Below are 69,179 nucleotides of genomic sequence, written 5' to 3'. Positions count from 1 at the left end.
CAGACTCCTGAAGCGAGATGCTCTAGGATACCAATCATGCAAAGAAACATATAATATGCTTAATTAAAATTTAAATGTTAAATTTAAATGTTAAAAATAAATGATGATTATGTTTTGCTAGTTTCTGCCAGATAATTCTCTTCAAGTTCTTTAAGTGTTTATAACATAGGAATTAATATTAACTATAAATTCTAAACAGGCTTCTTTGATTATGATTTAAAATCCAATAAAACCCTTTAAAAGTTTTTAAAATATCTTAGCTATTCGCATATATCCCGCCTTGTTCCAAAGCTCAAAGTTATTTAAGCGAAAGGGTGTTATTACAATTGCCAGCGACTCATTGGCCAACTTCAGGCCAAAAGAGCTGCTGTTACCCCCCTTTGTCCTTCAGCGCTGCCCCATCGCGTTTATTCAAAAGGATATTGCTGGGACTGCCAATTGGCCGCCTCAGTCGACGGCGCTGCCCTTAAACACAATTCGCAACTGGAGTTGGTGTTGCACTTGCTGCTGCTGTCATTTACAAGTGCAGCGGCGGCAGCAACAACAACCGCAGGCATCATGAAAGAGCATTGTAACCGCAAAACGGAGATCAGCATTGCATATGCAAAAATGTAACTGAAATTCGTAAAATGCCATTCGAGGCGGCGGGCCAGCACCGAAGTCAGCGGCAGCAGGATACGGAGTTCCAGTCCAGTCCATGGAGTCCTGCACTCTGATGCGGGCATCCTGGTATCCTGGCCATGCCATTGGCCAATCGAATAAAAAGTGCATGAAATATGTTTACGGTTATGTGTTGGCGTTTATGTTACGCAAATGTTTTTTTGAGAAAGTGCACTGAGGAAAATGTATAACAGTCAGTAATTCTTTTGTGTTTAAAAGGTTCGTATGAAAAGCTGTGAGCTAAACAATGTGTATAACAAATTCGAAATGTCAATCTATCTTTAATTTACATATGATATAAGTAAGAATTTGCTCTGTGCAGATATGGCTTCAACATCAGAGCCATAGCATTTCCTGTTCTCCATCCAGAAGGTCAATAAAAGGTCATTGAGAAGGTTATAACAGCAAGTACATATGTGTGGGAGAATTTCGAGTGTGTGTGTGCGTGTGTGGGTGTGAGAGAATTCGCTCATGCGTGAGCATGTGTGAGTGGGCAGTGGGTTGCTGCTGTGTGGGTGTGTAGGCACAACCTGGCCAAGAGTCAATAGGTAATCCAAATTTGTAGATTTTTTTTGGCAAGAGCTTTTTGGGTCGAAAAAAACTGCTGGCTTTGCCTTGCCAAATACCAAAAGTTAACAGATTAGAATGAAGTGTGAAATGAAGGATAAAAATGAAGCAAACGAACTTCGTTTTAATTCGTTTTTTTAAATTTCCAACTTTTGCCGAGTGCCTGCGCAACTTTGCTGGCAACTTATCATTTCTCATTTTACACCTTTTAATTGCCCCAACGGCCAGCTGACGGGTAGTTCATTAGCACAATTATCTATGGGTCTACAGCTGAGTTCTTGACTCTCCTCCTATCAAATGGCAAACACTCAAAGTTGTGGTGCAAAAATAATGGTACAAAAATTGCCAAAAAAGAAATCCTCTTGTCGGAGCATGGAAATAGAATTTCCGCATTTCCAGCAGCGAATCGTATAAATCAGCTTAGAAAACTTTCATCGTATATCAACACACTAATTATGGTAATTTTATAATTTTCTAAAAATCCACCCTCGCCATTGAAATAAAAAACGAGAGGCAGCAGAAGGCGAAACCACAAGCTAAAGTCAGGGCCCAAAACTCGGATCCCTGGAGGCGTTTACTGTTGATGTTTAATAAGCCAAGGCTCTCTCCTTCCCACACACACACACATACAAACACCCACACACACACACAAACACACCCACACACACAAGCTCTAAAGTATTTTTTGGCCCTATGAGCCTGAGACTGGCTGCAGGAAAACAAGTTCTTTTCATGAAATTTGAACATAAATTCCAATGAACGAAACAAAACCAAAGTGCAAAGCTGCCCACACACACCCCCTGATTTTCCCTTTAGTTTTCCGTGTGGCAGTTTTCCCCTCGCATGCAGTTTAGTGTTACTAGGCCCCCAGGGGGAAACGGCATCGGGAAAGCCGGGCAGAGAAAACTGCCCAGTCCCAGTCGCAGTCGCCTTTGCTCAGTGGCAGTAAGAAAACGCCATTTCCCCAGCCGAAAGCGGCGAACTATAAAATAAATTAGTCGAGCTGTTGATAGAAGCAGTAATACCTTGTACACATATATGAGTCTTTAGGTTTGGCATTATAATTGGAAATGAACTACTCAAAGGCACGCCTGAAAGTATGCAATGAAAACGTAGTTCGCAAGGAGAGCTATGGATTCTTGGCTTTAAAAACTTTAGGCTTAAGTGTTTCTTTAATTTTAAGTAAGTAGCCAAGGAATATATCTGTGTCAAAGTAAGGAGCTACGTAGATTGGCCCACTAATCCAGCTAATACACCTTGGAACCTAATAAAGCCGCGGTACAAGCAGCAAACGAATGCCAGGACCTTAGCCCGAGCAGGGCGTGGGGACCATAAAGTTTTCCACCGGGCAGAAGGGGTACAGTGGGAAAATGGGAAAGTGGGCACAGGACATGGGGAGGACGACCACTGGCAAATCAACTTTGCAACTTGAGACTGTTGCAGTCTATTAAAATTACGCCGACGGGCAAGTGGGCAAGGGCTATATAAGAATGGGTGTGTGGCCGTGTTTGTGTGTGGGCGTGGCGCCTCTGTGTGTGTGTGTGTGGGCGGCAAAAGGGGGCGTGTCAAGCGCAAGCACAGCAATGGGCGCTAAATTAAAGGCAACTGCAACTGCGGCGGCATGGCGGTAGTTCCTGCTGCTCCTGCTTCTTTATCATCTCGTTACCACCCCCTCCGTTCCCCCCCCCGTTACCCCCTCCGTTACCCCCTCCGTTGCACCCCCCGTTTCCCTATCGCTTTTCCACTGATACCGCGTTTTCTTGTTCTTCTTCTTGTGCTTCATCTGGTTGTAGTTCTTCTTCTACTTGGAGCGCCTCATGCAGAGCTATGTTTCCGGCCGCCGCTGGCAGTTAGCAAACGTTCCAAGTCGCCGGCAACTTTTGCAATTAGAGATGGCAACGGGAAATGGCTTTCACAGCAGCGAATGGCAATGTAAAAGAAATGAGATAACAAATATCTCAAACAAAAATTGGCAACAAAGGATAACACCTTACTGTTGACCAAGCAATATACCCTAGTGATCCTTGCTAAAATTATTGCTATATGTAATACTTATTTATATTTAGCGTAAGCCGTAATAGGTGCAACCTATAGTTAAGGATACAAGCTACTTATATTGACCAATTTAAAGTTAAAGGCTTTACTTACAAAGTTCCTTTGTTAACTTGATTACTTCTAGGCAAGCGTCATAAAAACTCTTTCGAGTGCCCAGATCGTATATCTTTGCTGGTAACGCCGATCTCGTCACGCGACCAACGCTGTTGGCATATCCTGGCCCCCATACCATGCATCCTGCCAGGACTCTCGGTTACGCTTGGGCTGGCCCTTACTTCTGCTACGGCTTCTGTTTCGCTTACATTCGGGAAGTGGCGAAAAGGAAACGCTGGGGGGGGAATGGGAGATGGGAGATGATGGGGCCGGCCGCCCTGCATCGTAAATTTAAGACTATGCAGCTACTTGAAAAGTTTTTGCAAGGCGTTGCCGTGTAGTTTATGGCTGGACCTAACTGGTTGCTGTTGATGTTGCTGCTGATGTTGTAGGTGGGCCGTCATTTTCATATCTTATGGCGGTAGTTACAATACCAAAGCGCCCAAAATGAGTGGGTCGCCGTGGTGGGGCTGGTGGTGCGGGCACTTTTGCATATTTTCATTGCCGGCGAACGGGCACTGATTGAGCAATTTCTGTACCGCTGATGATAATGCTGTTGCCCCTTCCCCCCGCTTTTTACTATAGTACACGAGTATGCATATCGAGGGATATCCGTGTGGCGCCGTCATCAACTTTATTACGTTTATTGACGGCATCGAGCAGTGGTTTCTTTTTTGGGCAACATCATCGGCATCATCAGTGCACCATATCTCATCGCTGGGGCTATCACTTTGTAGCGCATTGTTCAAACTTAAAATTGATAGTTTTATGGCTCTTACCCTCATTCTGGCTTAATGAGCGGCACTTGCCGTGTTTGTAGTGCCCGTAAAGTATGGCAGAGATTGTTGCCCCAAACGTGGCAGAGAAAGCCCGGACATGAAAATCTATGGAAATATTTGCATTGATTGCAAGTGGCACGTTGCAAGTTGCATGGCTTCATTATGCGCTGATTGATACATATAAGAGATAGAAAACTGGAGAGCTGATGATCCATTGAAATGGCTAAAAAATACAAAATAATTATACTACTTTAGAAAGAACAATTAAGTGTGCTCACTTCCATTCCTAATTTTCTGTGCGGACAAAGGGAAAGTGGCAAATTATTGTCACACCCTAATTAAGCAGATCATCCCCCTTCGAGGAACATTTCCCCGCTAAACATTTAGTACGCTGATGGAGTGACACATGCCGCCAGCTTATTTCATTCGTTGTCGCACTCAAAGTTTGACAAACAAAATTAATAAGTTTCATTTATACCTTTTGCGACGCGCAGAGCGGGGAAATGAGTTAATACCTGGGCTCATTAATTTGAGGCCTGAGTGACTGAGTGATATATATGCTAATTTGCCGACTTGATGGCTGGCTGCTTAATTAATATGCATGCGAAAAGTTGGCCATAATGTCGTAATTCAGAGAAATAGATCTTTAATGCAATTGCCAGGGCCAAAAGTTTCTGATCATCGTTCTGTGTGTGTAAAGCTCAGCGCAAGTTTTGTTTGATTTTTAATGAATACTTGAGGCAAAACTCAACGTGACTCGTTACCCAGCATCTCGTATCTCGTCGTATCTCATGCCGCAAAAGTTAAATGTACTTAAACTTATTTGTTGTCGACTTTCCTGTGGTCTCCGTGGAGCCAAATGATTTGTATGACCAACTTTTTGGTTGCCTGCTTGATTTCTCGGTCGGGGAGCTTAATAAGTTTGACACTGAGTTCAGTGCGAGTGAGTGAGTGAGTAGAACTGCTGTATTTAGTTTGCATATCTGTTTGTCTTGGCCAAGTATAAATCTAGTTTTAATTGACTTGATCGAATGGAAGCACAACTTTCAAGTCATAGCGCTGGGTAAATACAATGTTTAGCCCGCTGCTAAGCAACTTCATACGCTTAGGCACAAACAAGACTATCAGATACCCTGCGGCCACTGTATTTTACTTAGGGGGGTTAAGCAACATCGCGTTCCATTTCTGTTTGGCCAGAGCTAATTAATTTCTTACTTCCATTCAGTGTTGGCATTTGCGCCCCCGCACACGAACTTCTCATTCGCAGTACAATAGCAGCACTTGGGGGAGAAAGTGGGGAAAAAGAATCTCGGCTGCGAACTCAAAGCTTGTAAAACAACAACGGCAAATAGTTGGTCTTCCCTACTCTCTTTTTTTTAACACTTTGTAGTGCATTTTTTCGGAACATTAACTGCTGTCTGTTGCCATTATCCCTAACTAGCAACCGATAGACTCACACACTTCTGCTTGTCTCTGTCTTTTTTACCCTGAGCAAATGGCAACTAAAGTGGCAGCCGTTTTTGAGGCGGGAAGCAAAGGAGCACAGCGATGCACTGAGAAAAATGCCAAGCTACTTCAATAACGAATTTGTAGTTCTTAAAACTTTGAAGCTCACAAAAGAATATGAAAAGGATAATATATCAAAGAAAGTAGCCGCAGTTTAATTAATCTCTGAAAAAGCTTGGTTTTAACATTTCGTTGGCACTCAAATTTAATGAGAAAACTCCTTTTTTTTCTCTGTGCATCCAGCCAAAGCACTCAAGTATTCACACGAAAAGGGCAAGCTGAAGAAGAAATTGCTTTCCCCTTGTTTGCCCCTCGTGCTTAGCATTTCTCGGTAGTCTTTCAAATGTTAAATGATGCAGTTACAACAAATTACGCAGGAATGTTGAAAGGCGGGCTGAGGCTCGGGGATATGGCGGATTTAAGTGGAGGGTGGGGGGCTATGCCAAATGTGCAGCAAGGGGAGGCATGCAACCAAGGTATGCACTTGGAGATTGCAGCTGGAGATGGCGGCGTGACAGGAGACAGATATGGCCATCCCTTCTACCTCTAATTGCAGTTTGAGTGGGTTGTGCCTGAGATTTTGGTGCGGTGTTCCTTTGGGTGGGTGACCAAATATTAAGCGGTCTTTTGAATAGTTGGCAAACTCTCTACCTGTGTGTGTGTGTGTGAGTGTAAGTGTGTGGGCCAAAATGAAGTTGTTTGTCGTTTCAATTTTGCTGGCGAGAGCAGGAGGCGCGAAGAGCTCTTTCAATATCCGTTGTCGTTGGATGTTGACGCGCAATTAGGAAATGTCAGCAAGTAGGAGTGGCAACTGCAGAGGGAGGGGCAGCGTTGGCGGCTAAAGGGGCGTGGCAGGTGCACAGACATGTCGCGAGGCTTACTGCAAACATAAACCGGAGAAATGACTGCACATAAAGTTGCTTTAATTGAGTTTTATGCTTTCAATTTCGGCGCTATTATGGCGCCCAACGTGTAAAACGACGGCCACACACACACACATGCAGACAACGAGACTCGCACACAGAGACAATGCACACACACACATACAAACATACTCATAAAGAGAGCGACATCTCCACATGACAAGCACAAAAACCCATAAAACTCATCTGTCAAACACTGAAACGCCGCCTATCAACATTCATGTTCACTAATCCCTCGCATATATGCGCAAACGGATATATCCTTGATAGTGTGCGAGTGTATGTGTGTGTGTGTTCGAGTGTGTATGTGTGTGTGTTGTCCTTCTGTGTATAAGTGCGCGTCCGTGTGAGCTGCCATTATCAAGGTTTTTTGTTTGACTGACTGGAAGAGCAGAGGAAACGAAACGAGGAGTGTGCAAAAAGGATTAAGAGCAACGAAATGCGTCGCTCGACAGAAGGTAAAAGCTCCAAAAGGACGAAGAGCAGCAATGGCGGCAGTCAAAAATCATATATGCTTCACTCCTGGAAAGATGATCTATCAAATGGCATTAGTCTGGGAATAACTTGAGTTAATGGAAAAGCTGGACAATGTACTGCGAAAAAGTGGTAAAACTTCTACTAAGAAAATAACATGAAAATAATATAACTTTAAAAATATAATTCTGTTAAAATATATTTTGAGGCACAGCTTAGTAAAGTAAGCTAGGCAATGAATATTTCCAAAATGTATATAACAATTTCGAGTGTGGTGGTTATTTTCCACCAGCTTAGCCCCATAAACCAAAGCCGTATTGTATCCCCACGCAAATAACTCTCCAGATATTTCACCAATAGCCATATATCTGCTTCCAATAAGACAAATGACCTACGACTACGTCGATGGCCATATTTCCACACCTCCATTAAGACTTTCACTCCCAGGCAACTTTTTGGTTATGCGCAAAGTCATCTATTTATGGATTTGACCAAAACTTTAACAAATCCACGCCGCAATAACAATACCACCCATTCTCGGGAAAAAGTTCGCCCTTAGTTGAAGCTTCATTAAGTTGCTTTCACCGCAGAGCACACAAAGCTTGGGGGTTTGGGGAGGGGGGAGGGTAGGAAAATGTCATGACATATTTAATTAGACGCTTGTCGGCTGTATTAATTGATGGATTATGCATACAGCCAGCCATTCAGTACAAACGTATAGTGAGCATATATGTATATGTAAGAGTCGGCAATCTAATTTGGTTGTTTGTCCTGGCGGACAATTCCTTTATGGTGGCCATTGATGCAGGTTTTTCGCCTGTTTTCAGCTGCTTGGCTAACCAGCGACAGCAACAGCAACAACAACAACAGCAACTGCGTTTTGGTCATAATCTTGTTGTTGACATTTTGTGCCCACACACAGACACATGGAGCTGTCAGTCCCGTCGCCTGTTCCCTCCGCCCCAAAAAACCAGAAAAGCCCCGCAGTTCCACTGCTCTGTGACACCAACAATATGCAGCCAGGACCAAAAGGCTCAGCTCGGCACACAGACGTAAAAATTAGGAGAGGTATAGCGAAATGGGGACACGGCAACGCTTTTGGGTCTCATGTGTGCCTTACTAGCGGTGGAAATGAACTGTGTCACGAAGGGAAAATATACACAAATATTAAACAGTGAAATAAGCCAAGGCTATGACTATTTCTTAAGGGACTTTAGATTTCTCTGGGAACTCATTTTTATATATTTCAAAGAGTTAAAAACATGATTAAGACTATATTTCTCAACTCTACAATATTTTTCAACTCTACAATATATAAGTACTATATTTCTCAACCCTACAGTTTCAAGACCTTTCCAAAATAGTAAGTAGTGCTTCAAAAACTATAGTTAAGAAAGTTAAAACTAAGTTTAAAATGTTATCAAAAATAAGCAGGCTGAATGAATTTTGTCTTCTTTTCCATTGAAATCTTTGTCAGTGAATCAAGGTCTTAATTAAATTTGTCGCATAACTAAACTAGTAATCTTTACCTCTTAAACTGTCATCTCCAACTACATACATCGTCATTAAGTTTCCTTCTGCACAATTTTCATGCAAGCAAAGAAATTTGACAAACAGAAACACCACAAAACCAATGTTCCCGCCCCTCGCTTCAAACATTTTTCAGCCACATGACCACACACCATATACCATACACCATACACCATATCGTTCTAGCTCAGACATTTTTGGCCACACTTTGCCGGTGTAGACGAAAATTTTAATGCATTTGCCATGATTTGGCGCATAATAAATTATAAGCATGTGCATGTGCACATGTGTGCATGTGTGTGGTTGCCATAGAGTTGCTACCTACAAACCAAAGGGGCTCTACTATTTATATGGGGAAAAACACCTGACGGATTTAAGTTTTATCACGAGCTCAACTGCCGTTGACTGACTGTCTGTCTGTCTGTCTGTCTATATGTCTGTTTGTCTGCCTGGCCACAATCCCACCCATTTTGCAGTCATCTTTTGAGTTCGTCTTGGCTGAAATAGTTTTGTTTGCCAGTTCGGCATGGGTATGCGTGTATGTTAATGTTTTAAGTCTTTAAGCTCTTAATGCCTTACATTCTTTGAAGTGGCTGTCACACCTGAGACACATGCATACTCGTACGTACGTACATTTGCCGGGATTTATATTACATTTTTTGGGCACAATTGCATTATGTCGTTTTAAGCCATACAGACAGCCAGAGAGTTTTCCAGATTGAATAAACTTTGTAAAGTGCTGATGAAAGGTGGGTCTCTGCAGTGCGGGGGTTTAAATTTCCATAAAGCTCTCGCTTGGCAAAAGTGTAGAAATTACCGACACTGGTATGCACTTTGACATGATCATAATTTGCTGAAACAAAAAACTTTGTTAAATGACAGAGATTTCGCTTTTAAATGAAATTACACAATTATGCGGCACAATATTAATATTAATAAATCGTAAATGAAAGTTATGAAAATGTTAATAAATTCCGTAACTTTACATGTCAAATTCCGGACATAATTTATGTTAAAAGGGTCAAACAAAGCGAAAGCAGACAGCACATTAGCCGCACAAAAACACAAAAAAAAAACACAAATAAAGTAAAAAGGACATCGTTTTGACCAGTTGGAGTTATCTGCCCCTTGCATTCGGTCACTGTAATTAATCACAATTTGCGGATACACAAATTGTCGCAGTAAAAGTCACATTTCTTCCACAAGAAAGCGAAAAGAAAACGCAATGAGACAACAAATAAAGCCCAGCCACCGAAAATGGGGCCACCGTAAAGTCAGGCTAAAAGAAATCAAATAAAAAAGGGAAAATAGAGGGGCGGCATGGGAGGGGCGGTTTTGCCTGCAAAGAAAAAAAAAAAGAAAACAAAAATAGAACTGGCTGCACTTCCGCTGCAGAGTTTCCGGTTCTGGCCATGGCTGCTGCTTGAAACTTCTTCGTGGTGGCGCAGTCAAATAAATTGCGCTCTCAAATGGAAATGCAACCCAGACTCAACTATTTGTCTCACTAAAAATGGCGAGACCATTTGCCAGCCGCCCATTGCTCCTGCCCAGCATCCAGCATCCTGCGTCCTCCATCATGGCCTCGTCAAAAGGATGGGCTGTCCGAAGGGCAGTGAGAAATCTCAAAAGGATGTCGTTGGCATTGTTTGCCTTTGACTGCGCACTTTCTGGTGCCATCCTTCGTCTTAACAAAAGTCAATGGCAATTAAGCAGCCGTCGCCGTTTCTCAGCTGACGCAGTGCCATACAAACTGAAAGCCAAATCCGAAGCCAAACCCACATTGATGGCCAAAAGTTTGTCGCTAAGTTGGCGCTGGCAACGGCAAAGATTCCGCAAAGGAACCAGGCCAAATTACAATGAGTGGGCCCACCAGACGTATGAGTTATGTTTGCAAATGTCGGCGAATGCCATTTGCCAATTTGGTGGCCCTACGATGCTTTAAAATATTTCAATCAATGTGTGGGCACACCGGGCGTATGAGTAATTTATTATGAATATTTGAAAAGGGCATGCCAGTTTATGTAAATATAATCAACTTTTGCATGCTTAAAGTCAAATGGTTACTTTAAACGTGTTTAATGTTTAAACAAAAAGGTTTAAATGTAATAAAAATGGAATGTGCGAAAGGAGCTCTTAGTATTCAGCGTGTTCCCTATAGCCATTTAATAGCTCACAGATATACCATTTACCACTGCCAGCAGATATGGCCAGCTAGCCAGCTAAGTTTGGCCAATCCCGTCCAGAGTCCCATGAACAAACCCATTTCAATTTTAAATGACAAAGTTATGGAATGCCCCAGTCCAAGATTCTAATAAGAGAGTTTTGGAGCAACAGACAGCTAAATGTTTCCCTTGAAACCGGATGTGTGCACAAAGTGTGTGCCTGTGTGTGGCAGTGTGTGTGTGCATTGCGGTTGCATTTTAAACAATGAATATTGCACATGTATCTGTGTGGGTGTGCGGTGTGGCTGTGTTGGTGGGCTTGCTTTAACCTTTTTATGACTGACCCAGCCGAAAACCGCTGGGAAAAAAGGGAGGCGAAAGTCCGACCATTGCACGAAAAATTAGAATTGCTAATGTTTGCGGTAAAAATGCTGCTCCCCCTCGTATGTGTCCCTTTGTGAGCGTGTGTGCGTGCCAGTGTGTGTGTGTGTCTGTTTGTGTTTGCATGTGTGTTTGTGTGGGTGTGTGAGTGTGGGTGTGTGTCGCGAGGTTTGTGTTGGTCAGTTTAGTTTTGACTCGGCTTGCAGAAGCATGAAATTAATTTAAATTTTGCGCACTTGGCTAATTTCTTCTGCCCTGAAATAGAACAAAAAACGTAGAGGGAGAAACCCCCGGAAAACCCCGCCAAAAAAGAGGGAGCACAGATCCCATTTGGAACGTATGGCCGGGGAAATGGGTGTAGTGGGTAAAAACGGCGACTCTTTGCGAGATAATAGTTTTAATAGTCCCTTGAGCGGCCTTAAAAATGTATGCGCCGCGTTATGAGCAAAGAAACGCTACGATAACTGAAAACTGGGAGGCCTGCGGGGCTTTCTCCTGCAGAGGGGATTTTATTTTCATTTTTTTTTTTTTTTTTTGCTTTTTCTGGGGGTGGGCGGCATTGGACCCTTGGACCTGGACCATTGGGCCTGGGCCTTTCTGCTTCGTTTGTATGCAAAATCGTTTTACATTTTCGCTTCATTTCATCTCGCCTCACCTCACCTCGCGCTATTTCGTAACGGGCAGTTTCTTTGGGGGATTGCGGTCCTTGGTGAGTGAGAGTGGTTCCATTGAGTGTAATCTATGATTAGCCGGCAAACGTAACGAAAGGTGAGCGCCAGTCTCCGAGGGTCGCAAGTTCGTATTGATATAATATGGTAATTTCAGCGAGTAATGCTGCCAACATTTTTGGGATTGTATAATGGCGATATTATGGAGTTTCCCTTTGTGGAATATTAGAACGATCCCCTAGCGTTCAATGAAAGGCTCCACAACAAAAAAAGGCGAAGTTTAGCAAATAAAGTAATATAGAAGATAAAAAAATAACTATATTTTAGTTTAAGAACCTTTTCTAGTACACATTTTAAATTGCAGGAACATTCAATGGGTACAAGCAATTCTTTAAAATTGAAAATATGAAAAAAAATGTACTATGTTGAATGATGATATGGAAATTCCCGCTATCTTCGGCCATAAAATCAACCACGATTTTCCCATCAAAGGGAAAATATTTGACAGCGGGGGAATCCACCGCGTCCTCTGAACCTATGGGACGCCCCTCCAAAATCGGCCAAGTCAAACAACACTTCCAATTAATCAAAACCCATAACATCGCACAGTGCCTGCAATTCGTATGCAAACATGCATTTCACATGGGGATACATTCCGGTTCCCAACTAACCCGCCTGCTAACTGCTGATGGGAAATGAAGGGGATGGCTTTTTTATCGGGGGAAGAGGGAGGGAAGGTAGAGAGAAGGGCTGCGACGACGATGGCAACGCATTAAGTATGCGTTTTAATTAACTTTTGATGGCTGGACCCGAGTTTTCATCCTGGGGTACACAGCGGGCGGCAGATGGCGACACTGAGCAACAGGACAGGCCCGAAAAACTTTTTGATGCCAACAAGGAACTAAAAACAATAAAAAAAACACATCTTCGCTCTGCGTGTGTTATTAAATATTAATACTGTTTTGAGAGGCCAAAAGCCGGCAAAAGAGTTATTCTCTCTCTCTCCATCTCTCTCTCTGATTTTTTTGCAGATTTAGCGGCTCACCAAGTGGATCCTAAATGCACTACGCATGTCCTTAGAGAGCGGGAGGTCCTTCAGAGTTGGTGCTCTGAATGAGATAGGGAAGGTTTTGGCGGCGACTGCGCTATGGGAAAAGCCGGGGAAAGTCTCCGAGTGAGAATGTCACTACGCCAAAGGCTCAACAACTGAATTTGGTATACACACACACTCGGGGAAGTGTGTGGGTGTAGGGCGTTCGCAAAAGGAAAAAGGGAAAAGTCTGGGTGGAGTTACTATTGTGTGTGGGTGGCGCTGCATTCCCAAACAGCTGTTGCCGCTCGCTAGCACTCTCCCTCTCTCTCACTCTCTCTTAGCATTTGTCTCTTTCTGTGTGACGTCAAGTGCGGCTACCGTAATTAGCCAAGACAAAATCAAGATTATTGTTATCAGGTTCGTTATTATCTCACACTGACCGCTTGCTGGGCGGCAATTATCGTTATTCAAGCAGCCCATTAATAAGCCAGCCACAATATGGGTCTATTCATTGGCCAAAATCGCTGCATCCAAAAGTCGAAATCTCGGCCAGTCAAACTACATATGAATATATATATTTGCCCGTTCACGATCGTACATAAATGTAGGCGGCACGCCATTAGTGGGCTTTCAATTAAATGCGCTTGCCCTCGCATAAATCACGCATACGCCACGTGGCACAGCAGCCTTCGTTTGCGATTGCGATTGGGATTGGGATTGGTTTGGATTGGATTGGAATTGGCGTGGTTGGGTCTTGGGGACTGAAGTGGAGCCAGTGTGTGGGTTGAGTGGAAAGTCGGTGGTGCTCTATTAATTTCACCACTGTCACTTGCCACGGCTGCTCTTGTATTAATGGACCTCAAAAGCAATTCGAGATGAACTATTACAAATGTCTGGGATGGAATCGAGGAGCGACAATGAATTCTTAGCTTATAATAAATGTGCAGATTTCTAATCCGCTTAAATCATTAGAATTATAATGAAATTCAATTCGATTCCTGCTTAAAAACTCCAAGAGCACATTTAATTAACGAGCTTCAACCAAGGGGAAGCACTTAGAAAAACAGCTAGAATGCAGATATCTTCATTCGTTTGACACATTTGAGCAAACAAAATTAAATCAAAATTGCCCCCTAAACACTCATCCGCCCCGTGGCTCATAAAGCGATGCTAAAACCCAAAGCAAAACGACATCAAATATGCCAGCAGCTCCAAATGGGCAGATGAAGCTGCAGTCGAAACTGTGTATATAACTGGTTTCTATAGCAGATTGCATCTGGAGAGCGGGACGAATGGCGACTGGGACAGATAGACGGTTGGATGGATGGATGGTTGGTTGGATGGATGGATGGATGCGAATGATTTATGCACAAACTCTAATTAAACTGTTGACTCAGGCAAATGAAACATGCGGTGATGTGTTATTAACACCAAAAGCACTTAAAATGTTTAAATAGCAATTTTCCCAGAGAGCAGTACGGGCATCCGCCCGACAAATTTATGCCCCCATAATTACAATAACCACATATAATTGAAGAGATGAAGAGCGTACGAATTGGTTGACATCTTCAATAGAAGGCAGACGAGGCGAGGATAGGTCACATGAATTATCTAAGGTCGTAAAGTGGGATTGGCCAGGACGTAAGCTCTGTTTAATTGAACGATTTTAATTTGCCGATAATGGCGTAAGGAAATTTTAAATTTCCCATTCTCGTCGGGCGTTGTAAACTTTGCGTATTACGTATACGTCATGTTGTAATGAAACCCCTGCATGAAAAACCCCGCCCCACTTTCTCGGCTCTTTCTGTTTCACCCTGTCCTTCAGATACGCTTCGCATATATCCACCTCTCATTCCCTTTTACACATCAACATTATCATCATCGTCGTCATCATCAGCCTTCCATTTGTCCATCCATCCTCCTTGGCTGCTCTGATTATATTGAATGGAGCGCAAATTGCGAGCAGGCTGAAGTCGGCAATGGCAAAGCCATTGCAGGCATACAACTTATTCATGAAAAACGGAATGAAATTAATTGCAAATATGAAAACTTTATTAAGCGAATTTATAGCTGCACGGAGCGCGCACAGCAGATTTCCAGCTCGACTTTAACCGAACTGAATCGGTGCGCTGTCCCAAGGTTTTGGTCCATCAAACTCTGAGAAGCGCCCATAAAAAGCCAGTCAAGACATAAAACCGAAAGTAAATTCTGCTTTATGATTAAAACTAATCATTTCGGTCAGCCCCGAAATTCTCGAGTAAAGGGGTTGGAACCCAAAACTGGCGTCGTGAAAATATAAAAATTACGAATTATATTGTTGCTTGCACAGGATTTTCATGACTATGAAGATAACGTTTTAATGGAAACCTGAAAGAAGGTTATGAACTGGGGAAAATAAAGAAGGCAAATTAGATTTGCTTGGTTGAGTTGTAAGTCCATGCTTAAAGGTGATAAAGAACATTTAAAGATTTGATCAATTTTAGGGCCAATATGATCTTATTTAAAGCCAGAAGAGCTGACAAATTTGAGCAATTAACACAGTAATATCCAGTTGAAGTGCAACCATATCTTATCCATCGCAATAGTTTTGCTGCGCAAGAAAAAAATCTGTAAGACGGATAACAGCCAGCAGATATGGAAGTGAGATTCTGTGGGTGGCATTCGTCGTTTGGCCCAATTCCCAAAAGCCACGAAGTGAGATGGCCAAGTTGCTAGTTGACTTCTGTTGACCTTAATTACACCCCAAATGCATGCGACATGCAGCAGCAGCAGCAACAGCAGCAGCAGCAACGAGTGTTGTTTTGTGGAATCGGGGACAGCATGGGACATCGGGGTCAGTCAGTCAGTCGACGCTATGACATGCGAAAAATGCAGTTAATTAGCTATGAAGGACCCAGTCACCCAGTCAAAAATAAAACCCAGCCAAATAGAGCGAAAAAGAATCCAAACAGAAAGGAATGTCAACCCGCAGCAGCAGAAGCAACAACAACAATAGAAAACCGAAAATTTATGTGCTTTCAAATCAATTGCAGTTTTCGTCATCGATTGAGGCATTTCGCTACCTCCCTGCTGGCTCGTTTGAAATATGCCAAAAACACTCGCACACACAATGGGGCCATAAAAATTCACTCAATGGCAATTAAGCCTGACTATCGCCAAACAAAACCGTACCAAATCAACCGGAGTCCGAGCCAAGCCATCGGCCAGGAAAAGCCTCCAAAAACAAAAAAAAAAACCCCGCGAAAAACCCCGAAAAACCCCAAAAACTGAAAGCTGCAAACCGTTGATGACAACGTCGACATCGCGGCATTATGACTTTTGGCCTTAAGCCAGGGATATTGGAGCGGCGGTAACCGAAACCGAGGCTAACCAGCAAAAATCAGCCAAGCAGTCAGTTTAGTTTCTATGTGAGTTTTTTTTTTTTGGGTGGGGAAGGGTGGTGCAGCAAATGTGGCATAATGAAGCAAACCAGTTGCAATAAGAGGGCCAAAAAACATAACCAAAAATGGCCAGGGCATCGAAGCAACGCATTCCGCAAAAGGACAATCGAAACTCAGAGTAATTAACAATCAATACCTTTCAAATTTCTTACCTATGAAGACGAGGTTTATCTCTTAAAGTAGCACATACTTAAGGATACTTAGAAAGAAATCAACTGATACAATATATGTATACCAGGTCAACAATATATAATTACATGACATATTTTTGAAATTTTTTATATAACAGCTAAAACAGCTTAAGTTTTAAGCAACGATTTGAGTTTGGGAACATCCTTCGAGCTGATTTCTATCAAATATTGCAGCCTGCAGTTGCTGTAAGCCAAAAGACATTCAAGGTGAGCTGAGCGCAGGTTGACTAGCTGGCTGGCTTTCAGGATCGCAGGATGGCAGGAAGGCAGGCAGCTGCTTGGCACTGGCCAATTGGCCGTGGTCACGCCAAATGGCCAAATGGCGAAATGGCTAACTGGCAAACTGGAGGAGCTGCAGCTGGAGCTGCCCACCCACACAAATGCAGAGCAGAGCCAGACGAGAACGCTTTTTGAGGTGGCCACATGGTCAGCGTTGGTTTAAAACGATAAAATATCGCAAATCTATGAAGTGGCCTGCCTTCCCAAATGCTTTGCAGTTCCCTCCGCTTCGGGGTACTTTTGGAAATAAAATTGAAAAAAATTGCACTGACGCCATAAATCAAATGGTTATGTGTCAAAGCATCATCATAGTGTGTGGCTGCTTAGTTCGTTTAAGAGCAGTGGGTTACTTGGATGGTGGGAGTGGCTGAAAGTCTGTGAAAGGGGTTCTTAAATTGTTGATTTATCGAAGAGCCAGTCAGTCAAAAAGGGAGAAGGTATTAAAACCTGATTTGGAAAGTCAAACTCCCAAATGGCAGCTTTCTGAATTGAATTAGACACAAGATACTTATCTTTCCATATAGTAGAATCTTTCGATTGCAAATCTAAGCATACCAAACTGTTATCTAAACTACAAAATGTATTATTTTATACAAAGATTCCTTTTAGTTTTCACTTCTGCATTGTAAGAAACCAATTTGAATAGCCCAACAACAGTCGACCATTTCCATTTGAAATCCTGCATACAGAATGGTACAGAATTCCATAGTTGGATTTCTGCAACTGAATTTATCAATTTGCTGCCTTGATTTCAGTATAAATTTTGCATAAATAGTATTTCCACATTTTCATAATTGATAATTGCAAGTGATTTACATTTGCTGCAAGTGAATTAAGCCAAACGAGCTGGACACACATGGCAAGTGTTTAAATATGCAAAGAGTAAAAAGTTTTTCCCCAGAGCAGCCAACTTGTTGCACTTAAACGGAGAAGGAGTGAGTGAAAAATTTGTTATGTGCATATATGAAAATTGTTCCATCAGCAGTAAACTGTTCAAAAAAAAAACAAAAAAAATAGGATGAGGAGTGGGAAAAAAATGCATTCAGTGTTGTCTGAAATAAATGCAAATTAAATGGCCAAATAGTAAAAATGCGATATTATCGCCATGTCACCAAGGAAGAAATTGAACTGAACTTTTCGACTTAATTCTGTCCCGGGAGAACCATTAAAATTGCTGAGCAAAGGAAAAACATTTATTAGCTACATTAAGAGACACAAGGCTACAACTACTTATGGGCACTCAGGACAAGTTTTAACTAAAACTCGAACAATGCGCCCGTTAAGTGACCTCTTTATGCGCCGTAACTGTAAACGTAATCTCAGCCAATTGTGATAACAACAATCAGCTACAGCTACCAGCCAAGTGGACCATAAAAAAGTAACCAGCAGCGCGGCAGAGAGGCTCTTAAAAAGCAGTCGGATGAAAACAGCGAAGCGAACAGGACCAAGATGAAAGGAGCATTTCAAATGAAGCGCATTGCATTTATCCAGTTCGCTCGACGAGATGCTTAAAGGATTACAATTGCAGCGAACGGGACACAGAGCAAGAGCTGAAGATGAGCTGACTTACGCACAAAGGACGAGAGCAAGCAAAACTTTGCCCCGGGTCCTGGAAAAGCTCCGCGCCCAAAATGGCGAGTCTCTACACAAGGAAAAAAATACCTTTAAAATGTAAACTATAAAATGTGTTATGAGAAATTTACTTAAACAATGAGCTATAATAACAAAAATTTAGTGTAAAAGAACTATGTAAGTATACTTGCCATAACAAATTTGTACACATTTTTTGACAGTGCACACTTAAAAGTAAAAGGCCAAGGAACAACGTTGACTCCATGTAAGGGAGTGGCGCGAAAAGCCAAAGTAGAAATGAAATTAGCTAAAGAATACATTTGCAGCTTCAATTAGCAATTGCTGGCCATTGTGCGCTCATAATTCCCGGCTCGTATCGCAACTAATCAAAAAGTGACAGAAGGACAACACACTGGCAAAGCCCGACCATGGCAACCGACTGACGACAAGTGACAACCACATGGCATTGGCCAGGCCCAGCAGTTGGCCCAAACCGCCGTCACTAATTTGCTAACATTTAACAGCAATGGCAGCTACACACCCGCACACCACCACACACACACACACACTCACACACACACACAGAGCAGCAGGGCAAAAGCGGCGGGAACGTGAAACAACAATTGTTGGATCCAGGCGAAATGCATCAACATTGCAGTCGGCTCAAATTGTAATGCAGCTGATGAATTAGCAGCTTCCTGCCCCCAAAAAGCTGGGGCGGAGGGGGCGTGACCATCTGAGTGAACGGAGACGGGAACTGGACTTTGGAATGAGCAGCAAATTTGCCACAATTATGGATGCCATATGAGCTAGCGAATTGTTGCAATTAGGCAAAGGTTTCAATGCGCAGCGCAAAATCATGCATATAGCGTATACGCCATGTAAGTCGGCTCATTAAGTTTAAAATTGGAGTAAAAATTATGGGCTAATGTGTGGCAGCACTGGCCGGTCGGTGGCAAATTAAAATCAGTTAAACTGCTATTAGTTTCTTAGATTGCTTAACATTTTAGGTCAAATTCGAGTTAACCTTTTTCTTTAAAGTTTAAAATATTGCTCTTTTTTCCACACATTTATATATTAAAAATCCAGCACACTGCAATGGAAAATTAAAGAAAAATATTTGTCATACGCACAACGGGAATAACTGTGGCAATTCCCATAGAATCCAACTCTAATTAACCACAATCCAATCCAATCCACTTCATTTCAGTGCCATCCCGTCCGGCAGCAGTAACCCCAGATAGCCAAAACCAATATTTCACATCATCTGCTCATTTTGTGCACTTTCCAATTGGATCATGTCTCCGCAGCAAATGAATTCGGTTGCTGTTCCGTACCACAGGGCGAATGCTTTATAAATTTGCATAATTTTATTTTACATGCATTGAATTGAATGCAGGCACACTAACAGACAAAAGCAGCCAGTAGAGCATCAGCAAAAATCAACAGCTGGAACAAAGATAAAATTTCGAATTCGATGCGACCTTCGATTTTTGGCCCACAACGTGTTACGTTTTATTAAGCAGCACATTTCCGGGCTGCCATTTCCACGGCAGGACAGACATGAAAATTGTGTTTCTAAAATAATTGCAAATTGATCAACATTCCGTCCAAGTTCAGCGGTTCAATTCAAATTGAAAATCGCATTTTGATGGGTACACCAAACCGGTCGCCGTAGGTTAATGCAAGGGCGAATATTTAGCATAGATTTTGTGTGCAACTTTTGTAACAATGCGGCATGGGAACATTAAAGAAAACACTTGCACACAAAAGTCAACAGCATAAACAAGGCTCGAAAAAGTGGAGAATGCTGGCAGAGGGGTTAAATCTCAAGCGCACTTAGCACTTTTAACGGAAAAGTGGTAAAATGGGGCATGGAAAAAGTTAAAAGGGGGTTATTGGTTATTAAAACAATTAAAATTAGACTTTCTATTGGGTAATCTCTTTTTAAAATCCTTAAAAAATATAATAGTTGAAAGGATGTTGCATTTAAAATATTCAGGACTACGTCCATGGACGACGGAAAGTTAGGCGGGAGGAGCAGCGTTAAATGCACTTACTTCAAAGCGCCAAAAGCAACAAAAGAACCAAAGAGTTGAGCCAAAAAGTGTGGCCAAGTCACACACACTTAGTTAGACGCACACTTACACAGTTGCACTAACACACACACACACTCAGAGGCAACAAGGGAAACCACTTAAAAGTAAAGGCAAAAGCCATCCATGTAAATTTCTTTAACTTTTCTCCTTTTCCCATTTCAGACACGTTTTTTTTTGTATTTTTGTTCACCCATCATATTTATTTAACATATTTCGCACTGAATGAGTGTGTTGGTGTGTGTATGTGTGTGTGTGTGTTAGGCACGCCCCTAAATTAAATGCCGCCCGTGTCCTTGTGTACATTTCATGCAATTGGATTACATGGCACTGCTTTCCATTTTTCTTTATGCTCTCCTCGTAGACTTCTCGTTGTGTTTCTTTTTGTGCCTGGCCTTTTGTACAATTTCATTATTTCGTTTTGTGAGAGAAGGAAAATGTTTTTCCACTGGATTTTCTCCTCGTTAGAGTGCGAAATTCGTAGTAACTCTGCCTGCACGATGATTTTGACATTTTGGAGTGGGATATGGGTGGTTTTAACTTAAGTGGATGTAACTAATTTGGTTATGGTGCCAGAGAAAAATACATTAATAATATGCATTTAAATCTTAAAACAAATATCTCAATATGTAGTTATAAAACATTCTCATGTTTAATACACAAAAGGTTTATTTTTTTAAGTACCATCTAATCGTTTTATTTATTAATCAATTATTAGATGATTTATTCAAAAAGTGCCCTTTCATTGCATTTTCTGAGCAGCCCTTAGCTAATTATTTATTTAGTGCCATTATGGATTGCCGTTGAGTGGAGAAAATGGGAAAATGTCAACTCAGCACAATTAATGCTTGAGTGAGCCCATTACGCTTTTCAGGTGGTGGGGAAAATGTCAAATAATAATTGAACAACATAACAATGCATTGCAGTGACCGCTTTGTTTGTTTTTTCTGGTTTGTTGTGCTGGCCAATTTTCTACTTATTCGCATTCTTGATTCAAAAATGTAATTAAAAGCAAAATGAAACTTCTCCCTCTATCTCGTTAAATAAAAACTTTATTAGATAATTTATGACATTTTGCGCCGCGGGTAAAACTATGCAAGAGTCCAGATGAGGAGAATGGTTGTTCGGTGGTCTTTGGTTGGGTGGACTTGCCCACAGTCAAGATGCTGGAACATCCTTCGCATCCTTATCTGCTCTCCAAAAAAATTCAATTAAATTCTCAAGTGCCAAGCACGCACACACAGAGGCGCACTGATGTCACCGCAAACACATTCATTGTGCCTGTGTGAGTGCGCCTCCCATTTTGGCACCAAGGCACCAAGGACATGGCCCATCCACCCGAAAACCGGCTAGCCATAATGCTGCTTAAGGTTAAGGAATTTAATTACCTTGCGGTTTGCTCGCATAACTTTCGCACAAAAAAAAGAGAGTGAGCTGAAAAGTAGCAGAAAATTCTGGCCTATTTTCATTGCATTATTCACACACACACACACACACACACCGACCCATTGCGCCTGGCCCTCATTTATACCTCACCGCCTTTCATCCGGCTTAAGAAAATTTACATTTTGTGTGGGCCAGAAATATATTTATTTCCATACCAGACGGCTGAAACGTACCAACTTTGGCCTTCCCATAAATCTTGGCACATTTTTGCATACCATACTTTTGCTTCTACATTTTAGAGAAAAGTAAAGACCAGATGCTATAGTAATTATCGTATTTATGCCAATATTAGGATCTCATTTGCTTAGCTCCTTTGTGTTAAATGACTTTGTGCCTTTTGGCAATCACTCAAAACGCTGTTTGCAAATGTAACCAAGGAAAGGCGCACCACCAAACGCGCCTTTACAGGAAGTTTTCCTGTGGCCTCTTCACCGAATTTTCCCCCCACTTCGCCTGGAAAATTGGTTGATAACAATTGGAAGCAGAAGCTGAAGCCGAAGCTGAAGCTGCAGTAGAAACCACGAAGCCAAGTCAACCAAATAAACCATTCAAAATCAAACTAACTAAGTTGTAAGTGGGAAAGGAAGGGCACGTGCCGAAAGTGCCAAAGTCGTTTGCCTGAAGATGCTGCTCAAAAAGCACAGTTAGCGCTAAAAGAATTTCCCGCCAACTATTGCATGTCAAACATTTGCATCCTGGTGGATGACGATCCCAGAACGTATGGCAGAATGTTCAAACTTTGTTTCGTTAGTTTCGATGTGGTATAAATCCTTGAGCTTTCAACTTTGTTGCACTGTGCAAAATTACACCCACAAAAAAAAGTTGTTAATAACAATTGAGGGGGGGCCAAAAAAAAAGGACAAGTTGTGAGCTAAAAACACAACAAAAACGAAAGGGGAGAACAAAATTTGAGTTTGTTGTGAAAAATGTGCTACAAGCTAAGCTCATTTATCACAATGATGAAGTTGCCAAAAGTGAGCGAGTTGCGAGTTGCGAACTGGTCGCCAGGATAACGATGAGTGTGAGAATGAGGATGAGGATGAGATTGGGGCCATGTCATGCCGTACAGCATTCGATATTCATGCTTTTACTTTAATCATAAACCGGGACACAGGCCCTTCAAAAATGTAAAATAAGTCGCCCAGTCAATGTTTTGTTCGACGGATGGATACGAAGCTACTACACCCCCCTTTGAACTTCGACCCCCGCACATGGCGCTTCGATTTGATTGCAGTTCTCAACTTCAGCTTCGTTGATGACTTTGTTTTTGTCAACGTCATGACTGTCATGCAGAACGTGTTCCAGTTCATGATCCGCTCCACTCATGTTGTGTAACAGATTTGGCCTCTTCGAGGCGATATTTATTGTTTTCCAACTCGTAATACTTCGAGTGGAGCGAAAGTGCTCGGTTAAGACTGCAGCCAGCTGCTTATTGCCATTAAAGGCGGTGTGTTTGAGTTACGGCTTTGAAGTGTGACTAAAGCAGCTTGACTGCACCCTAAAAACCCCAGGAGCTTAAGTGCACAGTGAGAACTACTTCAAAATCACCTATATAAACAAACAACATAAACCGCACCACAATAAAGAGCGCTTAGTGGTTCAACTAAAGAATTATATATTAGTCGAATAATACTGGTTGAAAAAGGATATACATGTGTATAAATTGGAAGCCTGACAGATTTTTAACAGGATAAACAAATTCTATGATATATTTATCTAGTCCGACTGTCGCGAGTGCAGAGACCACTAAAGGCTTATGTATAAAATAATTGTTGACCTCAATCGACCAAGAATTCAATGCTGCATCTATCAGGCATTGACTATTTTGGCATTTTCAGATATACAAATAAGTGAAAAACCATCCATTAATCGAGAGCAATTAGAGTCTGCGGCAAATGTCACATTGATGACCTCTGAACCGGAACCGCTCCTCGACCGACCATTTGGTCATATTAATCCGCATCCGGATTACGGCAGCCGACAAGATGAAACAGAGAACACACAAAAAACCGCTTCACATTTCAATTTGATGACCCGATGACCTCGCTACGGTGGGCGTGGCCAGACCAGAGCAGGGGCAGTGGGCAGTGGGCGTGGCTGTGTGTGGTCATTGTTTGTGCCACATCGAAGGGTTAAAGGCCTTAAAGTCAACAGTCAAGGCCTTATCACTGCGAAGGGAAGGCCGCAGCATTTTAAAGGACACAGCTTGCCATTGTGTGTGCCAAGCTTTACAAATTTGTTATTAAGATGTTTTACCCCAAAAAACCGCCACAAATGTGTGCTGAGCACATAAAGAACCAAGCTGGGTCAAAATATATAGAAAAAATGGTCCCAAACAAATGAGCAAATAAATAACCAGTGGCCACAGTCAGACGGGTCGCAGGATATCTCCAGGCTGACTCCAAGTATGAAGGTATGGTTAGTTTTGCCCCCAGGTATTTTTTGTTGTCTGGTGCGTGATAAGCACTCGAGAATCTCGTTGCTGGACAAGCGATTTAAGCTATGAATGGAGTCCCTTTACACAGATACACACTCACACCACTGCAGTTTGTCACTGTCCTTGGGAGCACATATCGCCAAAAACTAATTTCATCAAATGCGAGTTACAACCCAACACAAATTGAATTTTGATGGGAAGCAAATCAGTGTTTAGTATTATGTGTTGGAAATGAAATTCTTCTGCTGCATTTAAAATTAAGTTATCGCTTGCAATTGTATTTAATATCTTTAAGTTTAGTTTTATGTTTATCAGTCACATAAACACTTCCTTGCAAAAGACGACATTTGTGATGATCACAAATTTCAGCAATTTCATCGTTTGATAAATTGATTAAAAAACTTTTTGCATTTTTTTTTTGAACATTTAATTATATTATAAAATCAGTATTTTCAGGTCATTCTATACACTTTCCTATAGCCATCTGCGACCGACCAACCCAGCAAAAGTTGGATATTTTCCACTTGCACGCAGACATAATTTAATCAAACATGTACTCGCCCACACAGGTGGAAATACTGGCGGCACATATGTTACGCATACGCAGCGTTGAACACTTAAAAATGCTGGTCACTGGCCGTACGCAATTGCGTGGCTAAACCATAAATCACAATGCTTGTACAGTGCCAACACCTGCCGGCTGAACTGGGGCTTAAAACGGGTGAAATCGGTGGGAAGAATATATGTTCGCATATACTCGTATAGATTTTAGCCATCGGCGAGGCGGCCCTTGAGCAAATGCACTAATTTCAACCTTTGGCATGCAAATTGATATATCAACTGAAAACTATCTGCGGGAGGACGCTGTTTGATGTTGTTTGCCTTCAGCGGCGTCATTAGCATCAAAGTAGATTTACGTTTATAAATTAGCCCAAGGGCGAAACGAACCGAATGGCGGCCATAATTCAGCTAAATCATATGACAGGGACAATGAGTGAAATGGAGGTGGAAATTGCAGGCGAGGAATTCAGGCAAGACCTGAATGTATGCAAAATACTTTGCTGTAATTTCCTTCGTCTCGCTGCACTTAAACAAATTTTGTTCATTCAAATCGAAAAATCTTCTTTTCGTAGACAAATAGACTTGAGCAAAGCAATAATTCCAACTAAAAGTCTATTATAAACCTGTTCTATATTTAGAAATCGAGTGGAAAAGATAGGAGCCACATTAAGTGGATTGAATAAATTTCTAAAGATAATAAAAACCTATATGTTTAAATTATGTGCAAGAGATTGTATACGCCAAATGTTATTATGAACAAGCTTTTCAGTATCTCTTCGCTGAACTCCTTCATCAAGCAGTCGTGGCCGAGCGGTTAAGGCGTCTGACTAGAAATCAGATTCCCTCTGGGAGCGTAGGTTCGAATCCTACCGACTGCGATCGTTAAATACTTTTTTATACACAAATATTTTTTCAAATTTTTAGAGCTTCGAATTTTTATAGGAAAGTTTTTAAAAAATGTATTTTTGTTAGGATGTTTTTTCGGGTGCATCCAGCTAGTTTGTTCGTTGGCACAACTTATGCAAATTGCTATTCCTTGCCTTGGTCTTTGTCAAGCTACGAAGTTGCATACCAGCAACTTGCTGGAGCTCATAGTTTCCCCCTTAGATGGACTACATAATATATATGTATATGTATATAGCTGGCGTATATATAGGAAAATTGCATGTTTCACTGCAATGAAAACAAATCGCAAAATTACCATAATCAAAGCATAAAAGGGATTTCTGTTTTATTCTCAGCCACCCGCACAGCATCCCCCACATAGCCTGTTGCCAGCTCTGAGTTTCCTTACCAAGACAAAAGAACCGAACCTCTTTGCCTTTTCGGTTACTTTCTTTTTGTTTTTCGAAACTTGTCGACCAAGTTTGCTCGACGAAATATTTTAAAGTAATTGGCCTCGTTTGTTGGCTGCCCTGGATGCGAGCTACGATTGCAAATTGAATTTCGAAATAGATCTATTTGAGTTTGGTAATTGGTGCGGGGCTCCTCCTCGAATTGTTTTTGACAACTTCCAGCTCGCACTTTATTGTGCTCCTTCATCCTCGCGCTGCGAAGATTTGCAGTGTAATTGAGACAATGGGTCGAAAGGAAGTGTGAGACACGCCGTAAAAGAGCGTCAGTCAATGAGCACTTTTTATGCTTTTTCAGGCAGAAGATAAGTATTGTGATCAGCTTCTTTTGCTGCATTTTGTTATTATTATATTGTAATTATTTAAAAGAGAAAAAAAACCTGAATTATAACTTCAAGTTTGACAGCTTTAAGGAGCTTACCAATTAAAAGTTGGCAAATGGGTGTGGCCAAAGCTGATTGGCAATTCGACGTGGGCCAATAGGAAAGCGCCCAATGAAAATAGCTGCAAAGGAGGAGTTAACTTAAATTGGCCAATCGGAGCAGACCAATGGGAGGAGCTAAGTAATTTTTATCAAAAATGTTAATTATATAAACTAGTGCAAGGTTAAGCATTAGCACCAAACTTGCCTGCGTACATTACTTAGATCCCCAAAAATATATTTACATATTGAAATTGTTTTTGATATATAATGTAAAATATTTTATGGACTGTTGTATATTAAAAATGTTGGCAATAAGCAATATCACATTCATTTAATTAGATAAATCATTTACCAATTCTATTTCAAAAGCTCTCAGCAAAGCTTTTGGCTTAAATAGTTCTTGTGATTGGTTTTAGCCTTAGCTAAACGCCAAAGCGGCAAAAATTACAAACATTAGATTAGTAATTTACACAAAGTAGTAATTTGCACAAATAGTGAACATTTCTTCTAAAAGAAAAACAAAGTCCGTGGCTTTTGGTTGTATTGGTTTTTATTAATTTACAATTTGTTTAAAGTTACTAAAGTACAAAAATTTGTTGCTAAAAAATATGTTTCCAATTTTGTTGCTAATTTACAAAAGACCTACGGAAAATAAGAACTTGTACAGCTGGAAGACAACAATCGATTGGACACGCATACATACATAAGTACAGTAGACACTAGAAGACTATGGACGTAGGTTATGTACCAACTAGGAACACACAAGTTATACGAGACGAGACAAGACAAGACACTAACTACTGAATCTAGGACAAATATTGCTTTCCAGTTTTCAAAATGGATGGAGGTGGGTTTTTGGGTACAAATTCGATTGGGTTCTACGGGTTAAAATAGAAGAAGAAGCCTGCTCCTCAGCGCCTACCACGCCCACTTGGGCGAGACCTGGTCAAAGTTCCACTCATCAGGATGCCCCTCATGGCCACCGCCCTCCTCCACGGGACTCATTTCCGACCACTTGAAGGGTCCGCTGCCAATCTTGCGCATGGCAATGGCCCTCATATCATTTCGCACTGATCGCCGTTCCGTGATCAGTTCCATCTCTGCCAGACTATCCGCATCCTCGATGCTCACGCTCAGCCGCTCGTCGCCCATGGAGGCGGCGGGTGGAACAGCACCATCCTTGCTCTCATCCTCGAAGATTCGCGGCTGGATATGCTGAAACTTGAGGAAGACTGGACCCGCAAAGGCGTGGAAATCGCTGCTGCCCAGTCGGGCATTGTAGGAGAACAATTTCAGATCTATGTTGCCATAGGCAATCGACTCCTGGCTGCCCAGCAGATCGCCACGGAATCCATGAGTGCGCAGGTACTTATCCACCGACGCCAGGCTGGTCAGCTCCTCCTCATCGGCCGCCGTGAGCTGTTGATCCTCGCTGTAGTTGACGCCGCTCAGCTCCAGGACATTTTTGAAATACGGCACTCCATTGGCCAGCCAGGACGTGTTGCCCGGCATCAGGAATCCCTGCGTAACATCCTTCTTGGTCATCATACCCGGCAGCTGCTCGGCAATCCAGACCATATCCTTTAGCTGATCGTGACGCTGTTGGATGGCAGTTCTATCCTTTTCGTTCACCATCACCGGCGCATCGTCATGTTTGTCATCGCCTTCGAGGACATTGTACAAGTTATCCTGCACCTTCATTTTATTCAGATCGACGGTGATCCACTGCTTGGCTCCCGTAAATGGATGCCTGGTCATGGCACTGGCCCAAGTCTGACGATTCTGGGATATCCGATTGGCGGCCATTACGCGTGCCACCAAGGGCACCATCTTCTTGGGATCCACCGTCTTCCAAAGCTGCAGATTTTCGTTCTTGATGCCCACTCCTCCGACGATTGCGTGCAGATGACGTCCTTTGATGGTGTAGAAGTCATCGGTGGATCCGAGGATACCAGGATAACCGGTGAAAGTGATATCCACACCGGGCACCGTGTTACTCCTGAGTTTCGGCGAGAAGTGGTAGTGAAACTTGTACCGCTTCTGGATCCTCAACATGGAGGAGTAACTGCCAGCCGTGCTGTGGCCGAAGAGCAACTGAAGCACCTGTGGCGACTTCTTCTCCTGGACGATCTTCGTCAGCATGGTGGCACTGGGCAGAAAGAAGTTCTTGGGCTGCTCGGTGCCGGGTTCGTCGGTATGTTCCGTACTATTTTGCAGCTCATAGTTCTCGTAGTAGATCTTCAGGTCCTGAATATCGGCAGCGGCATTCATCAGCAGGAAATCGGAAAATGGTATCTCCTCCTCCAAGTCGGAACGTGCTCGAGATGCTCCTCGCTTGTAGCCAGTTTCCAGGCCCTCCAGCTGGGTGATGAACAGATGCAGCTGATGCCAGTAGTGATCATTCTCAGCCTTTTCAGTCTGCCGCTTCAAGCGTTGGTAGTTGGTGGTCAAAAGGTCCCTGAGCCAACCGCAGAACTTCTGGGTGCTCTCGTCACGCTCGCAAGACGAGGAAATGGTACTAAATTGGGGGAAAATATATATTAAAATAAAGAAATAATTCAAAATAAATATAGGGCTATCTTACTTGGTCCACTGATTGTGGATGTTCCTCCAGGTCAGCGAACCCTCCAGCATTCCGGCGGCATAGGCCTGCACCCAATCCGGATAAGTTCTTTGCGTCTCCACTTCGATTTGGGCCCAACTAAAGATTGGCAATGGTAAATTAGAATAATCCCATATGTTATGTAAAGTGGTAATACGCACCCATTCTCATAAACCGAATCCTTGTAGCAAATGCGTCCAACACCCGTGGGTATGTTGACCAGATCGTTCTGCTGCTTCCAGTTTTCAATTTGGAAGCCCACCTGTTTGGTCCACAGAGCGGTGGCACAATAGGTGCCATCGTACTCCGGCCTCTCCATGTAGCCAATGAAGAAGGCTCCGATGACCAAGAGACCAGCACCGATCAGGATGTAGGTCCCTATCCGCGTTTTTTGCCACGATGCACCAACGACTTTTAACATTGTGCCGGCCGTCGTGAAGCTGCTACGATGCAAAACAAGGGAAAATCCTCTCAAGAATTGATCCTAGAATCAGTGTTCCACTATTCAGATTCCAAATAGGCAGGACTTATGCCAGATAATTGTGATCGGCACGAGCGGCGTAGGAGTGTCCAAGACGGTGGGCAATCAGGTGGCCAGTGTGCAGGTGGTTCTGTGGATGGATGGTGAAGGTGCTGGAGGAGCAGGAGGTGCTGATCTCGGTGGCCACGCTGTTGAGCGCCTTGGCCGATTGGTTCATGGGTGGTGCGCTGCTTTCAAGCAGAGATTCCAACGGTTTCCAGGTGTTTTTATATTTCTTGCTAACTATTGCGTTTAATTGGCTTCGGTGGTTTGGCGGTGGGTTTATTGAAGCTGGGCTATGTCTTTTGAGGTTCAATTTGTATCCCTGAAAAAAGAGCAAACCAAAATTGATATGTTTGAAAACCACGCAAAACTTGATCATAAAGCAGAGACTATGACGTCTCGAAGGAATATTTATTTATGCCATACTCGTATAACATCCATTCATCGATGTAAATATTTACTAAGAAAACAAATCCAATGATTTGTGCTTGCACTGCGTTTATTACTAAATGCTCATTAAATGTTATAAGCCGTACCGGAATCTTCCAAAGTTCCGCCCTTGAACCATTTTCAATATTTACACACTTTCCCTGATGATCCCATAATCCCAAGTGTTTACCTCGCACTTTCGCTACATTTGCCAGAGGAAATTCCTTTTTTGCAAAGTCCAGAGAGTGGTAAACAAATTTAAGCATTTGTAAAACTTATAAATTATTTTTATTGCTCGAATAGAACTCGAGTGCCCGAATTGGTATATGGCTAAAACAGCAGCTGGGCAAATGGTAAGAGTGTGCGAAGAAAGATAAGCAGGTGTTCTACAGATCTCGTAGAAATATCTACCTAATAAAATAATCGGCATGAGCGTAATGATGGTGAAGCTGCAAACAGCGGAAAATTCAGTTTGGCTGAGGTCTGTCCTTAGTTAATTAATAAACAACATTATGATTACAAAATGCAAATTGCTTTGGCGTCGATAAATATTACAATTTCAAAGCCAATGCCAAGCACATTGAAGATCTTGCTTAATCCATAATGTAAATTGGAAATTCCGATCGGAAATTCCAAATTAAACCTGTACTAGTCTGGCGTAAACAATATGTGTATTTGTGTACATTGGACACGTGGTGAGAACATTCCAAACCGTATCAGTACTATACCATAGTACACTTTTGCTTTCTTTGCAAATTTTTTGAACAATTCTGAATGGTATTAACATCAATCAATCGGCACGCTGATACAATTAAAAATCTATATTGCATGTGTATTCCCAGATTGTTTGCTCTGATTTGTTCCTAAATGTATCGCAAAATGCGCTAGTCTTTTCGATATACGAAAACGCAAATATTTAGATTGATATCTGGCATGGATTTACGAGTGATTTTATGGTATTAACAGGTGTAAAATCGTGTAATAATAATAATAAGTCTTACCTTTTGTTTCCCGGGTCCAGGAAGCAGCAATATCACAAGTCAACCCATTTGAAGAACTGCAATGAAAATAAAAAGGAAATCAATTTGTTGGTCAATTTGATGTTGGATTATCCACGATTAAAAGGCGCCTTTAATCCAAACATTTTCTCAGACATTCGGTCAACGTTTTATTAATTCGCATCATTGTTTATTTATTCAATAGTCGCAAGTCTCGTGATTTGTCTGAATTCTGCCGACATACTCGCATAGTAAGGAGTCTGGAGTGGTTTTGTTTACTTTGGATTTTATTGGACAACGCTGAGCAGGCGCACGCGCTTATTATTGTTGGCTTATTTGTCACAAAATGTTGATCCTGGCAATTACTGGATATGCGATATGACATACGATCGCCAATTTGGCTGGTGGTCTTCGTTGAAGTTCGGAAGGTTCGTAATTGAGTTCTCAGAAAGCCAATTGGGGGCTTCACATCGATCTATCAGTTGATATTTTCATATTCAAATTATCTTTTCCCTAATTATTCATAATACAAAAATATCTTAATAGTCTAGTAATTAATATAACATATGAAGGAGCGTTTTTAAAGTCTAGCACTTATGGCATTGAAAACCAAAAATAATGTATTTCTCAGTAACAATTTCGTAAATTTTCCACTGTAAGTTAGGTCATTTAACTGGAAGGCCAGTTTGATGGCCTGGCAACTGGGTTATTTTTGTACAGCAATTTTAATTACCTGGCAACTGCATATTTTTTTTTGCTTACTTAAAAGCTAATTTGAATAGCGCCTTATATCAGAAAAAGGGTAATTTTCACACGAATCATTCTAAATCACCTGTTTAGAATGCTCTTAATGAAGTAATGCTTTCGGATGTGTGACTAATCCGGGAGCGATAATCAATTATTTAAAGACGCTGTGTAAACAACTGAATTGCAAATTCGAAAAATATCACAAGTACGAACGGAAATTCTTTCATTTCAATTTCACTCATTTCCATTTCAGTTCGTTGTGAAAATAAACAGCAATCAAGATATAAGGCAAAGAGTCAGCCTCAACACATCAATCGATGCCATTCAGTATCAATGAAATAAGTTTATATGTTTAAACATATTAAAGGTAATCCATAACAGAACTTAATTGACTTGCCCTCATGGAAGGCTGCTGCTACCCACAACCAGACTGTCAATTTACCCACGTATATAGTAAATATATATAGACAGATCCAACTGAAAAGTTCGAAGTAAACTTCAACTGACGCATTAGCGCCAGTTCAGGAAAGCTAAATGCAAACTTGGCAACCAAAATAGCACGGGGAGCATAAAACTGGGGAAAGGTTGTGAGAGATCGCACTGACGTCTTTGCGGCTCATTTAACTACTTAACTCGATTAACGCTATTATCATTATCGCTGTGCAAACACAGTTGTTTTGCCTTTCATATCCATATGTATCCATCTAAATCCTCAATGTGCGCTACCGAGCTAAATGCTGGTGGCATTGTTTTCATAGCCCTGACAAAATTATCACATGCATTTATGGTACAATACTGGTAGTTTGTCAGTTGATCAATCAAAACTTAGTCGGTGTAAATAGTTTACACATGCCGCACCGAAAATGGGGCTCAACTTTCGCTGTCGCCAAGGGAGAAATATTGATAAGATTGTCAGCATATTTATTAGTTCAATATTTAGATATGCATGTCTAGCTTTTGGCATATTAAGAACGTAAGTTCAATCAGCGGAGTTCTATGTAGTTTGCTCTGATAAGATAATCCTTAGTCTAGCCTCGATGAAATTTTCCCTACAGCAGAGGAAATTTACTGGGAACCTGTTAATTTCTTTATGAACTAGATCCCTCCCACATAGTATGCTCTAGAAACATTTCCATAATTCCATAATATAAACTGATATTTACTTATTTCTTTGATTAAGAATGATTTTCCATTGGAAACGGAAACTTTTGATGGCTGCCTGGCCATTACTTCTATTGCTCATTCATTTAAAATATATGCGCACTAAGTAAACACTTGAATATAATTCACATTCTTGGTATACATTTTATTCCGTCTGCTCAATTCCACATAAAAATGATAAACTTTCGTAGAATTCCAAACGCCACATGTGGCATTAACTAGAATAGAGTGCTTTTCGATCACTGAACGTGCCACGTGTGTTGTTCAGGAAATAATGCCATTATTAGCGTATTGGATAACCAACTTAATTCACTCCCCTTTTGATTGTGGGAATCACTGAATGAATCCCCGCACGGATCGTCAACGCTGCAAAATCATTTCGGTCGTGTGTGCCATGCTTTCCATGGCTTTCGATTCAGGTAACTGGAAAACTGCTAACTTGGCCGATGCCACGCGCCGCCTTCCAGTTGACAACGCCACCGATTTTGATGAGCCCCATGTCCGAGTCTAAAGTCTGGAGTGAGTGCCGTGTAAACTGATGCCTGGACAACTACAACTAAGTTGATAGTCAGCACAGAGAATGCACCCGTTTTGTAAAGGCAGACAGCGCCGCACTGCAGAAGGCATACACTGAGCACAAATATGCCATAAAATATTGTTACAGAACCAGATTACAATCGCTCACTGAAACAAAGTGATTCTACTTTAATACTGCAATATTCTATTGATTGTATTTTACCAAAAACTACAAGCAAACCCTTTATCTTTTACCATATTTTATGTGATATTTTTGCTCATTCTTTTAAATATTTAATATCAATATATCTTGAATCCTACGCTTTTATCAATTTTTTTCCGCAATGCAGATACATTATCTTTTGTTGGGATTGCACATTTTCGGAATGGAACCCCGTCCAGTGTTTAGACTACTGACAGACAGACAAAACCCCAAGCGCCGCGTCGCGACGTCTGGACTGGCTGATCTGGCGAATCTGGCAAATCTGGGGATCTGATGGATCTGGGGATCAGAACAGGCGGAATCTCTATGGTCCGCACGTGGACGGAACAGGTTATTCAGTTCTGAGAAAGGGGGAATTTATGGGGGATCGTCTGAACGTGAGGAGCGAGTTGTAACGAGCCAAAGGCGTAGTATTCCATTGGAGACCACCGGAATTCACTCATCTCAGCTGATCCGATCCAACACGCTTCAATCGAATGACTATCGAGATGCTAACAACCCATCCAGCTGATTGCAACTGAGTTGTGAATGATACGTTCAGTTCGCTGATTTAATCAGATTAAATATGGCAACAATTGTGTATATATTTGATTAGCTAGGGGCTGGTGCGGGAAATTCTGAATTAGTATATGCTAATAGGCGGCAAATGAAATCGGCGTACAATAGAATATTCATAATCTGCGATCGCGAATAATCAGGCATATTCAAAGCAATTTCATTGTCCCCAAATGATTATCATTTTCACATTGAGTTCCCAGGGGAAGGCGATTTATCGACCTCATGATATAAGTAAAGATAAGAAAGATTCTACTTTACATAAGAACATCACTATAAAACTGTACCATATTGTATTCTTTTTAGGAAAATGTGTTTTTTTAACAGTTTATTCTATATTATTTTCCTCTATTAAGTCGCAATTTTATGTTATTGTTGAATGTCATTGGCATAAACACATTTGTGAGACCTCTTAAAAACTAATCAGTTCACAAATTCTGATGCAACCGAAACCGGTTATTTTAAGGAATCCCACGGTTGATAAGTTCGTTTACCCCGTTTGATAAGGCACTTACCAAAATCTATTTCGCTTATAAATTAACTGCAATTAACTGAAAATGCGATGGGACTGCGACTTAATTTGTATTAAAATTCTTTGTACGAGTATTCCTCGTAAACCGGAAAAATCTGCACCGAATAAGTATCTCGAAGATACAGCGGAATCTCCTTTACGTCAATCTCTTAGTCCGATCGCCCAGTATCTGTTTGGATCGTGCGAATGCCTTGACGTTGCCACCGAAACTGTCGGTGCTTTTTCGACACTCGGCTTTTTGTCTTTCGGCTCTCGGGTTTTTCTAGCCACGCCGACGATGGCGGGAAAATCGTGCGAAATTTTCATACCCGCTAGCTGAAAAGTTCACGGGTATGCGGTAAATTTTCCTATTTGATAATTTGTGAAAATTATCTGTGCATTCTTAATCAAATGAATTATAGTTATACATATACTTTTCACATTTGCCTAAATATTAGCTGTTGGTATTTGCTGTTTTTTAAAATACGGAACATAAATGATAATGCATGGAATTATTGAAAACAAAATTCAAAACTTTCGATTTATGGCAACGCATTAAAAGAATTGGGGCAATTTGAAAACTGGGTATTTTATAGTTGGTACATTATTTACTTTTATTTTCGTGCTAGGTCTTTTAGAATCAGCATTTCTATTGAACTTGGCCGCCATTTTCGAGGAAGGGGTTCGGTTCGCTTGGGCTTTCTTCGGATTCTGCGGATTGACAGGTGCTATATGCTATATAGCTATATAGACAGCTAGGCAGTTATCTCTGCCTAAGAAGTGCAATCGGCGGTCGGAGAAGGTGTGGTTGTGGGTTAATTACGCAAGGTTCTTTGGTCAGATTTATTTATGGCCACTATGTCTGATTTATTTGCGCATTATGCACTTGTCCATGCGAACTGCTAACTGACAGGCAATCGTGTTTCCGCTTGGCTACAGTTTTACAATTGAAATTGACATTTAATTGAGCCGCATTGCAGTGCGCAATTGAAAATGGTTTTCCCATGAAAATTGCGGGACACTCAGCTTCCTCTCTTACGCTTCTGTCTCATCCAAGGCTTTCTAGTGCATTTCACTTTCTTTGCTCAGCCAAATTGATAAGCGTCTCATTTTGGGGTCAATCAAAAAACATTCTTGGGGACTCGTTCTCAATTGAAATGAATTGAAATGGCGACATGTTAGCTCGAGCATAAAACACACATATATTCACATTTCTAGAGCGTAAATCGAATGGCGGGGCGTAACCTTGATTAGTCTTTATCTCATCGGGTTTTAGTAAGCCATTTCATTGACAATTGTCGGTCAATATCAAAGCTCTAAGTGATCTGTGCACCAGCAAAAATGGAGGACTTTCAACAATCTAGATTGCCTGCTTATATGTATATTCCCTATATTCAAACTGCAGACGGATGAATGTCTGCTTTCCTGTTCTTCCTCTTCGATCGTCTGCATTCCGTGGTGAACCTATAGCTAATATACAGTAGACATTCAATAGCTATGACTTATCTAAGTTTAGTCATATTTGAATTAAAAAGTGAATTACCTCACAGTAGTGAGCTTAGTATGTTATATTGACATCAATAATTTTCTAACCATTGTGCTCAGTTAGAGGCATGGAATCTCCACTGTACGTCCAGCCAGTAAGGACAAGAACCTCAAGGATTTTGACCTCATTTGTCTGGGACTGTGGGAACATGAGAATGTGAGCTGGAGATGGGGATGGAGATGGAGATGGCAGGCCGCCTGGCAACTTCTCGGAAAGACCTGCCCCTCTTCTTGAATAGTTTTTATTGCCTTTATTTGTTTGCTCAGGCCGAAGAGACTTCGAAGAACATTCATTGAAATGAGCCGCGCATGCGCAGTGGAACAGCGACAAGAACTTGTTGCTAGGCGGCAAAAATTACCCCTTTTGTTTCCCGGCGATCGTTATTTTATTTTTCTTTTTTGAGGTAACTTGAGAAGTTGTGTCTTGGTGTTTTTTTTATATATTTTTTGCGGAGCTTGTATTCTAGGCCATTGGCTTTTGAGGTTGAACTCTTACTTTTGTTCAAGCGAACAAATTCGTACTTGTTTGCAAGGTTTTCATTTTGTAGAGGTTTACTTTTCAATGAACTTCTCTTAAACTTTGCTTAGTGGCCAAACCGAACTGCTCTGGTGTATAGCTCCAACTAAACCGCCACCGATTTTGATATGTTTGGGGTCCCCACATCTCATATAGTGCAAAAAAAAACGTTATCTACTGGAGATAATGGTGATGTTTTAGCGGAAAAGGCACTAAAACGGTCGGATAATCTACGTATGTAAATACGTCAACGTCAAGTACGATGTATTTTTGGATGCCCTATGTCTTAATGGTTATATGACATGTTTATTTGGCAAACCTACACTTGAAGTTCAGTAAGTATCTCGCGCGGACTTCTGTTTACTGGGTCCTCACCCATGTCAACGGTCTGCCCGACACTCATGTGATCTGCTGTGATTCCGCTACGATTCAGATACAGATATCTGAATTATATGTGGAAGTGGTTATTTAACGGGTGACTCAACTTCAGGGTAAAGTCTGGCCGATAGCCGATAGCGGAGTCATTCACGGAACTTAATCAGTGGTCCCGCCAAGACAACAAGTGCTAAATATAAGCGGCACCACTGGTATTTCCCCTCTGAACTTAGATAAGAGTGTAGGGCGCATAAAAAATGTCGCATAAAAGTTCGCATATTGCTTATAACTCATACATATGAATGGTAATTTTATTGAAAAAGTGGCATTTTCACATAGCTGTCTGAAGTGAAAATACCTACTTTTAAGTTTGAAAAACGCGAAAATTAAAAGAAATATTTTCACAGAAACATAAAATATATTTATACACGTCTATGATGTCTGACCATATCTATTTTTAAAATGAATGATCTATTTTAAAGAATGCCGCATAAACACTTTAAGTTTTTTGATAATAAAATAATAAATATGGAAAAATAGGAAAAATTCCTTTTTTTCCAAATGAGAAAACCCTTGAACCGGTTGGCTTTAGTGGTTGTACAAATGTCACTCAAGGGACAGCCACCCCTATTGCGATTCATCGTTCGATTCCCGATCCCCAGATAATCCTCATATGTCATTCTACCCAACGATGGGAAAAAACGTCCCCAGACAATCGCAATATGTTGACCCTATTTTTTTGTCGGTAAACAGATATTGCGACGCGTTCCTGATTTTTGCGATGGCATTTCGAGGTCAATAATGATACAATGGAACTGTTTTCACTAACAGTTAACGCTTAACACTCGAGTTCAGTACACTTCTACCGATTCGGTTTCGGAATGAGATTGCGATTGAGATTGAGAGCGAGGACAACTCACCGGAAAATTGAAATGGCTCGTGACTCAGGCAAATTCCGCGCCGACAAATGAGAGAAATTCGCAGGGGGGTGTTGAGATGATGATTGCGGGGTCACTTTTCGTTGGATCGCTGCTAAATTCAGCCACTGCGAACACGACTTTAACACGATTTTGCTATATAGTCACACAACGCTCTCGTGTTAATTATCCATGAAGGGCTACATTGAAAAGGCGCAGGGTAAGGTGTGTATAACTTTTCCCGGTTTTCACTCTCTATTCGATTGGTTTTATTCGCGGTTCCTGGGAACCAAACACAACACACTGCTTTTAAGATTCAGAAACTTGTGTCACTTCAGATCATCGAAATGTTTGATATTATTATTGTTGCTATGCGGCAAGTAACTAATTATACAGCGTGGTCGGGTATATGTAATGTGCTGCTTGAGTGTTTTATTGGAGAGTTTGTTAGAACGCGAGAACGTGGCGTTTATACATATATAAATTCGTTGTAATTATTTCAACTGAGCGTCGGGCGAGATACACTTTATTTCTTGCACGCGTTACGTATTTTTAGCGTCGGCAATTGCACATCCAAGTGAAATTGAAAAGATAACAACGAACTAAAAAAAACTCGAGTTCAACACGCAAACACAGATCACAGGGAATTAAAACGATTTTCCTTCCGTTTCGACTATGCGCAGCGGACAGACTGATATTGTGCCTCTGGGGCCGAAGAGTTTTACGATCGCTCGCAATCAGCGGCTTTCCACTCAACTCAACTCAACTCGACTCCCAGAAAGTGCGAGAGCAACCACTCAAGTACACTGGGCTACAAAGAACTCATAAGAATATGTTGAGTAAAGTTTTAAAAAATGTAAAGCACACTAGGCTACGAAGACTCATGTAGTTTGGTTAAAAGTCTTCTTTTCTTAACAGAAATATATTTTAAATAAGACTAAGTACAAACTTATTAACCCTGCAACTGAAAGTCTACATATCATTTATTATTTCTTATTTTACAGAGTGCAGAAATCCTATTAAAAAATGTATATCAAACTAATGGAAATGGAAATTCCAACCGAATTTGGTTCATAAAGAAATATGTATATGTTTATAGAACCAGTTTATTGTAAAGACTACGTTTAAAGTGCATTTAAAAGAATTTGTATACCACCACACTATATTCTTATTTTTAAGCACGTTTTCGTATATATTTACATACATATCTACTACGGCTCATTCTTACATGCATTTTGCATGAACAAAGTTATTTTAAGAAACTTTTGATAAAATCAAAGAAAACATTTCTTGCAAGGAACGTCATTCCCATTGCTTTGTAGCTGGGTGTATGACTTATTTCGTGCCACTCAATTGGCTGCCAGTGAGTGAAAATTATCTCCTTGCTCTCCGTGATTTTTCACTCCGATCTTTTTTTTTCTTTCACCTGGCAACGCAATTCTCTTTCCCACTTGGCAGATTGGTTTCGCGTGAATATATGTAAATTGAACAGTTATTTCGTGACGTCTTACGGTGATACCGATACCGCCTGTCGGATTTCGAGTGGAGCTCCGCCCCCCAAATCGCAACTAACTGCAGCAAAATGGGCAAACAAAACGTGCTGCGATAAGAGCGAACTGATATGGCGGAAATGCTTTCAGCTACATACATATGTTATATTCATTTGGGTACCCTAAAATCAAATAAGTGACAGGCGTAGAAATTCGCACAAAGCCGTGGATAAATAGTGGATAAAAGTACAGTTTGGTTTCCTTATCGCCGGCATACCTGAGCAAACAATCGCATCCTCTGCAGGTGGGATGAGTAATCCGGTATCGAAATAACACCTGAACGGAAGGCATTTAAGCGAATCAAACGAACGACATTAAATTAAGAAGACAGGACTATTAAATTATGACATTATTATTTATCGTTCGACTTAAAGCTTTCACATTCTTGGGCTTATTTTAATTTTTAATCATCAGCCCAGATTTTAAAATTCCTTAAGATCGAATTATTCACTTTGGTTAAGAACCTTTTTAGGGTTTGTGTTCTGTTTGAGTTTTGTCATTCGAATGGCATCTGGTTCCATAGTGTAGCGGTTATCACGTCTGCTTTACACGCAGAAGGTCTCCGGTTCGATCCCGGATGGAACCAGCAGGAGAGTAACTTTTTTTATTTTTATTATTTTTTTTTATTTTATTTAGAACTTTTTTGTGGCAAACAGAATTAATAAATATAATATACAAAGAAAAACGGTAACATATTTTTAATTAGGAAACTCTTTGATTTTACTATTTTGAGTGAATAAAAAAATGTTGTTTAATTATCCTTTATGTTATCTGGTACAAATATTATATTAATAAAAATTACAATTACCCATTGAAAAAAATTATTTTCCGTCAACGTGGTTCCATCCGGGATCGAACCGGAGACCTTCTGCGTGTAAAGCAGACGTGATAACCGCTACACTATGGAACCAGTTATGCGTAGGCCGGCCAAATTTCAGTTTCCTCCTGCAAACGCTGAAAATCCATAGCATGCTTTTAAGCTGCAGAAAAATATTTGTAGTTTTTTCTAGTTAATAATGCTTGCTTGCATTTTTCTTAATTTGTTCATATTAAACAAATATAAACTAGTTATATGTGAGTATAATATTTTTATTTAAAAGCCAAGGGCACATCAATAGTATCATATTTGTGCCTATTCGGGTAAAATCTTGTTACTACTTAGTTGTAAATATTATAAAATAAGTATAAGTTAGAAATTAAAATTACAAACACAGTTGTAAATATACATATATTGCACCGTTGTTCAACCTAAAAAGTATGTCCTAAGCAATAAATCAACAAAAACTAAGGTCTAACACAAAGGAAATTCGCTGAGCAAATGAATCTGAGGCTGTAGAAAATCAGGATTAGCAGGAGCAGAAACCAAAACTGGACGCGCAGACCGCTGAGGACGTGCAGCTGGACTAGCAGTCGTTTGTCCTTCCAAAACTCCCTTCAATACCGCCTGGCAGTTGTGGGTCTGGGCACACCCGAGGTTCGCGGCCTGGCGGATTTCGAGCGCATTGGATTGGACACCCCATCGGTGTTGTAGCTGAGATAAACGTGTGAGAGATCCAGGAAATCTGGTTCCTTGCCACTCATCTTGTGGGCCGAGATGTGCTTCCTCATGTTGTTACCCGTATAGGCCACGCATTTCAGCTGCCATTCGCCGATGTCCTCGTTCCAGTGCGTATATTGATTAATCATCGATTGGTACTCCTTGGGCACGTAGGAATTCAATACCAGCTCGCAAAGGGCCAGTTCCCTGGATAGGCTTCGGATATTCTCGTAGATGCCCTCCTTTTCGCGCTGGTGTTCCTGCTGCTGATCTGCCAGCTCCGACTTCACGCCCATTAGCATCTGCATTACTCGGTGTATCTTCTTGGTAATGCCAGTGCTGGCATCTTGCAGCGTGGAATAACGCTCCTCAATGTCTATCCTTTCGGTGGCCTTTTGCTGTAGTGTTTGCTTGAGCGCCTCCTCGGATTTCTCATGTTGTTCCAGCTCCGCTATGGATTGCTCCAGCAGCAGCTCTTGCGTCTGGGCTTTCTCCAGAAGATTCTCCCCGCCAACGAGAATTTTGCCTTCCAGCGAGACTAGTTTATTGCGAAGTGTTTCCTGCTCCGTCTTCGCATGCTCGATTTCCTTCTGATGCTCGTTTTTGCGCTTGGCCAGTTCCTCTTTTTCGGCATCGGTTTTCTCGCGCTTCTTCTTTGGCTTTTTCTCCACAGCCTGGACCGTTGATGATTCCATTTCGATCTCCAGCGGAGCCTCCAGTTCGTCGTCTGCTGTATCCTCCTCCTCCTCGGAGCTCGGTGGCTCCTCCTCCAAGCTGTCGCCCTCCTCCAATTGCTTTCGCAGTCGGGCAATCTCCTCCTGAAAGTGGCGAAGCAAAGCATCTTTGGGTTCCTCGTTGATGTGCATGCGATTCTGGATATTCTTAGCACGACTAGCATAGCGCAGGGTGGAAATAGTCTCCATATAGTTGCTATCCGCTGGACTAATGGTGGCACACATCACGGTCTTGGAGTTTCCACCCAGAGAGTCCTGCAGAAGTCGAGTTAGCTTGGAGTTCCTATACGGTATGTGTGTGCTCTTTCCATCCACCAAAGCACTGATCACATTTCCCAGCACCGAAAGCGAAAGATTGATCTTGGTGGCCTCCTTAAGTCTCTGTCCACTGGCCTGGGTCTTCGACTGCCTTTCGGAGCCGGCAAGATCCACCAGCTGTAGCTTACCCATTCTCACGTGCTGCACATCACCTTCACCCAGCTCACTTCTCTCCACAGTAATGGAGAAAATGGCATGGGAACGGGAGCTCTCCTGGTTCATTTTGGTGGCACCCACGGCACGATTTTTGTTACCCAATCGCATTATGTTCTCCAGATCATCGGCGTTGTGCACCACATAGCCACTGAGATCCTTAACAAAGACACCGATGTCTGGTCGCTCCTTGACCTCCAGACTCTTGCCCACATCCTTGCCCAGCAGGTCACGCACCTCTTCGTTATAGATCTCCATGTAGCTGACGCGCACCAGGAACTTCTGGTTCTCCTTGGCCTTTGCAATGTGCCCAAAGATGTGCGCAAATGCATTCGGAATGATGCCCTTTGTTTGCGGCGAATCCGGGTTCCCAGACATGGTGTACGTCTTGCCGGTGCCCGTTTGTCCGTACGCCAGGATGGTGCCATTATAGCCCTCCAGTACCTTGTCCACAATCGGACGGGCGGTGTCCACATAGAGATCCATTTGATTGGATCCCCCATCGAATACGTTGTCGAAGTAGTACGTCTTCGGCGGCTCATTGGCGGTGGCATTCGGTTTCATCACCGTAATGGCCCGGTTGATCTTATCCACCGAAATCGCACTTAGCGCTCCCATGGACAACTCATTTTTATCCATGGGTCGGGTTCGTACCACAACACGCACATTTTCGATTTCGTCATCGAGTTGGGCCGTTGTGCCCGCATTTGGTTCCTCCTGCGGCATGGCGATCTGCGTCCTGGGATCCTCGGTGTTATTCCTTGTCTGGTGAGAGCTATTAACCACTTTTTGCGCTGACCGCACTTAGTGGAAATCAATAAATGGGGGTTTTTCTCGCATTTGTTTATGCGTTGCTAGGTTTTTTTTGTTTGGCGAATGATTAACGGGTGGTCAGCTGTTATCGATAAGTGGGGGTGTGCGAAAAACTGGCGAGTGGGATGCCAGACCAGCGGAAAAAGGTATTCATCGGTATCAAGGTATTCATAATCATATATAAAAAATAAATAAAACTAAAATTATATTATAAATCCTTAATAGGGTAAGCAGTTGAAGGATATTTTGTTCACTGCTATATCTAAATTATTTTGTTTTTTTTTTAAATGTTTTTAAAGGCTTATGCAAGTATTTTTGAACTTTTTACAACTGTCCATAAACTTAAATATTATCAACTGAAATTTATAGATTATGTAGTAATAGCTCATTGGGATATGTAAAACTACATAACATCTCCCTAAATTCTATTAAGGCTTATAAGAGATTGCACAGCTGTGTTGTCGTTTCCTTTTGATATCATCAAGTGGTTTCCAAAACATCTAAAACTCCAACTTAATGTCAACAAAAATTCCAATTGGATTGTAATGTGTTTTGAATCAACAAGTAGGAAAATATTGAGTTCGAAGTGAATAAAAAGAAAGCTATAGAAATAAGTTGACAAAGATTAAAAGCACTAAGCAATACAAAATAAAATATTTAATTAATTAAAAAAAGGATATAACTAAAATTAAATCTATTATTGCTGGCTTAAAAAAACGATTGATATAAAGAAAATCATAATTAAAATTAATAATTTAAATTAAAATGAAAAATACTAAAACTATCGCCCCCGCCGATTCGCTGGCAAACGAGCGAGTTGCCCACCACCTCCGCGAGAGAGCAACGAAGAAGAGGAAGACGTTGTGGCAGTGGAACTGAAAGATTGATTCGATTGGCGATTGGCTGCCCGCAGAGTTTCCTTTACCGACCAGACGACGCAGAAATTAAAACTCCGGCCACCATGGCAGCGACATTGCGAAGATTCCATGGCTTGAGATTGCTGAAATCCGCGCCAGCACTCAGCCTGCAGCAGGTAAAGATCGGGAAACGGCGGCTGCTACTTTTCCACAGCCACCGCAGCACCTTGTGAAGGAGTCGTGTCAGATGGAGAAAAACATGAATTAGCACCAATCCCGGGCATAAAATGCAAGGACCAATGCTGCACACTGAGTGGCATAGTGAGTGGTATCCGTTGTTCCAATGGGATTTAACGAACTCGGATACGAACCGAACAACCCAATTATGTAACTCCGTGCAAAAATTCGTACTCTCCTTGGGCGAACGTCAGTACTAAATGGCATCTTCTTTGCTTGCAGGCGAAGAACCTCTCCTCCGCCGGCAGCTGGGCCAGTGGCAACAAGAAGGTAAGTCTGCGAGTCAGGAATCCCACAAATTCCCCCACTTCGCATTTCATAATACCCGACCGGACCTAACCTCAAAACGCGTTTGCTTCTCGGTGACTGTGTGCGGGTGTGCGTGCGTGTGCGTCTGTGTGCACGACGAACAGCTGATCGGAGCCTTGGGAGCGATCACCGGCGGAGTGGGTGCCCTCATCTACGCCCTGGAGCAGTCCGTGCAGGCCTCCGGCGGCGAGGTGCACTCCCCCGCGCAACCCTGGAGCCACAGGGGCCTCTTCGACGCCTTGGACCACCAGAGGTAATCAATGGTGCGGGCTTTTTCCCGGCTAAACGGAGCCATGGTCGGGAACTGGGCATTCCTATCTATCAGGGAGAAACCTAAATGTATTTGAATTTAATTGGGATAAATATCGTCCAGTGTGTAGCAAGATTCAAGATATTCAAAAAGTTCTTCATTGATTAGTGAGCTGTGATAGATTTTGTTTCAAGTATCTTAATGTATCTCAAACTTACCTATAAAAATATAGTAATCAATTTTGAAAACATAGGCAATTCCTCAACAAATCTCTTGTAATCTTAAATATCTGATAGCACCTATAGATTAATAGCCATATATGTATGATACAGACTGTGATTGTAAAGGCTAATCAGAACAGCAATTAGCAGAACATAGAAGAGTTACGGATTGTTAGATTGTTACTTGTTCCTAAAAAGTGCTGAATAGTATCTGCATTGCTGAAAATATTAATGTACAAGATGGTTTTAAACCCCTGCCTCTGTTAACCAGTCACTAACATGCTTTCAATTCTCACTTTTAGCGTTCGTCGCGGCTACGAGGTGTACAAGCAGGTGTGCTCCGCTTGCCACTCGATGCAATACATTGCCTACCGCAATCTGGTTGGTGTCACCCACACCGAAGCCGAGGCCAAGGCTGAGGCTGAGCAGATCACGGTAGGGTTGCGAAAGGATTTATAGATCTACATGGTTTCTAATTGACTTGCATGTGCCCTTAACAGGTCAAGGACGGTCCCGATGACACCGGCAACTACTACACTCGCCCAGGCAAGCTGTCCGACTACTTCCCGTCGCCTTACCCCAACGAGGAGGCGGCCCGTGCTGCCAACAACGGTGCTTATCCTCCGGATCTGAGCTACATCGTGTCGGCCCGCAAGGGCGGAGAGGATTACATCTTCTCGCTGCTCACCGGCTACCACGATGCTCCTGCCGGAGTGGTCCTGCGCGAGGGCCAGTACTTCAACCCGTACTTCCCGGGTGGTGCCATTTCCATGGCCCAGGTGTTGTACAACGAGGTGGGTGGCTGATGAATTACTGAATCCATTGGTTTTGTATGCTACTATCGATTTTAAAGTCCTCGATATTGTGGTTACTCAAGAAATGCAGTTAATAATCTCCGGACTAATGATTTCAAATCGATATAACATAATAAGACTGAACTTTAAGATACGACAGCAATATTTAATGATTATGCCTATTTCAGGTCATTGAGTACGAGGACGGCACACCGCCGACGCAGAGCCAGCTGGCCAAGGACGTGGCCACTTTCCTGAAGTGGACCTCCGAGCCGGAGCACGATGACCGCAAGCAGCTGCTGATCAAGGTGATCGGCATCCTCAGCTTCCTGACCGTCGTCTCGTATTACATTAAGCGACACAAGTGGTCATCGCTCAAGTCGCGGAAGATCGTGTTCGTGCCCAAGGAGAAGTAGGATGTTTGAATTTGATTTTGATGGTGTGAAGAAATGCAGTGTTATCGCGGCTTTACCGACTAATAAAGATAAATCAATTTTAAGCAAAACCAAACACACAAGTAAACAGCATCCGCAAACCACCAACCAAGTCAATGTTCTCTCTCCGCTGAAACATAAACACAAAAACTATTCAATTTGCGAGAGCCAACAAAACGATCCAAATAAAACTAGCTAAATCTAAAACATCCTTGGTATCCGTAACCCAGTACCAAACGAAGATCAGATCGGAAGAATCAATGAGAGAGGGGGATTAAGGCTACAGAGACTACCAGAGCCTAGCGAAATAATTGATGGATAATGTAGCATTGATTGTGTATAGAATCGATAAATCAATTATGTATTTAAAACAATAAACAATTGACAAATAAACGGAAATGATTGTTGGGAAATCATTTCTAGGCTGCGGTGGAAAACATTTTATCGGATATAGTTGGGAAAATGCAACAGAAAGTTTAGTATTTCAAAACAGTACGAACAGGAAGTGAAAACTTAAATTTCTCCTTGATTTCGTTTACCCTTGCCAAAGTAATGTTTATGTCTTTAAAGAAATCCCATTTAGAAACAGATGTGCAATATCCGTCCTCAGTTATGAGGAACTTTTAATCTCTGCTCCCCATAAGTGATGACTGATACTCGGCACTTTCACACGTTTTATTGGATTAATTGTTTTATTTAGAAGCTTAAATTAAAGTATTATTTTATTCATCGTTCATCGTTCTGTCCGCTCGATTTCCTCATCGGCTTAGTGTGTGTGTGTTTCTATATATATATATCTATAATTTCCACAATTCAATGATTATAAATCGCGTCCCTCGTCCCAAGCGATTCGGGAGGAAGATATTGAAAGAATATAAAATCAACTAAAAATCGCTTCTTCATTTGGAAAAAAAAAAACGTTCGTACTGTCGGCCGTCTACAAAAATTCTGTTCGACATGTTGGTTTTTATTTAAATTAATATATATTTTGCTTTATGTATATAATTAATAAAGTTTTAGTTTACGCAAAAAACAATAATTACGCTCGGCTCTCATGCTGTGATCTTAATTTATCTTTATCATTGTTATGCATTACTTTTCTGTTCGATTAGTTTACGAATTTGTTGCTTGTTGTTTGAAGGGTTGAAATAATATTCTGAGTTTTCGAATCTCTCAGGCATTTTTACTTGTTTCGCTCGCTGCTGTTTTATTTCTTATTCAAGAAGTTTCCTTATTTTTTTTTTTAGTTTTTGTTTTGTTGGGACTGAAGTAGAAGTAAAGTAACCAAACACGATGACATAGTTCATGACGGAAGGGACGACGATGACCGTTTTCATAGTGACGCTCCTATCGCATTTTTCGCCGCTGTTCCCTTTACTTATAGTATATAGCTTGCATTTGGTTGTTGTTCTTGCCACAATAACCGCACTCGATCTTTATTACGTTCATTAATAATCATTCGCTGCCGGCGAAAGCAACTCGGAGGAGCAGCCACCACAGACAATCTCTTCATTCCACTAATGTGGCGACCTTGGTCTTGGACTTTTGGACTGATGGGGTTTTCCTGCTTTTACTGTTTGGTGTGGATGCTGCTCCCGCTCAAGTTGCAGTCGTTGCTGGTGCAGCTGCTGCTGGTGTTGCTAACGGATGTTGTCGACTAAAAACAGCTTCCTTCTGGCGGCTGTGCCAGCTTCAGGTTCTCTTTCATGGTCATAATCCTACGGATTTCCTGCAGCATCGTTTTTATATTGTACTCGCGACTCCACCTGGCCAACATCTGAACTGATCTATGATCAACCTGTTGGGATTTCGAATAAATCATTAGCATTCGTTGTTTATACCACATCCGATTGCATGCACTTACCACGCCATTGTTCTGATTAATGCAGTTTATGTTTACTTTAGTTATAAACCTGAGTGTTGGTGGCTCATCCGGGTAGCGTTCGCCGCACTCGATCTTTAGTGAATACATTCGATTCTCGAATGGTGTCTGTAAGCACAAGCATTTGCCATTAACATTAAATGAGTCTTGACTGATTATACGCTAAATACTCGGAGCATTTATAATCAAAGTGTCGATGAGTCAGTCGCCCATTCCCTTCAGTCTGCCACTTCTCCACTTTAGTTGCCACTGCAACTAAACCTAGTTGGGACTCTGCTCCAAGACCCTGCCACCCAAACTCCTCAATGATTCATGCGGCGGCGCGCGCAACACTTCTAGACTATACAAAAATTAAATGCAAATTTAGTTTTCCGTAGCCCTCCTGGTTAGTAATTCAAGGCTAAAGCAGTTTTCCTCAGGAAATGCCAAGTGGAATATTTTCTTTTGAATAAAATAAGAATTAATTGACACGTAATCGAGAGTCCTTATACCTATACTTTGTAGCAATAGTTCTAGATTGTAGCTTGAAGTTTCCACATAAGATTAAATCCCAGCAGAGTTACATTTTAAATTCCTTCATATCATTATCCAAGTAAACTAACTAAACATTGATTTTTCTATTAGATCATAAGAAGCTAAATATTTAGTAAAGGCAATGACTTCTGAAGAATGAGTTGCTCTCACAATGAGTTGCATCAGCGGTGCTAATGACATGCAAATATTAGCAAATTCCTTCGCACTGAAGAGATACGAAGCTTTCAAAGATACAATTTGCCATCCAAACTGAATCTCCTACTCATTGGCCTGCGCCATCTAAGCGATAAAACGTCAATAATCCAACAGAACAGTCTGATAAACCGGGCTTATCTGGTGACGTCGTGAGGAAAGTTCAATCGAAATGGAAACTTACTCTAGGCGGACCGATGATCATGCCGATCCAGTAGGTAAGCGTCATGTCGTCGTCGTTCTCCAATCCCCACGATATGGTGCCATCGCCCACGCCCTTCTGGCCCTGATCCAGCTCCTCCAGTAAGCGGAAATTTCGTGGCACCACTGCAATGTGAAACGGCAAAGAGGTGAGAACTCGATGACATAATGCATTTTCACTGAAAAACTTAAATCGTTAATTACTGTCAAGTTAACTGGCGGCTTGTTTCCAATTTTCTTGTTTGCAGGTCAGAAAAGTGAATAAACTTTCCAAATGATTGTAATTATTTAATAATGGAGTCTATCAGATAAGATAAATATATAATTATAAAAAAAAATATATATTAAAGATGCACTTTAGTTATTTAAAACATCGTATAGTATCTAAAATCTATACAACATTTAAAAGGTAATATCCAAAAATCCATTTTGGAAACAGTTCCATTAATTTTCTAATTGGATTTACGTTATCTTGGAATCCGCTAAGAATACAGCACATACGGTGCTTTTTCGGGGACATTTTCTCTCAGTGTGGGGTCATATGGGTACGTGTTGTTGTTGGTTCGCGTGTTGTTTTTGTTTGCGGCCGTGTGACTTTGTACGCATTTTCGTGCAGAGAACACAAGTAAAAAAAAAAGTGCGAAGAGCAGATATTAGGAGCAATAGGCGCGGGGGAAGGGTGTGTCGGCGGGGGCGAAAGCATAATTTCTGCATTTGCAAAAACAATCCAAGCAAATGTAAATGGCAGCTAATTTAATTAGAAAAGGAAGGCAGCTTGCAAGAACGCACGCAAAACGCAAGTGTGCGAAAAAAATAAAGAAAAAACTTAAAAGTATGATGGCAAGAAGAAGAGCGTGCGCGAGCGAGAGAGCCAGATAGTGAGGGCTGGAGCGGGGGTGATATTTCGGAAAATGTCAAGTCACGAAGCCAAATTGCAACGGAGTTTTTCCAACGCCAAAAGCGACCAAGGAAAATTGCAGAAGCAGCGTGGTCCGCTGGCGAAAATATATTTCCATTCGCCCATTTCGCTTTTATCGGCTTTCGTCTTTCGCCCTTGCTTTCGTCTTCTTTTTGCCCGTTTTGCACACACACACACATTGCGGTCCGCTTTCCAGGCTCGTTGCGGCGGAAAAATTGCCGCCGGTCAGCGGGAAATGCGGAAAACGGATGGCCAACACATCCGGGCAGGCGGGGATCGCATTTTTAAGCTGCCAAATCGCTAATTTATCAATTTTATTTCTTACCAACGCCGGTACTTGATGTATTCGCCATTGTGGTTAACGCTAAATGCTAAAATACCGAAACAGTGTGCTAACGCGTTATAAGTGTGATGTGACCAGTGCAGTTTTAGCTGTTGTTTTGCGTACTTACCAACTCTGATTTAAATCCCCTAACAGTGGTTACTGAAACGCCCTCTATAACAGTACTGTTAATGCAATTATTGGTAAATATAAATCAATATTTCTATATAAAAGCATAAGATATTCTCTTAAAACTATAAATAAATTAAATAGTTTCATTTGAATCATTAGCTTGTACATTTTTCATAAGATATGGTCATACCAAAACCGCAGCCAGCTGCTCTGCTATCAGCGCTGCTAACTAACATGACACTCTGTCCAATGTTAACGCGTCAGCTTTTTAAACAAACCAATTGCAACCGATTAAATATTAATTGGCGAATATTCTCCGGCCCATAAATTAATGCACAATCGATAGCGGAACCAGCATGGAAAGCCTGTACCACCAAACCAACAATGCGGTAAAGGACATCGAGCGGGATTTCCAGCGGCTGAGTCAGCTCAGTGCCCAGGAATCCCTTGACGTGGAAAACGGGATTCAATTGAAGATTACCCAGGCGAATGCGTGGGTTTTATGATGAAATATATCCCAAGATAGTGTACTATTAATGGTTTATCTTATGCATTTAGAAACTGCGATCGATTGGATGTGCTGCTGTTTAAGGTGCCCCCTTCCCAGCGGCAAAGCTCCAAACTCCGCGTAGATCAGCTGAAATACGACTTGAGACACCTGCAGACATCATTGCAAACGGCGAGGGAACGAAGACAGCGGCGGATGCAGGAGATCTCGGAAAGGGAACAGCTACTAAACCACAGATTCACGGCAAACAGCTCACAGCCGGAGGAGACACGCCTGCAATTGGACTACGAACTGCAACATCATACGCAGCTGGGTAACGCCCATCGGGGTGTGGACGACATGATAGCCTCGGGCAGCGGCATACTCGAGAGCCTGATCTCCCAGAGAATGACGCTGGGCGGAGCGCACAAGAGAATCCAGGCCATAGGCAGCACACTGGGTCTGTCCAATCACACCATGAAACTTATAGAACGCCGGCTGGTCGAAGATCGTCGTATATTAATTGGAGGAGTTGTAGTCACCTTGCTTATCATTGCCCTGATCATCTATTTCCTAGTGCTCTAATCTGAAGACAGCGTATTTAGTTGAGTTTAAATTAGATGTACTCTATTTTGTAAAATGTTAAATGCACAATGTTTTAATCATCGCTCTCCAGTGAGATGTTGCTGCCAAACCGCTGGTACAGATGGGCCTTCAGCTCGTCCATTTCCGCCTTGATAACCTTCGCCTTGGCCTCCACGCCGGCAATCTCTTTAAGCACCTGCTCCTTGGTCTCCTTCAACAGATCCTGTGTTTTCTCCAGCTTGTGCGAGAGGAACACCTCGCCCACCAGGAACGGTATGTCCTCGTCCTCGTCGAAGAGCTCAATCTCCTCCAGCGCCTCCTCAACGCTCTTGAGCTCATTGCGCTTCATATCCAGCTCCGCCTTGAAGTCATCCATGCGGGCATTGTGCTTCGCGAAGCGGTTGATCCGCTGCTGGTCCTCGAAGGAGATGTGCACATCATCATGCTGAAATAATGGAAAATCAATTCGATTATTTATTGGCTGAGCATTTCTCATCAATTTCAACGGAGCAGATGAACAGTGAAACCATCACAAAGTGAGGTTACTTTTTATCCCCATCGGCTGTCTGTTGATGATTCACCAAGACTCACGTTCTGGAACACTTTGTTCGCACCGCTCGCTACTTTTGCTGCCATTTTCCAGTTGGTTTTAATAAATTAAATAAATAATTTTATCTGTTTTACAAACAGTTGCTGGTTTTGGTGCTTGGCAAAATTTTATTTGTTTAACATTTCAGTGCTGACAAACAGCGAGCAGTTAACAGGGGGAATGATGCGTTAGGGTATTTTAAGACAGTGATTTTGCCTTAGCTACCGTTTTGATATCTCCGTCTTTATTATTAATTTAAATAATTTTATATACGTTTTTATTAGTATGATTTAATATTAAATAAATATATAAAAGTTATATGCTGGGTTAATATTTTAGGTATCTGATTGGCTGGGTTTCATTTTCCACTAGCTATAGGATCGCTCTCGGTAGTTAACAGTGTAAGTATCGTGTAAAAAGAGAATGTTCTGTAATTTTACTTGCAAATACATGGAATCCTTTGTAAAATATAGTCAAGTTCAGATACTTTTTTAAACATAATAATTTGTTAAAACTAAATCGAACTAATATCACAAGAATCCTAACTGCGGGTTTTTGTTCTTGTTTAAATTTCGAAAAGGCTCAGAACATTACCCATTAGTAAAATAAGAAATAAAATTGCAAATTGATTAAAACATATTCTGAGTAATTAGTTTCCCATTCCTATCGAGTATAAAAACGAGTATTAATTGTATCTGTAATTTCGCCATATTATTTTCGCCATTCATTCGCCACGAATTAAGCCTACCGCACAGCTAATTAGTCAATGTTATTATTGCTTCCTTTTTGGCCATACGATTTAATCACTAATTGTTTGCACATGTCACAAATTAAGCAAAAACTAATAAATTATTACAGTTAATCACCGTAATTAAACGGGATTTCTTTGCCCGATGCAATTAAATTTCCGTTGGCAGCTTAGGAATTTTCACTTCACCTCCTTTGCCATTGAATTTGCACGATTTCATCCGCATTAAACTGATTATTTCGGATGGAGATGCATTTGCCACTTTCATTTCCCCCTTTGGAATATTATCAAAATATGCAAATGCAATTAGACGGAACTTAAGATTATCCATTGGGCGAAGGAGGGAAAGTGGGAAAGTGCAGGAAGTGATAGTGTTAATATCCTGACGATGACTCTGCTTTTCCTTTCGCTTTTCCACTGAAAGTCCCTTCGGGCATTGTCATTTCACAAATTAAAATCATTTCGGTTTTAGGCAAATATTTGCAACAAGACAAGGGGAATATTTACATATATATATTATGGCCTTTTGCTGCAGACTCTGCAAATTGATTCCTGATTTATTGCATTTGCATCGCATCAATTGCAATTGAGCCATGGAAAAACGCTGTTTGCTGCAACAAGTTGGCCGTTGACTTGTACCCTAGGTATTGAACTTGTATTTGGAAAACTTCATCAGCTTATTGATTTAGCTTGAAATCAGATTATCCTTGGCCCTTCGTTTAAACAAGCATATCGAATGGTGTTTCGCATTCGTTGGCTGCTGCAATTGATGCTAATTAAATTTGCATTGGAAATTGTTGGTTTATTTCTGTAAATTGCAACCGGGATGCGCATTAAATATTTGATTCCAGGTATTGTTCCTATTATAAGGCGATTTGTTTGAATTATTACATATAATTGCAGTTGTGGTTTTTGCCTTTGAAATAATACCATATTTACTCAGCGTAAAGTTAATTCGTTTAGTTAATCAAATTAAATACATTTTCAAATGGGTTTCTGTAAATGACTACACTTGCGCTTGTATCTCATATGCGGACTGCGCTTGAATCCTTTTCCATTGACCCACTTTCAGGTCATCGAGTGTTGCCCACATCGAGGGTCCTTGCTAAAAGGATCCCCTTCTTCCCGCATCCTTCGGCCGTTATCCTCCAGTGCGTGAGTCCTGAAACACGAGGGAAATCAAAGGACACGGCGTCAATCAGTTTTCCACTAAACCAGGCACATGTCGGTCACCTCCTGCGGGCTCCTTTGCCTCCTTTGCCCCTTCTGCGCGTCCTGTGGATTTCCCCGCCCTTTTTTCCGATCTCCATCAAGTGGAAAACTTGGCAGCAATTGGCGACCGGCAGTTGAAGTACAACTAACCCCTTCCTCGAAAAAAGATAGTTAAACTTTGCTTGGCTGTGCTATGGACATATTTCGGATGCTTCCAGTTGGTATTTACATTTGCCCAACTATTTCATTGTTTGTCCATTTTGCAGGATGAATGTGCTTTGATTTCGATTCCATTGCACACAGGTGCGCACGAGGACAGTTCGGTTCAGTAAATGCTATTTGATCAAGGCGGCCAGTTGTAGTTATCCTGTAGTTTGGTCCTTGCATTTAGAAAAACAGGATTTATATTGCATTTAAAAATAAACAAAAAAACGAAAACAGAAAAAGTATGAAGAAGTTATGTAGGCACTTTTCGAAGTATGTATATTCAAGAGTTATTTAGAAAGTAGTTTTGCATATTTAATATTAAATTATATATACTCAAAGTACAAAAGTTTCAATAAGTTTTTTCCAGCACACGGACTTGCCTGCGTCTGTGGCATTTTATTCTATAGTTGAGATATGCCAATTTTTGTTTATTTGCAGCTACTATTTGTGGCTTTGGTTTTCCGTTATCTCCCCGGAGAGCTGTCGTATACTACAGAAATTCTTTATGTTTAATGGGAATTTCGACAGGAAAATTGAGCATGCTTTAAGTTGCCCCGATCGAATGAGCCACCACCCGCTCTGAAAATCGAGTTAACATATTTGGGTTCTCATTTCGCATTCCGTTTTCGTTTCACTTGACTTTTTTGGGATTCGATTGCCATTTGTGTTATTAAAAGCCGCCTCTTGATGGCGGCTCAGCTATAGCTTTAATGCGTTAATTTATCAAGCCAGCAGACATCGGACCCATTCCATATATGTACATGTAGATACTCATTGTATCTCCACATGAGAGTCACGTTCCCCGATGAGAGGCTTCAAAAAGGATTTATGGCCTCACTTAGGTTGCCCCTCCTGATGAGGCGGAACTCGAGTTTTGTTACTGGATCCTCGACAGGTGGCATAAGTAGGACGAAAATGAATAATAATGGCAGCTACACATATATGATTAACCCGATGAGTGATAGGCCAAGTGGAATAAGCGACATTTGCCGCACACTTGGCTAATGTGCTTATAATGAGGGCAAAGTTGATCAAATACGATGTGGTCATTAAGTTGGAAACTTTTGATAACTTTGAAGTGCAATTGAAATAAGCAAATAAATACTTACCTGCAACTCAGAACTATAAGTAACAAAAAGGAATTGTTATTGTATTATTCTCATTTATTTTTCCCATTTTATTTAAGAGTTGCATAATATTATTCCATTTTTAAATATGTTATATTTGTTTAAATTGAAAGTTCTTCTTAAATTTTACACCAAGCTTCTGCAGTTCGTTTGTTGCTTTACTGACTGCACTTAATTGAGTTTTTGGTTAATTATAAGCGGTTTTGTTTTTAATGCCCCAACATTATGTGCACAACCAACGGCAAATAAATGTTCTTGGCAGCCCACACACAAAAGCAGCTGCCTGAAAAACAGAAAAGGGGAAACCTGCTGAAGTCTCATAAATAATACATGGTGTTTCTCACTCTCGCTGCAGCATTTTGGGTTGTTCAATTCATAAATAATGAGTGAGTGCTAGGTGAACTCACCATGCCTTCGCCATGCCTTTGAAATGCAAATAAAAGGTATTTTCCTGAACTGGCTGAACTTCAGCCACCACATGGCGTATGCGCAATCCTCGTGTTCCTTCCATATTTCTGTGTTATATATTTTTTTTCTTCTCTATCCTTTCGTGTTTTATTTTTCGATCAATTTTACAATTCAATTGAACTGTCCAGAAATATGTTGAGATATAGATATATGTTCGGGGCAAAAGTGTATACAAATTTCTTGCCCCGGGCAAAATATGAATTGTCAAAATCGTAACGAGCTATTCGGTGTCCACCGGGTTTTTCAACCCGTTTCGCTGACATCAACTGCATTGAAATGTCATAAAAATTGAAACACGTTCCTTGTTGTGTTCGCTGCTGTTCCTGGTACCCGAATCCCGAAATTCCCATCCTCTCAGCCCGACTTTGAATGGCATTTGGGATGGCGACACTGGGCCTGCAATGTTCCTGCCTCTGGCCTGCTGCTTTGCATACAAATAACGCTAATCTTTGGCTGGCCAAGCCCATTTCCCATTTCCCAGCCCATCCGTGAACCTTTAGCCATGGCTTTGGCCAAACATACGTATATATTCGTTAGCCCATCCCGCATCTCCATCGTGTGTGTCTGCCGCTGGCGATGTTCCGACTTGGTCCATTTCGCTGATGGTGCAATTTTGCACTTTACACGTGGCCTGCATCCATTCCTTTTGGTGGGCGTTTGGGGCGTTGGGGCGTGGCACACGTCTGGCTACCCGGGATATTATGAAAATTTATTGTTTTACGTGCGAGTAATTTTGGGCAATTTTGAGAGACTGCGCCAAAGGTCGGTGCGTCTAAATCAATGCGGAAAAAATGCATCCAGAAAAATGGGCAAGAGCTGTAGTTTAAGCCCTACTACAGCTCTAGCAAAATGCTCATCGGAATTTGAATCGAAATCAATTGAACATCAGAATGCTAAAATAAATATGTTAGCAATAAGTTTTTGCAAGCAATGATAATTCTATATGCTATGCGTTTCATTACATTTTAACTGAGTGCAGGTTAAAAGTATTTTATTGAATTATTTTTCCTGCTGTTGATTATTCAAATTTTAATCAATTTAACGTTTATTTTGCCACACTTGCTTGTTAGCAAAAAAAGCGATTACCATTTCCGATAGTTTTATGTTTAGAATCTATCTGAGCATGCATGCAATCTGCCATCGAAATTACATTCAGTTTTTGGCTTATTGTTGACTTAACATGGACATGGACCATTTGCCTAGTATTTGACAATGGATATAAATATATGTATACATATATTCCCACTACAGATCCATCGCACTCTGGCTGTATTTATTAGTTAAACCCTCAGGCAGAAGTACAGAATGCTTTTGTTCCGCAAATGACAATGCAAATAACAATGGACAGGCGAGGCGAGGCGATGAGAGGGGCATTCGTGGCAGAGATTCAGAGATTCTTGTTTATTATGCAGCAATTACCATGGGGGCGTATACGTGTTAAGCGTAGGCAAAAGATAAATATTGTCCTTTGCACAATATTTGCCCAGTTGCCCGGCTTTTTTCCCAGCCGACAGCTACATCTCTCCAATGCGAGAAGACAAAAACTTTGCCATAAGCACAACATAATCGTGGAATTATCATTACGGATTTGCAGCTTTTGTTTTACCATTTCGAATTTCGTATTCCCATTGGTGGTCAAGTCGTCAGCTTAAGTTCCATTTTGTATCTTTGTATCTCTTGGCTACTTGTATCTGCTGAATGCCCACGAGACGCATTTCGAGTTAGCAAAAGTTGTTGGCTGGACTTTCGTTTTATTTGAATATTCTATATCTTAATGTAGGCATAAACCTTTTTATTGCACATTTATGAAATGGCATCTTCGTGACTTTGGACATTGCGAGCTAAGTTTGTGTGTGCTCAAGTCAATGTTGCTCAAACTTTGTAGTTACTTCTAAAACCTTTTCATTAACACTGTGTGACAAGTCTTGTTATAGTTTAGGAGTAGATTTTGTATTTGTTTTCAAAAGTTAGGCGGGTGCTCTTGTTTAGATAGAGGAATTATTTTTAGCAACAATTGTAACGGATTGCTACTCGGCTTGGGTGGTGATGGGAGGTATTTGGGACGCACGCGCAATGGTCCAGCTGCTCCTTGTCGGCTATTTGGGGTGGTGGTCTTGTCCCTATACCTCAGCCTGATCTTCCTCTAAATATTCAAATAACTTCGCGTGCAGCGACAAGAATTGGTTGAGGGCTGAAAGAGTTCAACATAAAACAGAAAATCGGACGACAACTACTTTTCCCCATCTTCCTTGCGATCCTCTGATGGCCTCGAGGTCGCTAATGCCCGCCCTGCCTTGGCCGCCTTTCTCCAAAAATCTGCATTGCACAATATACTCGGACGGCCCCTTTTAAGATCACTAACACATATTCACACGGGAGTTATCCTAGCCATAGGCAAACGAAAAGCTTTCTAGCACATTATAAATTTTATTCTTAACACACTAAGAGAATTTTCTTACAGCTAACAAATGGGTAATTCAGCATGGAGGCTAGCAACAAGTGCATGCGCCAGTAACAAAACGTAAACAAAAATGAGTAAAAATCGCATGCGAGAAAAAATGTGGGACCTTAAATAACTATCAGAATTGTATGCGAGTCGAATAATAGAGAAAATTTCGATATTTAGATCTCCACTAATTTCGAGTGTGCCATAGGCACCCAAATGGAACTTAAGAATATTAAAATTAAACAAATCAAATAAAGAGAGCGATTGCTGCTCTGGTGGCAAAAACAACATACATATGTGCGAGAGTTAAAGAGAGACGGACAAACAGAAAAAAATCAGATTCTAATTCCGACATTCCACTCTTGGCCTTGGCCTTGAATTCGCATTCCTCCTCTTCCTTTTCTTCAGAGGCTCTAAAACTTCGACCTAATTTCGCTCGCGGCGGACAGTGGGACAAGGAATCGAAAATTCAGACGTAATTACTTTCTTTCTTTTTCACCAAATTATGTATACCTCATTGATCATTGCCATTGCAATTACGTGATTTAATCACTCACCAACAATCCGGAGTTCCACCGACGAAAGCGCTTCCGTTGGAGTCTGCCGCACCTGTGGGAAAATTAAATATTTTTTCACTCTCTGTATTGGTCTTTGACCCACTGTGCCTTATTGCTTAATCATAGGCTTGCTAAAACTGAACAAAAGAAACAAAAAAAAAAAAGGAAGAAGAAGACGGAGCACATAAGGGACACTAAAAAAAATGATGGACTCTTTTCCTTATCTTTCCCTCTCTCCTTCGCACTGCCACTTTTCACTTACATAATAACTTATTCCACTATACAAAAAAAATCTCTCCACTATTTTCCGGCCTTCTCGCTCACTAAGGGGGTTTTTCCCGCGCCGTCGATCAGCGGATTTTCCTCTGGTCGGATTCACCAAATTACGGCCAGAACGCGCGACAAAACTTTTGCTCGCCCGCCGAACAAGAAACCGCGATTGCAACTGCTGGACTTGGTTATTCTCCCCTCTCCTTTTCGTTCCTCCTCTTCTCGTTCCCTTCTTTAAGTGCGCAAGGGGAACATGGCGACAAAATGGAACGTGGGGATTTCTACGTCATCGATGGCTCTCTAAGAGTAATTAACCAAAAATAAGAGTCCGCCGAAATGGAAAAGAAATTGTGTGCTGCCGCGATTCCTAATTGGGACGTATCTATGCCTGCTTGCAACCCTTTTCTGCCATTCAGAGGCCTAATTCAAAGGTTATTAATTAGTAATCAGCTAAATGCAGCTCCTCGCTACGGGAGTTTCGAGCCGCCGTTTCGTTTCTCCCTGGGCTGAGCGATCCGTCGTTCTCCGAGGAAAATGTCTGCCACCTGGCTCGATGTTAAGCCGTCCGTTTGGCTCGCACTTGCGCTATATATTTAGCGCCAAACCTAGATAAAAAAAAATGCACCTTGCACCATCGCAAACTCCACGCTTTTTCCACGGCCTTGCTTACCCTGAAACTGGATTCAGCGCTGCCTGTAGATGTATTCCTTTATAAGATTCTTTCGCCAGTTTTCCCGTATATGCCTGCTCCTGGTTCCGTTTAACTTTGAACTAACCTTGTGGACAGCCAAATTGGAAAAGAAAGCTGGCGTCGAGTTGATCTAGCTGGGAAGCTATCTCCGCTCTCTCCAGCCAAACCTACGGTATTTGCCGAAATTTGACAGCTGCCTATGTTGCCTCTTCCTATGCTAAGGCTCTCCCCCGACTTTCTTCGTCTGCCCCTTGTTTCGACGCGGGAACGACATGTAGATGGAGCCACCGCCTTTCTGGCCTGCCGCCCGATTCGTCTTGCCACAAGCGCTACAAATTGCCCCCTCCACAAGATCGGACTTGGGGGTGACACTCCCAAGGCTGATCACACCAAGCTTGGGGCAACTAATTATTGCCTCAGATCCTTGGCATGGTATCGTCCAACCAAATGTCCCTGCAGATCCTCTATATCGTAATAGGCATTACCTAGCTTTTTCCGCACCCTGGCTTTGAGGTAGCTGGGGCCTAACTTGGCATTATATCCTGCCTGGAAATTACTCTGCTTGTGGTTCTTGTAGAACACTTCCTGGCCAACTTTGTAGGAAACTTCTCTGGACCGAAGATTGTAATTTCGTTCGTTCTTTTCGTTCTGCTTCTTCATCACCTCGATAGCTTTGCTGCGCACTAACTCTAAGGAATCTTCCCTTGAGAACACTGCCGAATGGTCTTGTAGCAAACCCAAGGCTTTCAACAACTTATAGGTGGACCCAGATCCGACAAAATGCTGGCCGAACACCATGTAATAGGGCGTAGTACCCAAGCTGGAATGAATCGCCGATCGTAGAGCACAACAAATACTACTTAGCTCTTCGTCCCAGTTTTTTTGATCAGGCCGAACATAGGATCTTATGGCCGCTATCACCGATCTGTTTACCCTTTCAGACGCATTTGATTGCGGGGAATACACTGCTGTGCGAATATGACTGACTCTGTACTCACGCATAAACTTCTGGAATAGGTCTGACTTAAACTGTGAACCGTTGTCTGAAATAATCGTCTCCGGCACCCCATACGTGTGAAATAGTTCCTGTTGCAGGTATTTTATAACCACCTCGGCTGACAGCTTTTTGACTGCCTTGAGAAAAACGAACTTTGAGTAATGGTCTAAAACGATGAAAATTCCAATTTTTCCGCTTCTAGAGCGGGGATACGGGCCCAAGAAATCTATATATAATCTTTGGAAGAATCTTTCCGACTCTGGAGGAACCCCTATTGGCGGTCTCTGAACTGTGTTAGGAGCTTTTGTCATCTTGCAGGTATCACAAGCTAGAACATATGATTTTACGTCTTTTATTAACCCAGGCCAATAACAATGCCTCCGAACTCGCTCTAGCGTTTTGTGAATTCCCCCGTGTGAAGCCATAGGATGATCGTGGGCATTCTTTAAAACATCCTGGACCAAATCCTTCGGAATCCACAACTTCCAGATGAACTGATCGTTCAGGGAATCCCCCGTAGCATGCTCTGTTTTCTTATACGCCAAGCCATCGACTACTTTTATATCGGGTAATTTATCCAAATTCGCTTTGAGCCGATCTACAAAATGCCCATATTCTGCTGACTTAAACACCTCTGAGTCCAAATCGACCAGAGAACCACTATTACCTTCCAATGCCTCGACCTCCTCATTTACTCTGGAAAGTGCATCTGGCACGACATTTAGTTTGCCACTGCGATGCTCGATTTTAAAGTTAAACCGCTGCAACTTCAGAGCCCAACGAGCCAACCGCGAGTGTAAGTCCGGCTGAGACATCAGCCATTTGAGGGAGGCATGGTCTGTAATGACCGTAAACTCGTGGCCTTCCACATAAGCCCTGAACCTGTTAATACAGACTATCGCCGCCAAACATTCCTGCTCTGTCACAGAGTAATTGCGTTGAGCTTTATTTAGCTTCTTGGATACGAACGCTATCGGATATTCGTCGCCATCGGAAGTTTTCTGCACCAAGACTCCGCCGACACCAGTCTTACTTGCGTCACACTGCACAAAGAAAGGTTTTTCGAAATCCGGACTGCGCAGAACCGGAGCTGAACATAACATTGTTTTTAACTGCTCGAATGCCTGCCTTCCTTCCGCGGTCATAACGAATTTCTGTCTTGGCTTCAACAAATCGGTCAGAGGCGAAGCTACTGACGCAAAATTCTGGATAAATTTTCTGTACCAGCCGACCATGCCCAAGAATCTCCGGAGACTTTTAAGAGAGTTTGGCAGAGGGAAATCGGTCATGGCTGATACTTTGTCGGGATCGGTTTTTATGACCCCTTCTCCGACAATATGTCCAAGATACCTCACGGAGCGCATGCAGAATTTACTCTTTTCTACGTTCAACGTGAGTCCAGCCGCCTTTACATGCCCTGCAACAACCTCTAATACCTTCAAATGCGATTCAAAGCTGTCCGACACGATCAATAAATCGTCCAAATAGACAAAAACCTCATTTCGCAATTCCGCTGGAATGACTTTGTCCATTAGTCGCGTCATTGTTTGCGAAGCATTGGTCAGTCCGAAGGGCATAACTTTGTATTGATAAAGTGGCTTTCCAGGTATTGTAAATGCCGTCTTTTCGCGAGAATCTGGGTCGAGCGGTACTTGCCAATAGGCATCTTTAAGGTCTAGGCTGGATATGTACATAGCCTTTGGAAGTCGACCCAAAATTCCATCTATCTGCGGGAGCGGATAAGCATCCTTTTTGGTCACCGCATTGACCTTTCTACTGTCCAGGCAAAGCCGAACCTTTCCGGGCTTTTGCACTAAAACTACTGGGGAGGACCAAGCACTGTCGGACTCCTCAATGACCCCGAGCTTTAGCATGCGATCCACCTCTGCGTACAGGAGTTTTTCTACAGCCGGTGAGACCGGAAAATGCCGTTGCTTTACCGGCTTGGCATCCCCCACATCAATTGAATGCGAGAGAATAGAAGTTCTACCTAAACCGACTTCAGCAAAAGATGGAAACTTGCCTATGACTTTTTGTAAACTCTCGCGCTGCAAAACAGTAAGATCATGTGTTGTAGATTCTATTTCAGAAACTTGCATCTCTGGCGGCAGTAAATCGAATTTAGACCAAAAGTCAATGCCTAAAATTAAATCTTGGCTAAGAGATGGTGCTAGGTGAAGCTCAAGATTTCTTTCCTGAGTTTTATATCGGACCGGAGTATTTATTCGTCCTAACACTTCCTGCTTTTTCCCATCTGCAGTACTTATCGAAAATAATCCGCGCTTAAAAGATACTCGATTACTAATTATCTGCTGTGCTAAACTACCACCTATTACGCTTACTGCTGCTCCTGTATCCAATAAACCCAAGACGATGCGATCTAAAACTCGCACCTCGGCATATGGGCGTTTATCCTTATCTTTGAACCTGATTGCATTAATTGATTTGAGGGCTGCCCAGTAATTTCTCATGCGCTGAGCATTCCTTGAATGAGACTTTTGACGCTCTAGATACGGCTGCATATTTGGGGAATTTGAACTTAAATCTACTAAACTTGGCCACACCATCGTTGAACTGGATTGTGCAGCTGCATTGGAACAATCTATGGGTTTGATTTTGGGCTCGACGAGCGTTGGCGTTGAACACACAACGATGGCCTCGGTTGTGTGTTCCCTTTCGAGTTTTTTTGACATTTAGGGCACGAAGGTTTGTACGTATTTGGTTTCCCACAACCATAACAAAATATTTTGCGCTTCGCTTCACAGTCGTGGTAGCGATGACCCTCCTTGTGGCAATTCCAGCAGAGCAAAGCCATGGCTCCAATTTCTGCTTCGCCCTCCGCCTCGGAAAACTCGGACGCATTATCGGACAATTGCTCTTCCAACAGCTCACAAACTTGTTTTCGGTATGGAACAGCCTTCTGATACCCTTGGGATTTCCGTACGTCTTCTAAAAAGCTTTCCCTACGCCGGCATACTTCCCTCAGTTTTTCCACTGTGCGGATGGGGAGATTAAGAAGTTCATGTCGAATTTCTGGCCTTAAATTTCTTTTTAATATCTCAACCATCTCCATCTCGGTTAACGGCATATCCAAGCTATCACCCATATCCTCTATAGCACTGCAAAAAGAATCGAAGCCTTCCTTATCCCGCTGCTTCCGATCACGAATAGCTTCACGGATATCCAGATCAGTGCGTGCATCTCTGAATTGCTTCCGCAACGCCATACACAAAGATTCCCATCTGAGATTCTGGGTTTGTTTGTGGCATCTCCAGTAGAAATCTCGCGCTTTCCCTTCGAACAAAAGGCTAGCGTTGCTGCTTAGTACTGAGAAATTACCATCCAAAGTTTGGCCAGTCAGCGCCTCTACCCGATAAATAAAATTGTCGACACTAATTCCTTCCGGATTCCCACTAAACCGAAGCTTCCAACTGTTTACGATATGGCCAACCTTATCTGGCCTTTGGCTGAGGTCCGAATAGTTGCTCCTTGGCGTTTCGCGTCTCGAGCCTGCTTGGCCACCCAACTGGTCCAATACTATATCCCCAAAAGAATTATTTCTCAAATCCCTTTCTTGACTCTCGCCCGCAGTGGCCTGAAATTGGGCAGATAGATTTGCCTGAATTAATTCGGACATTTTTTCCGATAACTGCACGAGCAAATCGTTTTGCATGGACTGGACAGCGTTGACCACCGCGCTTTGGATCAACTCTGTTTGAGCCTTTCCCAACCCTGCTGAGTTTGAAGAGCCACTCGGAGTCTGCTCGCTTGCTACTAAAACTTGTGTTTTCTGACCTCTGGTGTTCTGAGATGGTGTGGCCGCTTTTTCAAAACACACCGTGTTGCACTTGGGACAGGTAGTTTTATTTTTTGAATGTGCTACTATGCAAGACTGATGGAACTCGTGTCCACATTTGGTTCGGTAAATTTTCCCACCTTCTAAACTAACTTCACATAGGGGACACCTTGTTGCGGCTGCTCCCTCGGAATCGGCCATTGCTTCCAGTAAAAAAAATACTTTAGTTTGGGCTTAAGAAATATTATAATAAAGACTAAGATAAGGATTGCTTTTAATTTGGATATTTTATCCCTAATAATATTAAAAGATTAAACAGATATAAAGTATTTAAAAGATTTTTGAGCGATAAAACGAGATTTGATATATCATAAATAAAATTTGCCTTTTGGCATAGGTTTGCTCCCCGCAAAAATAATGTTAGCAACTTTCGGAAGATTGGGTAAAAGATAGCTGAAAAGAGATTAGAAATTTGCTGCTTATGCAGAGTTAATTGGCTATGTTTTGCTAAACTGCGATAACGACAACAAATATATTGCCAGCCAAACTCAGATTCAATTAGCAGAAATATACCCTACTTTGGCGAATCGGTACATCGTTTTCGTTGTGAAGCGTGGCCAGTAGCTTTCTTTTAAAAGAAAAACCAACTGTGACTCCTATTCACCTCACAAACGCGACGCCGTTCGACCGTAAACAAATTGGAGTCCATAGCTCAGACTAATTATCCGTGGCCAGGAGTTGAGTTACTTATAACTCTATCGCCTGTCAGTCCAACGCGCCTAATTAATCTTTGCTGCAAATCCCGGAAAGAAATTAAAGAGAAAGATTTGTCTCTATTTTACCCACTTTATCAGGCGTGGCTAGCTCTGAGCTTGCGGACAAGTTAACAGGCTATAGATCCTATGCACCTAATAACGCGCTTAAACTGAGACGAGAAATAGATTTGAGGTGAGTGTCGCGGCAACCGTTGGCTGAAAGGTCAACACCAGTTTCAGCCCACCGTGATCCTACTGTCCTCCCAAAAATTTAAGAAAATGATGAATAGACGAATTTTCTGCATGTGTTGGTGTTTTGTTGTTGATACCAATGTTTTTCGACAATGAAAACGACTTTCAAGCTCCATTGTTGGGCGCCAGATTATTTAGAAAGATAATTATTACTGTAACGGATTGCTACTCGGCTTGGGTGGTGATGGGAGGTATTTGGGACGCACGCGCAATGGTCCAGCTGCTCCTTGTCGGCTATTTGGGGTGGTGGTCTTGTCCCTATACCTCAGCCTGATCTTCCTCTAAATATTCAAATAACTTCGCGTGCAGCGACAAGAATTGGTTGAGGGCTGAAAGAGTTCAACATAAAACAGAAAATCGGACGACAACTACTTTTCCCCATCTTCCTTGCGATCCTCTGATGGCCTCGAGGTCGCTAATGCCCGCCCTGCCTTGGCCGCCTTTCTCCAAAAATCTGCATTGCACAATATACTCGGACGGCCCCTTTTAAGATCACTAACACATATTCACACGGGAGTTATCCTAGCCATAGGCAAACGAAAAGCTTTCTAGCACATTATAAATTTTATTCTTAACACACTAAGAGAATTTTCTTACAGCTAACAAATGGGTAATTCAGCATGGAGGCTAGCAACAAGTGCATGCGCCAGTAACAAAACGTAAACAAAAATGAGTAAAAATCGCATGCGAGAAAAAATGTGGGACCTTAAATAACTATCAGAATTGTATGCGAGTCGAATAATAGAGAAAATTTCGATATTTAGATCTCCACTAATTTCGAGTGTGCCATAGGCACCCAAATGGAACTTAAGAATATTAAAATTAAACAAATCAAATAAAGAGAGCGATTGCTGCTCTGGTGGCAAAAACAACATACATATGTGCGAGAGTTAAAGAGAGACGGACAAACAGAAAAAAATCAGATTCTAATTCCGACATTCCACTCTTGGCCTTGGCCTTGAATTCGCATTCCTCCTCTTCCTTTTCTTCAGAGGCTCTAAAACTTCGACCTAATTTCGCTCGCGGCGGACAGTGGGACAAGGAATCGAAAATTCAGACGTAATTACTTTCTTTCTTTTTCACCAAATTATGTATACCTCATTGATCATTGCCATTGCAATTACGTGATTTAATCACTCACCAACAATCCGGAGTTCCACCGACGAAAGCGCTTCCGTTGGAGTCTGCCGCACCTGTGGGAAAATTAAATATTTTTTCACTCTCTGTATTGGTCTTTGACCCACTGTGCCTTATTGCTTAATCATAGGCTTGCTAAAACTGAACAAAAGAAACAAAAAAAAAAAAGGAAGAAGAAGACGGAGCACATAAGGGACACTAAAAAAAATGATGGACTCTTTTCCTTATCTTTCCCTCTCTCCTTCGCACTGCCACTTTTCACTTACATAATAACTTATTCCACTATACAAAAAAAATCTCTCCACTATTTTCCGGCCTTCTCGCTCACTAAGGGGGTTTTTCCCGCGCCGTCGATCAGCGGATTTTCCTCTGGTCGGATTCACCAAATTACGGCCAGAACGCGCGACAAAACTTTTGCTCGCCCGCCGAACAAGAAACCGCGATTGCAACTGCTGGACTTGGTTATTCTCCCCTCTCCTTTTCGTTCCTCCTCTTCTCGTTCCCTTCTTTAAGTGCGCAAGGGGAACATGGCGACAAAATGGAACGTGGGGATTTCTACGTCATCGATGGCTCTCTAAGAGTAATTAACCAAAAATAAGAGTCCGCCGAAATGGAAAAGAAATTGTGTGCTGCCGCGATTCCTAATTGGGACGTATCTATGCCTGCTTGCAACCCTTTTCTGCCATTCAGAGGCCTAATTCAAAGGTTATTAATTAGTAATCAGCTAAATGCAGCTCCTCGCTACGGGAGTTTCGAGCCGCCGTTTCGTTTCTCCCTGGGCTGAGCGATCCGTCGTTCTCCGAGGAAAATGTCTGCCACCTGGCTCGATGTTAAGCCGTCCGTTTGGCTCGCACTTGCGCTATATATTTAGCGCCAAACCTAGATAAAAAAAAATGCACCTTGCACCATCGCAAACTCCACGCTTTTTCCACGGCCTTGCTTACCCTGAAACTGGATTCAGCGCTGCCTGTAGATGTATTCCTTTATAAGATTCTTTCGCCAGTTTTCCCGTATATGCCTGCTCCTGGTTCCGTTTAACTTTGAACTAACCTTGTGGACAGCCAAATTGGAAAAGAAAGCTGGCGTCGAGTTGATCTAGCTGGGAAGCTATCTCCGCTCTCTCCAGCCAAACCTACGGTATTTGCCGAAATTTGACAGCTGCCTATGTTGCCTCTTCCTATGCTAAGGCTCTCCCCCGACTTTCTTCGTCTGCCCCTTGTTTCGACGCGGGAACGACATGTAGATGGAGCCACCGCCTTTCTGGCCTGCCGCCCGATTCGTCTTGCCACAAGCGCTACACAATGGTTTCCTAAAGCAGTTTTGAATATAACCATAAAAAAGAAAGAAATTAAGCTGTCGACTTGACGTTCAGTCAATTCCTTTATTGGTTTCTTGTCCAATTTGTTGCAATTTCTGTCTCTTGAGTGATTTACAAGATTTCAAATCATTCTACAAGCCAGGAAGTCCCCGATAATTGCACTCAGTGTTCACATTTTCACATTTTTCCTGCTCGTTTTGTGCTCCCAATGAATTTCAAGTGGATTACAATAATTCGCTTGTCATTGGAGGGACAGGAAATAGTGATCCTGATCGGAAGCTGGGTTGGAGTACCCACAATTGCCCACCGAATTAGTGCGCTTTGTGTCATTAGTTCTCGTTTCAAGTTGGGTGAGGATTTGGATTTTCGGGGAATGGAATTGGGAATAGAAATGGGAGCGGCAGTGGAAATGGGAGTTGAAATGGGAGTTAGTAAGCGGCAATCAAGTGAACGCACTCATCAGGCGGAGGACGCAAGCCTTTCAATCCCAAACATTTCGGTATTCCACATTTTTATTTGACATTTTTTTAGCCAGCTTCTGCTCCATTTTAAACCCTCTCAACTCCGGTTGGCTCTTTTGAGGCTTATCAAAAGTGCTCGGTCGTCACAGTGACAGATTTCGTATGCCTGTTCTTTTATGCGCAAAGGCAGGAAAACCACAATTTTGAGACCTAAAAAAAATATAAGCTCCCACAGAAAAAGTAAGCTGGACTAACGACTTTTAAGAAGATTAATGTTGTGTGAGTTTAAGTTAAAATACATGTAGTTGATATGCAATTAATTTGCAGATAATAAACGTTTAAGATAGAATTACTTATAAAGAAAAGCTCTGTAATATATAGCTCCAAGCTCAAGTTCAGGACAAAATATATTTGAATTTATGGACAATGAAAATATTTA

At 41.9% G+C, this 69,179-nt stretch overlaps 8 protein-coding genes and 3 non-coding genes across 18 annotated transcripts; 5 read left to right on the top strand and 6 right to left on the bottom strand.

Moving 5' to 3' along the window:
• Window positions 1-25,649: 25,649 nt before the first annotated feature.
• Window positions 25,650-25,731, top strand: Trnas-aga. Its single transcript has one exon. It is a non-coding gene; the product is annotated as a tRNA-Ser (tRNA).
• A 1,442-nt stretch (window positions 25,732-27,173) lies between these two features.
• Window positions 27,174-29,652, bottom strand: LOC122616469 (putative phospholipase B-like lamina ancestor). The gene is made up of 3 exons (XM_043791928.1): window positions 29,393-29,652; window positions 29,214-29,330; window positions 27,174-29,147 (listed from the first exon to the last, which is right to left on the bottom strand). The coding sequence occupies exons 1-3, from the start codon at window positions 29,650-29,652 to the stop codon at window positions 27,548-27,550; spliced, it is 1,977 nt and encodes a 658-aa protein (XP_043647863.1). The 3' UTR covers window positions 27,174-27,547.
• A 106-nt stretch (window positions 29,653-29,758) lies between these two features.
• LOC122616470 lies at window positions 29,759-38,930 on the bottom strand. 4 transcript variants are annotated; one of them, XM_043791929.1, is made up of 3 exons: window positions 38,252-38,930; window positions 31,185-31,240; window positions 29,759-30,076 (listed from the first exon to the last, which is right to left on the bottom strand). In XM_043791929.1, exon 3 carries the CDS (start codon window positions 29,927-29,929, stop codon window positions 29,759-29,761), a length of 171 nt encoding a protein of 56 aa, XP_043647864.1. In that variant the 5' UTR covers window positions 29,930-30,076; window positions 31,185-31,240; window positions 38,252-38,930. The 4 variants fall into 4 exon arrangements, with proteins under 4 accessions (XP_043647864.1, XP_043647866.1, XP_043647867.1 ...); XM_043791931.1 differs by lacking the exon at window positions 38,252-38,930 and adding an exon at window positions 36,936-37,018; XM_043791932.1 differs by lacking the exon at window positions 38,252-38,930 and adding an exon at window positions 36,962-36,979.
• Window positions 38,931-40,311: 1,381 nt separating this feature from the next.
• Window positions 40,312-40,384, top strand: Trnav-uac. Its single transcript has one exon. It is a non-coding gene; the product is annotated as a tRNA-Val (tRNA).
• A 251-nt stretch (window positions 40,385-40,635) lies between these two features.
• Window positions 40,636-40,708, bottom strand: Trnav-uac. The gene has a single exon. It is a non-coding gene; the product is annotated as a tRNA-Val (tRNA).
• Window positions 40,709-40,933: 225 nt separating this feature from the next.
• On the bottom strand, window positions 40,934-43,434 carry LOC122616538 (kinesin-like protein KIF3A). The gene has a single exon (XM_043792023.1). It carries the CDS (start codon window positions 43,264-43,266, stop codon window positions 41,233-41,235), a length of 2,034 nt encoding a protein of 677 aa, XP_043647958.1. The 5' UTR covers window positions 43,267-43,434; the 3' UTR covers window positions 40,934-41,232.
• A 774-nt stretch (window positions 43,435-44,208) lies between these two features.
• On the top strand, window positions 44,209-46,848 carry LOC122617231 (cytochrome c1, heme protein, mitochondrial). Its single transcript, XM_043792987.1, has 6 exons — window positions 44,209-44,386; window positions 44,670-44,717; window positions 44,861-45,009; window positions 45,530-45,662; window positions 45,728-46,021; window positions 46,210-46,848. The coding sequence occupies exons 1-6, from the start codon at window positions 44,315-44,317 to the stop codon at window positions 46,435-46,437; spliced, it is 924 nt and encodes a 307-aa protein (XP_043648922.1). The 5' UTR covers window positions 44,209-44,314; the 3' UTR covers window positions 46,438-46,848.
• A 553-nt stretch (window positions 46,849-47,401) lies between these two features.
• On the bottom strand, window positions 47,402-50,634 carry LOC122617232 (ubiquitin-conjugating enzyme E2 variant 1). Its single transcript, XM_043792988.1, has 4 exons — window positions 50,509-50,634; window positions 49,248-49,390; window positions 48,320-48,445; window positions 47,402-48,253 (listed from the first exon to the last, which is right to left on the bottom strand). The coding sequence occupies exons 1-4, from the start codon at window positions 50,534-50,536 to the stop codon at window positions 48,113-48,115; spliced, it is 438 nt and encodes a 145-aa protein (XP_043648923.1). The 5' UTR covers window positions 50,537-50,634; the 3' UTR covers window positions 47,402-48,112.
• Window positions 50,635-50,862: 228 nt separating this feature from the next.
• On the top strand, window positions 50,863-51,791 carry LOC122616227 (probable Golgi SNAP receptor complex member 2). Its single transcript, XM_043791603.1, has 2 exons — window positions 50,863-51,130; window positions 51,196-51,791. The coding sequence occupies exons 1-2, from the start codon at window positions 50,994-50,996 to the stop codon at window positions 51,707-51,709; spliced, it is 651 nt and encodes a 216-aa protein (XP_043647538.1). The 5' UTR covers window positions 50,863-50,993; the 3' UTR covers window positions 51,710-51,791.
• Window positions 51,730-53,571, bottom strand: LOC122616229 (probable prefoldin subunit 4). Of its 2 annotated transcripts, none has more exons than XM_043791605.1 (2): window positions 53,554-53,571; window positions 51,730-52,154 (listed from the first exon to the last, which is right to left on the bottom strand). In XM_043791605.1, the coding sequence occupies exon 2, from the start codon at window positions 52,083-52,085 to the stop codon at window positions 51,783-51,785; it is 303 nt and encodes a 100-aa protein (XP_043647540.1). In that variant the 5' UTR covers window positions 52,086-52,154; window positions 53,554-53,571; the 3' UTR covers window positions 51,730-51,782. The 2 variants fall into 2 exon arrangements, with proteins under 2 accessions (XP_043647540.1, XP_043647539.1); XM_043791604.1 differs by lacking the exon at window positions 53,554-53,571 and adding an exon at window positions 52,301-52,462.
• Window positions 53,572-53,681: 110 nt separating this feature from the next.
• LOC122616230 lies at window positions 53,682-54,719 on the top strand. 4 transcript variants are annotated; one of them, XR_006325900.1, is made up of 3 exons: window positions 53,682-53,897; window positions 54,119-54,197; window positions 54,265-54,719. XR_006325900.1 is itself a non-coding variant. In XM_043791607.1 (3 exons), exons 1-3 carry the CDS (start codon window positions 53,873-53,875, stop codon window positions 54,394-54,396), a joined length of 240 nt encoding a protein of 79 aa, XP_043647542.1. In that variant the 5' UTR covers window positions 53,770-53,872; the 3' UTR covers window positions 54,397-54,719. The 4 variants fall into 4 exon arrangements, 2 of the variants coding, with proteins under 2 accessions (XP_043647542.1, XP_043647541.1); XM_043791607.1 differs by having other exon boundaries at window positions 53,770-53,897; window positions 54,119-54,201; XR_006325899.1 differs by having other exon boundaries at window positions 53,817-53,897; window positions 54,119-54,475; window positions 54,525-54,719.
• Window positions 54,720-69,179: the final 14,460 nt, after the last annotated feature.

This window comes from Drosophila teissieri, chromosome 3L, assembly GCF_016746235.2.
Source record: "Drosophila teissieri strain GT53w chromosome 3L, Prin_Dtei_1.1, whole genome shotgun sequence".
Classification (NCBI taxonomy): Eukaryota; Metazoa; Arthropoda; class Insecta; order Diptera; family Drosophilidae; genus Drosophila; species Drosophila teissieri.
The sequence above is the reverse complement of the archived record's forward strand: the minus strand, read 5'-3'. Positions and strand labels throughout refer to the sequence as shown.

Bases quoted from the DNA above. Each gene is read 5' to 3' on its own strand.
- LOC122616538 (XM_043792023.1), bottom strand. From the start codon at position 43,266: ATGCCGCAGGAGGAACCAAATGCGGGCACAACGGCCCAACTCGATGAC.
- LOC122617231 (XM_043792987.1), top strand. From the start codon at position 44,315: ATGGCAGCGACATTGCGAAGATTCCATGGCTTGAGATTGCTGAAATCC. The intron at 44,387-44,669 runs GTAAAGATCGGG...CTTTGCTTGCAG, and splicing joins CAGCACTCAGCCTGCAGCAG to GCGAAGAACCTCTCCTCCGC. The intron at 45,010-45,529 runs GTAATCAATGGT...TCTCACTTTTAG, and splicing joins GACGCCTTGGACCACCAGAG to CGTTCGTCGCGGCTACGAGG.
- LOC122616227 (XM_043791603.1), top strand. From the start codon at position 50,994: ATGGAAAGCCTGTACCACCAAACCAACAATGCGGTAAAGGACATCGAG. The intron at 51,131-51,195 runs GTGGGTTTTATG...TTATGCATTTAG, and splicing joins AAGATTACCCAGGCGAATGC to AAACTGCGATCGATTGGATG.
- LOC122616469 (XM_043791928.1), bottom strand. From the start codon at position 29,652: ATGTTAAAAGTCGTTGGTGCATCGTGGCAAAAAACGCGGATAGGGACC. The intron at 29,331-29,392 runs GTGCGTATTACC...GCCAATCTTTAG, and splicing joins GATTCGGTTTATGAGAATGG to TTGGGCCCAAATCGAAGTGG. The intron at 29,148-29,213 runs GTAAGATAGCCC...CCCCCAATTTAG, and splicing joins ATCCACAATCAGTGGACCAA to TACCATTTCCTCGTCTTGCG.
- LOC122617232 (XM_043792988.1), bottom strand. From the start codon at position 50,536: ATGGCGAATACATCAAGTACCGGCGTTG. The intron at 49,391-50,508 runs GTAAGAAATAAA...TTCACATTGCAG, and splicing joins TACATCAAGTACCGGCGTTG to TGGTGCCACGAAATTTCCGC. The intron at 48,254-48,319 runs GTAAGTGCATGC...AAATCCCAACAG, and splicing joins TTAATCAGAACAATGGCGTG to GTTGATCATAGATCAGTTCA.
- LOC122616229 (XM_043791604.1), bottom strand. From the start codon at position 52,345: ATGGCAGCAAAAGTAGCGAGCGGTGCGAACAAAGTGTTCCAGAAC. The intron at 52,155-52,300 runs GTGAGTCTTGGT...CCATTATTTCAG, and splicing joins CGAACAAAGTGTTCCAGAAC to CATGATGATGTGCACATCTC.
- LOC122616230 (XM_043791606.1), top strand. From the start codon at position 53,873: ATGCGCATTAAATATTTGATTCCAG. The intron at 53,898-54,118 runs GTATTGTTCCTA...ACCCACTTTCAG, and splicing joins CATTAAATATTTGATTCCAG to GTCATCGAGTGTTGCCCACA.
- LOC122616470 (XM_043791929.1), bottom strand. From the start codon at position 29,929: ATGAACCAATCGGCCAAGGCGCTCAACAGCGTGGCCACCGAGATCAGC.